Consider the following 71,602-nt stretch of genomic DNA (forward strand, 5'->3'; position numbering starts at 1 on the left):
GAACTCATGGAGAACTACCTGCCTCTGCCTCCCCAAGTGCTGGCATTAAAGGCGTGCGCCACCACGCCGGGCTATGAATCACTTCCTAAACCCAGCTGGCCCAGGGCAACTTTTCTCTTTCCACCAGAGGCCACAACCTCTTCCCAAGCAGAAACTGGGCTGTAAAAAGGCCCCAGAGTGACCTGAAGGATCAAAGGTTCTAAACCGCTTCAAACTCTGAGTAAGGATCAACACTCAGTTCCCAAGGGGACCAGAAGCTTTCATTGACCACATTTGAAAGAGGGGGGGGGGGAGGTGACTCTCTAACGCGCTATCGACGCAAACGCCAACACAGGCCTCCGGGGCTGAGGTGATTAACAGGTAGCAAGAGCCCTACCGCAGACGGCCGGAAGTGGAAGTGAGCCGAGGGCGGGGACAGGACAGGCTGCACCAGGCCTGCGCAGTCAGCGGGCATCTTAGTGCGCAGGCGCAGTTGGGCGTGACTGGGTGACGCTTGGAGCGTAGGCTGCGACTTTCGGCGGATCCGGTTCCTCCCTCCCTCCTGCAGCCCACCCTACCGACCGAGCGCCCGAGCTCCCTTTCCCAGAGTGCTCTGCGCCGTGAAGAAGCGGCTCGCGGGGACTGGGGGCATTTTGTGTTGGCTGGAGCTGGAGTAACAAGATGGCGGCGTCGGCGGAGTGACGGGTTCCCTCCGGGCCGGAGCCGGCGGCAGTGGTGGCAGCGGTACCGCCGCCCTAATTCACCGCGCCCCTTCCCCAGCCCGCGGAGACATCGGCGGCCGCTCAAATTACAAGGGGCCGAGCTTCAACAAGCCGCGACCACCCTTCACTAACTGCGGCCTGGCCTTAAGCGAGCGGCGGCGGCGGCGGCTATCCGGCTTCTCTCAGCCGACTCTGCCCTGTAACGCCAACAAAGCCTCAGTTTTCGGTTGCCTGCCGCGCCCCGCCGTCCTGCCGGTGTAACAGCTCGGAGGCCTCCAAGTCCTCTTCCCAGAGGTGTCGGGGCTTGGCCCCCGCCTCCATCTTCGCGTCTCAGGATGGCGAGCAGCAGCGGCTCCAAGGCCGAATTCATCGTCGGAGGGAAATACAAACTGGTGCGGAAGATCGGATCTGGCTCTTTTGGGGACATTTATCTGGCGATCAACATCACCAATGGCGAGGTAATCACCCGGTGGTTCGGGGGAGGGGGACGTTAACGCTTGGCTTCTTTTCACCCCAACCCCCCCCCAAGTACTCCAAAGCCTCTTCCCACTGCACGCACGCACGCACGCACTGGGGAGTCCGGAGAGAGCCAGTTTTCCTGGCTTAGCAGCCTCCCCCACTATTTCCTTAAAAAGGAAAAAACCCCAAAGGCTGGGTAAACTCTTGAGATTTCCCACCTTGTTCAAAGTGTCTCTTTAATCGTTATTTAAGATGAGGAGGAGGAGGAGGAGGAAGTCGTGTGCTCGCCATGGTTTTCTTTGTATTTCTTAAATTTAACCTGGGATTCTTGTTCCAGTTAGAAGTTTCCTTTAAAAAAAAAAACCTCGCCTTAGGTTCCAAGGTTGCCTGTTTTCTGGATGAATCCCTCAGATTTAGAGGACACTGCCCCCACGAAAGGCCTTTGAGTCTGATTGTGTTGCTTTGTAATATAAAGGTAGCATTGCTAATGTCTCTTCTAGCGTCCCAAGTGAGTTTCAATCCGTAGGGATGTTGATGCCATCGTCCCTTTTCCTCTGCAGGAAGTGGCAGTGAAACTAGAGTCCCAGAAGGCCAGGCATCCCCAGTTGCTGTACGAGAGCAAACTGTATAAGATTCTTCAAGGTGGGGTTGGCATCCCTCACATACGGTAAGAACCCTGGAGCACGTAGTCTGTCACAGAGGGAATTGCGAAATGGTTAAGTGGGTTGAGGCTAGTAATGGGACCGGCTGAAAGTCTTGGTACTGACTGAGTCCCCCTCCCCGAATTCCACAATTACTGTAATCGTTGAGTAATTGTTTTTTCTTTCTTTCCTTTCTTTCTTTTTTTTTCTTTTTGTTCTCCGACTTAGTTGAGGTTTGTTTGTTGCACTGCTGCATTTAGCGTGTCATTTTTCCGCTTCTCGAGGCTTTCATTTGCAGTTAACTATGCGGGTCGTCTTTGGTCCCTGCGCGGAAGGGTTTGGATTCTTGCTATCTTTATGGCGACACCTTTGATGTTCGTACGTTTGTCCACTGAAGTGGTTTTGAGGGTGTGGACGTAGCCGAGTTTAGTCTGTTGGGGTTGCTATCGGAGCTGGTTTGGGAAATGGCTGCTCTTTTGTTGTGTTTTTGTTCCAACATGTCTTCCTCCTCCGCTTAGAAAATGGCGGAGCGACGTGACTCAACCCTCATATTCTGGCCTTTTTCTCAGCTTTGATTCCCAAATTAAGCTTCCTTGATTTCCCTTTTATCAGCGTTAAATGGATTAACCCCTGAAAAGCCAAGAATTGAGTTCCGTAAGGCCATGAGATTCTGGGGAGATGACATGACAGTATGTGATCTCTGCAGCAGATGCGACATAAACTTGTTAAATTATACTAATCTAAAATAATTATTATCCCTGCCCAGTGCATTCATTGCCTTTTGCTTTTTTGAATGGTAGTGTCTGATATGTTTTAGTTCTTACAGACTTTTTATGGGTAATGGTAAAGGCAGTTTTGAACAGCACCAACTGTTGAAACATGCTGGCCAGCTGGGTAAAAGAAAGCTTCACTTAACAGCAGTTTGATAAGTAGTTTCAACCTGTTGAATTGTTTTGTTGTTAACATGTAAGGGGAATTGGTTTTGCTGGAGGGAGTATAAATGATAAACAGAAATAACAATCAGGATAAAAACTGCTCTTTCAATATTTAATGTTATTGAAAGAATTTTAAGTTATTTCTGAAGTTAACCTTTTAAAAAACTATGGTTTTAAACCTGTTTCCTAGCAGTACTCAACAGATTTGCAAACTGAATCATAGAATTAAATGGACTGCTACATGATATATTCCTAACTTTTTACCCCTCCCACCCTTCTTGTCTGCTTAGAGTGTACTATGTAGACTAGCTTGGGCCTGGAATCAGAGATCTGCCTGCCTCTGCTTAGTGCTGGGAATAAAAGATCACTCTGCCACACCCAGTTTTTTCCTTTTACTCCTAAATCCTGAATTAAGTAATGAATTACCTTCAACCTAAATAACACTACTTTTAAAAACACATTTGAAAAAAAACTTTTTTAATAAAGATGATGCTGGGAGATAAACACACTATTGGTCATTGTAAATGAGCTGGAGGGGGAGATTTGTATGGCAAAGATTAAAGTGAAATTGGAGGAGATCGAAGTTGTTTGTTTGTTTTAATGATTTTCGTTCCTAATATACACTACCATGAAAGGAAAAGAGACCCTTGGCCTCCACTAACTTACTTCCATTACCATTGTTTTCCTGGGATTTCTCGAGTAGAACCAACCTGTTCCAGATCATTTGTGTTTGGTTTATTACACATATTGTCATACCTTATATTGCCCTGTGTTGGGAGACTTATAAATTTCAAAAAAACATTAATCATTGCATTTTCAATGCTAGTGTGTTCTTTAGCCTGGTATCTTATTTAAGGACCGTGCAGATACAGATCATTAAGGGCAGTGAGTAGTGTACTAAGCAAGTAGATGAATAAATTAGCATGTGAGCAGACTAGTAAGTGCCTATTATAAAATGGTGAATGCAGAAGAGAGTTATGGCCTTTGTAAGCTTTCTGTGGGTGGGGCTAAGTAGATTAACCTGGCTTTTAAATTAAGGCTACCTGGGAAAGGAGATGAGATTTCAGGACAAAAGCTTGGTAGACTGGTTGGGGAGGGCATCCAAGAATAGTGTGGCTTCTGGGAGTGGTTCCTAAGGCAGAATGTGTTAATTACGTAGGGATGGGGAAAGTATACAGGGTTGTTTAACAATGGTAGGAATAGTTACAGAAGCAAGTACAGTGTGTTGGATTTTGTTTTTAATTATTGTTGAGACGGGAATCACTGTATGGTTCTGGCTGGCCTTAATCTAAGATTCTTTTGTCTTTCCCTGTAGTGCTAGCCAGTTTGTTGGTTTTAAAGCAAAGTATATTCCTCGGTATTTTTTGGCTTTTTGAGACAGGGTTTCTCATGTAGTCCTGGCTGTCCTGTAAGCTCATGTAGAATTGTTATCTCCTCTACATTCTTTTCTTTTTACTGCTCTGAATAGAACTAACTTTCTGTACAGGAAAAACAATTTTGATAAACAGGAAATGTTCTTACCTAAGTGGAACAATTAAGTATTAGGTGTTTGAGCTCTGTATCTGCTTATGGCACCTGACACTAGGGTGATCTAGAGTCAGTCTCTTAACCCTCTTTAAGGCTCATTACTTTCCTCATCTATAAAATTAAAAAAGAACATTAATAATTAATGTTTTTAGTTTTCTTGAGGGTGGGAAGGTGCTGAGTAGGAATGTTGGGGAGGCTCAGCAGTTAACAGCATTGGAGGATATGAGTTGAGTGCCTACAAGGGGTTGTTCACAGCTGCCTCTTAACTGCATTTTGAAGGAATTTGTTGCCCTCTTCTGTCATCCAGGCATATTCACATACACTTATTGCTGGGGGTGGGAGGGGGAGGGGAAATGCTTGGGAAATGTATTAGGTTGGGAAAAGAACTCATTTCTGTCTGCTTTTTATGTGCAGAAGTTTTTGTGTGAACATGAATTTCCTATTTAAAGTCTTTTGCTTGGTAAACCTCAGACTTTTCTGGTTTTAGTTTTTTGTTTTTTCGAGACAGGGTTTCTCTGTCTAGCCTAGGATGTCCTGGACTTGCTCTGTAGACCAGGTTGGCCTCACTCACAGAGATGTGCCTGCCTTTGCCTCCCTGAGTGCTGGGAAAAGAGGCGTGTGCCCAGCCCAGTTCTGGTTTATTTTATGAAACTACTTCCAAGGCTTACAAATGCATCTGCTTCTGGCAACTTAGATTAACTATTTATAAAGGCATATAATGGTAGAATATACTTTTATAGGAATATTGAGTACAGGAAGGTGGTTAAAGGTATGGGAAAATAGTATTTGCCTGTGTATTTTAAATCATACCTTCCTGGCCTCTGCATCTGAATGTCAGGTATTTTAGAAAATATTTACAAAATATTAGCTAATCCTTTTCACTGTCAAAAGCAGCTTAAACAATTACAATCTTAATCATTTGCTATTAAATGTATATCTTGTGAATAAGTTTGTAATGTTATAGAGGAAAACAGCTGTTGAAAGTGTGTTATGAAAAGAGACTTCAAGTATAAATAAGTTCACAGTTACTAGAAATGCTTTGTATTGTTAATTTATTGGATGGAGGCCCGGCTTTAATCCCAGCACTTGGGAGGCCAGAGGCGGGTGGATCTCTGTGAGTTTGAGGCCAGACTGGCCTACAATGCAAGTCTAGGGCAGGCAAGGCTACACAGAGAAACCTTGTCTTGAAAAACAAAACAAATTGTGTGTGTGTGAGTGTGGTGGTGTTGAGCTGAACAAAACCTAAGCGATTTATAAATAAGAAAATCTACTTATACAGATTAGACCACGAGTCCCAGAAGAGTTGCTAGTCTTCTGGCTTCTAGTTCTCCTGAGCCATTATCTTCTTGCTATCAAGGTGGCATCGTGTCTGCTCTACACTCCACACCTTTCTGTTTGATACTGAGATCCACATTTAGCTTCATTCACTATCCACAATTCTCCTGTCTCCATCCAAACAAGTTAATTTAACAACAGCAAACTGGCTTAGAGTTTTAGGTCAGTGATGAAACACTTGCTTAACATATGGAAGACTCTAAGTTTAATTAAGTACCAATATCCCAAAGATAGCTAGAATCTGGGTGATGTCGCAGGCCTTTAATCCCAGCATTGGAGAGGCAGAGGCAGGTTGTATCTCTGAGTTTTGAGGCCAGGGCTGTTATACAGAGAAACCCTGTCTCCAAAAAACAAAAAACCAAAGATAGCTAAGCTTAGAAGCTCAAACCAATAATCCCAGCACTTTGAGAATTGTCTGAGGCTAGTCTGGGTAATATAACAACACCTGTCTGCAAAGAAGACAAATGTAGAAACAGAAATCTGGAATTTGTTCCATCTTTTTGAGTCAGGGTCTCACCATGTAACTGTCTGACCTTGAACTCACTTTGTTTTGTTTTGTTTTGTTTTGTTTCCAGACAGGGTTTCTCTGTGTAGTGCTGTCTGTCATGGACTCCCTTTGTAGACCAGTTTGGCCTCACAGAGTTATCACCAGTGATCCGCCTGCCTCTGCCTCCCTAATTGCTGGCATTACAGATTGTGTCACCACTTTTCACTAATTGAATCTTTAAAATGGGTTATCTTTTCCATAGCTTCCAGTAAATCAATTTAAAATGGTGCTCTCAAAAAAAAAAATAATAAAATAAAATAAAATAAAAATAAAAAAATAAAATGGTGGTCTCACGCCTGTAATCCCAACACTCGGGAGGCAGAGACAGGCAGATCACTGGTACTTTCAAGGCCAGCAGAGCGAGTCCAAGACAGCTAAGGCTACACTGAGAAACCCTGTCTCAAAAAACAAAATAAAAATAAAAACAAAAACAAAAAAAGATGCTCTCTGGTTAAAGCTTAGGTATAATTTGCATACAGTGAAATGTACAGGTGTGTAGTTGAATTAGTTTTCAAAAATGTTATATGCCCTTTCTGAGATACAAGAATTATGTATGTACATTGCTTATCTTTTGTTGTTGTTGTTTTCCAGACAGTTTCTCTATGCTATCTTGACTGTCCTGGACTCCCTTTGTAGACCAGGCTGGCTTCAAACTCACAGGGATCCACCTGCCTCTGCCTCCTGAGTGCTGGGATTAAAGGCGTGTGCCACCACCGCCTGGTTAATTATCTTTTAATCGTTAGAACAATACTATGAGTTGGGAGTTTCCTAAAAAAAAATAGCACCTGGCATATGACATAGATATTTAAGGCCTTGTAAGGTGATTCTGATGTCAAAATACAGGAACAACCATACTACACTATGTAGGGTTTTAATAACTGTTGCTGTTCTCTGCTCAGCTCTCTGCTCAGTTTCTGAACTACATTTTAGTAAGATCTTGACCTCTGTGTTGGCTCATGCCTTTAATTCCAGCACTTGAGGTGGATCTCTGAGTTTGAGGATAGCCTGGTATACAGAGCCAGTTCCAGGCTAGCCAAGGAACCCTGTCTCAGAAAAACAATGGACTCTTTTTTTCTTTTTTCTTTTTTTTTTTTTTCTTGTTTTGTTTCCCCCCCACCCCCACCCCTCCCCCCAGCCCCCCACCCCCACCCCCACTTTTTCTCTGAGACTGGGTTTCTGTTTAGCTCTGCCTGTCCTGGTCTTTGTAGACCAAGCTGGCCTGGAACTCACAGTGACCTGCCTGCCTCTGCCTCCCAAGTGTGTGCCACCATGCCTGGACTCTAATTTATATACTTACAGAATGCTGTGTCAGACAGCATGGTGCTAGCTAAAGGCTATACTGTTAACCTCATACAACCAAATGGTGTGGGTTTGGTTTGGCTTGGTTTTGGAGAGGGGGGTATCTTAAAACTGTAAAGATACTGCTTTGTGTGCATTCTTACAAATGTTTTTAGGGAAAGAACTAGGTCTTGCTGTTAGGTTCTCAGCATAGTGCTGGATTATAAAGAAGGCACTTTCGCCAGGCATTGTGGCACACACTTGTGATCCCAGCACTCAGGAGGCAGAGGCAGGTGGATCCCTGTGAGAGTGAGGCCAGCCTGGTCTCCAAAGTGAGTCCAGGACAGCCAAGGCTATAGAGAGAAACCCTGTCTCAAAAAAACAAAAAAAACCAAAAAAACAAAGGGCACTTTCTCTGACTTCATTTTGTGTGTTTACTTTTTTTAATCCAGCTGTAGAAATAAAAACTGTACAAATTGGTTATAGAAGTATTTGATGCAGCTGAGGGAGGTGGCACATGCCTCTAATCCCAGCACTGGGCGGAAGAGGCAGGCGCATCTCTGAGTTTGATGCCAACCTGGTTTACAAGTTGAGTCCAGGACAGCCAAGGCTGTACAGAGAAACCCTGTCTGGAAGAACAAAACAAACAAAGAGTTGTTTTGATGCATAGATCCATGGTTTCTGATTGAGATGGTCAAACCAGTTCTAGTATTTGTATTAGACTAAGACTGGACTGAGGCTAATTGTCAATTCACAAAGGGTAATGTGGCTGCATTCTTTTTGCTTTGATACTATTGAAAAGAAAGGACTATTTCATTGAAATGTGATATCCCAAAGCCAGGTGTGGTAGCACACACATGCAATCCCAGAATTAAAAAATTTTGACCAACCTGGGCCACAAGTGAGACCTTGTCCTTAAAAAATATTAAAAATTCTTTAGCTTATCACAAGGTTTATTACTATGTTCACTATTTCAATTTTCTAGGTCAATACCAAGAAGAGTTGCTGCTTTGATTTCTGTTTTAAGAAAGTCACTACAAGATGGGCACAGTAGTTCCTGTAGTTCCAGCACTCAGAGGCAGGTGGAGCTCTCTGAGTTCAAGGCCAGCCTAGTCTATAATGGGAGTCCAGGACAGCTGATGCTACACAGAGAAACCTTGTCTCCTAAAAAAAAAAAAAAAAAAAAGTCTGGAGTATAGGTAGTATAAATTGTTCCTGTGCTTAATTTGTATTGTCTTTAAATGTGCAGTGGAGAAATTTATAAGTGAACTTAAACACTTTGTTGTCCTGCCAGCTCCTCTCTGAAATTAAAAAGCTAGGGAGCAGTTGCAGTAGATATGTCTCATACACTGTACTTGGTAAGAATGAGCCTCTGGACTGGAGTTCATGCTTTGATGAATACCATTCTCGATATTTTCTGTTCTTCATGGTTTTTGTGTTGTTTTAAGATAGAGTGGGGGGTTTACTTGTAGACCAGGCTGGCTCTGAACTCAGGATCTACCAGTCTTAGCATGCATAGTGCTGGGATTAGAGGCGTGCGCCGCCGTGCCTGGCCTTCTTCTTCTCTTCTAAATTATTGCCTTTCATTATTTACTGGTTGGGTTGTCTTTGTGGGGAGTTGTTGACATTGAATTTAAGTTAGTCCTAAAACCAAGTTTCACTTACTGAAATTAGTGTTCCAGTTTTGAACTTCTGTAATTTAATACAGAAATAAATATTAGCTGCTATTCTTTAAATAAAATCTTTAGTGATTAATGTTTGTCTTGTTAAAAAATAATAGTCTTGTTGATCTTAACATATTTATGCTTATAAGCATGCTAACATAGCTTATCTATATAAGCTTATGCCCACTATGTACCAGCAAGTTTAAAATGGCACACTTCAATGAAGAGTCAAAAAAATTTGTTTTCTGGGAATATGTCAGTAAGCTAGACATGTGGTACCCCCGTAAGTTTATCTTCCTCTGAAAATAGGAGAACAGAGTCTTAATTCTCAAACTGAGATTAAATGTGAGAAAAAGAAAAGAAAAAAAGAAAGATATGAATGCTTCTTTAACTTCAAGAGGATAGTGTATGAGAATAAGCTTCAGAGCATACCTGGAAGCCTTCAGTTGCTTTCATTGGTCAGTGTCTTATGTTAGGGTTATCTCTTTTCTTTTTTGGTTTTTAAGACAAGGTTCCTCTGTGTAGCCTTGCCTGTCCTGGACTCATTTTGTAGATCAGGCTGGCCTCGAACTCACAGCAATCTGTCTGCCTCTGCCAGTGCTGGGATTAAAGGCGTGCACCACCACGCCTAGCTGGAAAAAGTTTATCTTAGCTTATAGTTCCATAGCACAACTGAGGAAAATCAGGTTAACTTGGATGCAAAAGCTGATGCAAAGGCCACGGAGGATTGCTGCTTGCTTACTAGCTTGCTCAGACTGCTTATTAACATCCAGGACCACCAGCCTAGGGTTTGTACCAGCTGCATCATAGGCTTAGCCACAAGCCAGTCTAGGGGACCATTTTACAGATTGAAGTCCCCTCTTCATGTGACTCTGGCTTGTATAAAGTTGATAGAAAACTAGCCAGCACAGTCAGATTTAAGGGACAGACACCTTTAAGGTTGTCTGTGTGAATCCAGTGACGTGAACCTTTCTCACACCCTAACCATGTAATAAATAGCTACATGGGTGGAGAGATAATTCAGTGGCTAAGGGTATTTGTTGCTCTTTCAGAGAACTGGAGTTCACTTCCCAGCATGAATTTCCTCCATAACTCGAGGAAATCCAACAGTATGTTCTGAATTATGCAGATATGCTTGGATGCACATACGTATAGGCAAAATAGTCATGCCCATAAGATAACTTAGGGAGAAAAAGACTTAGCTACAGAGTTATTTAAAAAATGACAGTTTTTAGGACAGCCAAGGATACAGAGAAACCTTGTCTCAAAGACAAACAAACAACAAAAATTTTGCAGTTTTTACCTTATGCTCATATTTGTTTGATCACTTCTGGAGTGGTCCCAAGTCTGTTTTTAACAAGGACATCCAAATAATTTCTGTCTTAGCTACTGTAAACATCAGATTCATAAATGTCCAATAGCTTGAGAGGTATACAGGTGCTATGCTAATGATCACAACTGATGAGAGAATTCTAGAGTACGGTAGCCATGTGAGTTAGGCCCAGAAGAAAATGTTCCACGACACTCTAACCTTATACCCTTCTCCAGCTCTTAGTTCTTTTGGGATGTTCCCTGAGGAGAGGATGTGATGTAGAAGTCCCAGTTAAGGCTCATTTTCAGCAGTTCTGTTACTTATTCCCAGCACTTTGACTGGTTAGGAGTGTCTACAGCAAGCACATAGCTCACTACCAGAAGAAGCCTCTGTGAGCTCAGCTTGTAGCAGCACTTGGGTGCAAATATGAACAGATACTTTGACACCTGGACTCACTTTGTAGTCCAGGCTGGCCTCAGACTCACAGAGATCTGCCTACCCCTGACTCCCAAGAGCTGGGATTAAAGGCGTGTGTCACCATCGCTGCTGGGCTTACTCTTTAGATTTTATTGAACAGTGTATTTAATTACTGGGGTTGTCTTGTGAGTAGAGAAAAGGTTGTTACCTTATAAACAAAAAAGTTAAGTCTGTCTTTTTAGCTGAGGATGGCTTAAAGTTCATCAATCCTTCTTAGTCTCCCAAGTGCTGAGATTATTATAGGTGTGAGCTACTATGCCTAAGAACAATTGAAATTTCGTGATAATTAATGTTTTGTATTGATTGTCTTCCCTTGGTTTGTTAGGTGGTATGGACAAGAAAAAGACTATAATGTACTAGTCATGGATCTTCTGGGGCCCAGCCTTGAAGACCTCTTCAATTTCTGCTCGAGAAGGTTCACTATGAAGACTGTACTTATGTTAGCTGACCAGGTATGTAAACTTTTGACAAAAATGAAAAGCTGAGAAAGGTTATTTATATAATGTAATGTCAGCATTTCATAGACCAGAGTAGTGTAACCCCATGTGTCACTATTTCTCTTAAGAAAGCGTAAAAAGTTTATTGTCCTACAGTAGTAGGGTATTTGTTCAGCCTAGTGTGGGTTGTACACGTGTTCCTCTGGGAAAAAGATCAGTATTCATGGAGCATTCTGTATTTTTACTGTGTATGGTGTCACAGACTCTTGAAAATCCCAGCATTTGGGAAGCTGAAGTGAGGTTACCCATTCAAGTTCAAACAACAGCTAAAACCTTTTTTTTTTTTTTTTTTAAATTATTAAGGCCACCACAGTAACTAACAATGAATCTTTAGCCAAACTGATACATAATGTAAAAAAAGAAAAGTCTGAAGCACAAGTAGCATTGAAGCAGCGCTAGGCCATTTGAGAAATACCTGACTCCGCCTAGCTTCAGGCTCCTTAGATAGACTACTGGAGAATCCAAAGTAGAATTAATAGTTTCTTTTAGGAGCTAAAAGAAGAGAAAGATATAAAAATAAGTTAATTGGGTTCTGTGGTAGAAGAGTAACACCAGTAACATGAGAGAACATTGCTAAGGACTGTAATAAGCCCTTAGCAACTGTTGCTCAGGTGATGGAACCCACAAAAGTCCACCTGCCTTTGGCTCTCTTAAGTACTGGCATTAAAGGGGAATACCCATATCCAGCAGCCCCTGTTTTTAATCATTCATACTAGCAGAAGAGACCAAAACCATTATAAGTAGGCCTAGATAGCCAGCAAGCTAAGGCTTTGTTCTTTCGTTTGTTTTTCTAGTGCTGTCATTCTAGATTATAAATAATTGACATACTGGAGGGCTTGAAAAATAGGATTTGCTTTCTTCTATCACCGATTATTTCTACCATTTTTCTTTTTCAGATGATCAGTAGAATTGAATATGTGCATACAAAGAATTTTATACACAGAGACATTAAACCAGATAACTTCCTAATGGGTATTGGGCGTCACTGTAATAAGGTTAGTTAAATGCTCTTTGCATGAAGGAACAAAGAGTAAAATTGTTGCGAATTGCTTTGATAAACTTAAATCTTTTAAAAAGCCATAGTAAATTGAATTTTCTGTAATTTGTAAGAGATTGTGCTAGAAGGATAATCAGCTATTAACTGAGTAACTTGAAATATGTGCTCTTCAACTTATCCAACCAAGGTCAGTTTATTTATGTGAAAATAAAAGATTCCAAGGGCCTTTTAATAATGAGCTTTAATCATCTATTTAAAACTTGAACAATTGTATCTAGTTTTCATTCACTTAAATAGTGAAAATATTTACATATAATCCTTTCTGGATGGTACAAATCAAATCTTAGCCTTAGACTCTAAAATGTGGGTTTTATAATACATGTGCTTATGCCAGTGTGGCAACCACTGGCCCATCTGTCACTATGGCGTTAACACTTGCTGGCTGAGCATGGGTGTTACTGAGAATTCTTCAGTCCTTGGATTGGTATAGTTCAAAGAATAACTTTTGGGCCTGCTTCAAAAGTAGCTTACAGTTTATTACTTGGGTTTCAAGTTGGGTGAGTTCTCCACCCCTCCTCCATACTGTTATAGGAAAATACTGACTAGTGAATTGAACATTTATATAGCAAAATGGGTTCCTGACGGTTCCACACATGAGATGATAGTAGTGACGCATGATTGCAGTTAGAAACTAATTATATTGAAATTTTGTCTGCAATGCTTAGTTTTATTGAGTGAATTGCTTTCTTTATTCATTCAATGTTGAGCTCGGGCAGACAGGCAGCATTGGCAATGCACGAAGCATGTTCCAATCTGATGATCTCAGAAATTCTCAACTTCAGGACAAATGGGGGAGGGGGGCATTTTTATTTCTTTTTTTTGGAAGGAAACTTCCCATTTGTTAACCAGTTAGGGAGTGTGGTGTTTTAGGTCCAGCTGTAAATGTTTACTTTGTTTGCCTGTATGAATGCCAACTTGGAGCCATTATTAGAACTGGTGTTACTTGTTAATGTGAGAGATATTAATGTTGGTCTGACCAAGTTTTAGGAGATTAGATTTTTCACTGACCTTCATATTAGTAAAGGGCTTTTCAGCCATATAATTTATCTTGCATTCCCCAAATTGTATTTAAAGAAACATAGCTTCTCTCTTTGAAGCATCCAGGTTCTTAGTTATTACTATAAAACCTGGCAATTGGTTAGAAGAAAATAATGGTCTTAATTTTTTCTCCTGCAGTTTTGGTAGTTTGACTCTTCTTTTGGCCATTTCCCAGCCCTCTCCTTCCTGTTTCTTACCCTTAAACACCCATTATCCCCATGTGATCCCTGTTCTGCAACCATGGCAGAGCAGTAAGTACATGGTTTTTGCCTTTAAGCAGTTGCCTAGATAGTAACACCTCATGCTCTTTCCCCCTTCTTATGAATAATTTGCTTAGTCACATAGATGCCTTGGGAAGTCCATTATCCTTTTTAGAATCCGTGTCCTCCGTACAGATAGTAAAAGGATTTTTATGGTACTGCTTACCTGTAGCAGTTTCAAGGAGACCATAAGACAGAAGTGAAATGCTTCCTTTAAAATTCAAATATAAACATTCCTCTTGGATACTTTATAGTGTTTTGTTTCTGTAGTTGGTTTTTTTGTTTTGTTTTGTTTTGTTTTGTTTTGTTTTTGGTGTTTTCGGTACTACTGTAGTTTGAAAGTGCCCCTTGTGTAAGACCAGATCTTTCAGTCAGCTTGTACTGGAAGTTTTGTATCCATAGGGATCAGGCTCAATGGGGTGGGGGCAGCTTCCGAGTTTGGTTTTTGAAGTTAAATTTCTTACTTGGAAATTGTTCTGAATTTGATATTTACGAGTAGCCACTCCAATCTTAGTGAATTGCTCATCTCTTCCAATAATCGGCCCTGCATGCTTTTAAGAATAAATTTTAAGGTGACTAAATGCCTTCTACCTCTTCCTTACTGAAGATTTTTCCCCCCATCATTCTTTTTTGGGGGAAGGGCAGATTGTGGTGTCAAAGATTGCAGATCCAAATTCCCCATTTTTTTATTTAAAAATTAAAGAGCCAAATGTCACCATTGATATCCCTGTTTCAGGCAGTGACGCAATCATAGTGGCATTAAAAACTAAGTATTTTAGAATTAAATGTTCTTGAGCATGTGATTTTTATTTGGAAAACTGAGAAGCTACAGTGCTTGGTGGAAGAAGGATGGCATTTGGCTACCCTGTTCTTTCTCTACTGCCTCGGTGTTGCCTGTCTGCGCCGGCCATTGTTGCAATGTACGCAATACTGTTTGATGCACTGCCACCTCTATTGTCTGTTCAGTGTTTAGAATCTCCAGTGGGGAAGAGGAAAAGAAGCATGACTGTTAGTCCTTCTCAGGACCCATCTTTCTCAGGATTAAACCAGGTCTGAAACTGTCTCCTATTCCAACCTCAACCCCAAATTCATGTGCTTTTCTTTCTTATTGTTTTGTTTTAATTACTTTTATTTAATTCTGGAGAATATAGATCTTGCTAAAGCACCTCTTACGTTGGCATTATTCAGACATACTTGGCAAACATGTAACATTACTAAGATATTTTCGTGGCTTTTGCTTAACTTTTAAAGCTTAGATCAAACCTAAATGAAAATAGGATATTTTTATCTTAGATCTCTTAACATTGATATGAGGAAATGCTGTCAGTTTAGTATTGGAACCTTGACTTAAAAAATAAACTTGAGGTAGACTAGCTTTAAAAAAATATGTTTGGAGTTGGAGAACTTAATTACTTAATTGAGTCTCACTGTGCTGTAGTGAGCACTCTGCTTACTTTCTTCTCTTTCACTAAGAGCCTCAGGTAAGTATAGGTCAGGTTTCACAGCCAGTATTTCTCAAATTGCTTATCAGGCTGTCAATTCTTAGCTTCCACCAAATGTTGCTTAGAGAGCACTATATGCTCTAGACTAGACGACTTTGTATTCATAATATAGAATAGTGACAATTTAAGAAGTAAACAAGCTAAATGATCATGACCATTAGTAACACGAAGATAGTAATATAGAATCTGATTTAGATTTGGGCAGGCTAAACAGCCCAGTAACTTAATCACTTTACAGTTTATTTCTAGAAATCCTAGTAACACCACCACCCCTACCTCCACCTCCACCCCCAATTATATTTGATTTTTGTTTTGAGGCCAGGTCTCTCTAGCTCTAGTTGGCCTGGAACTTGATATATAGATAAATCAGCCTCAAACTGAGAGCCATCTTACCCACCTACCTGTGCTACCCTGCCTGACCCAATATGGATTTTTGTTTTTCCAGTCAGAATTTCTCTGTGTTGCCCTGGCACTCGCTCTGTAGACCAGGCTGCCCTTGAACTCACAGAGATCCATCTGCCTCTGCCTCCCTGAGTGCTGTGCTTACAATCATGAGTCACCACCACCCAGCTCCATTGTGAATTTTTATAAACAAAGGAAGATATGGATGTGGGTTTTGGTACTCCTGGAACAAACAAGTCTTCATTTCTTTTATACTATATTTTCTGAAAAGATGATATTGGCATAAATAGCCAAAAATGAAAAAAAAAAAAAAAAAAAACTAAGCAATGCTGTGTACTGGCTTAATTGGCTGAATAACCTTTCATTTATTTTCTGTGCTGCCCCAATTTTTATTTTGATGTTTTCAATACTGTCCAGTGGCTAACTCGTACTGTTAAAGATTTCAAGTACTCAAGAGTTAGCTTATGTAGAAAAGGAAATAGCACTATTGGACTGAGTGTGGTGCATGCCTATGATCCCTGGCAGGCAGGAGGAGGAGGAGGTTCACAGAAAGTTCCAGGCCTAGTTATATAGAGAGTTCTAGATAACCTAGGGAGTTGTATACTGAGACCTTTTCTCAAAACAGACAACCATTCCACCCTGCCAAAGAGCTTACTGCTGTGGGAAATCTTGATTGGAGCTAAGAGCATGTGAGTTAATGCATTCATTATAAGAGTAAACAGTTTTTAAAATTTAGTAGCCTCATCTTTACTCACCCTTCCATTTGTACATTTTGTAGCATAACAACTTGATAATCTAAATGTTTTAGTATTATTTTGTTACTATTATTACAAGTTAGATTGCAAATATTAATACAAGTTTACAGAAAAGTAACTTGTCCCACTAATTAAAAGGTGCAATTATTCTGCTTAATGTATACTGACTTTCTTTATTTAGTTCTATCATTATGTGCCTTCTTATTTAAAGATTGGGACATTGGAGTACTTGGCTTGGGATTTTTTTTTCTTGTTTTTTATTTTTTATTTTTTTGTTTTGAATACTGTTTCCTCATTTTTGTAGAGGACTTTTGAGTATTGATTTTCTTGAATCTTCTTTGGTTGTTTACACAGTGTCTGCTTATTGAGTTGCAAATGGAGATTTAGCTTTGAGTAACAGCTATCAGACATAATCCACATTAGCTCACTTTCCCCCTCTCTGAAAAACTAAAGGGAGTAATCCAAGAAAACCTCAGATTCCATGAATTAGGAAATGTTTTAAATACCATGAAGCTGAATATTCTTTTTTTAGTTTTTCTATTTTCAGTCATTCTGCAGGACTGTATGCTCATTCACTATTAGTATACTGATGCTGGTTTTCATATTAGGAGGAATGTGTGAGCTATATGTATTAAAATATTTTCCCATATTCCCAAATAACTTGATTGTTTTAGGGGGTTTAATATTAGATTTCCAGGGCTTTCATTATCCAGTGTATCTCTTACTAGTAACTTAGTCTTGTTTTATACTAGACCAAATGAAAGTATAGTTGATAATCCCTGGCAGAAATGGGTTTGGCTTTGTTTTTTGGTGGTGATGGTGGGGTGTCTGTGTAGCCCTGCCTGGCTAGCTTGGAACCCTCCTTGTAGGCCAAGCTGATCTTGAAGGAAGAGATCTGCCTGCCTTTGCCTCCCAAATTCTTGGACTAAAGGCATGTGCCACCTGCCTGGCTGATCTTAGCCTGAATAGATCGTTTGTTTATTTAATTTAATATGCATTTTAAGAAATTAAGTTAACTTGTTTCCTAAAAATTCAGATTCTACACTGGCAGAAGGGATCTAATAGTTTAACAAAAAGAAGAATAAAGTGTAGGTGGAATTAGAAAAGACAATAGTCTCATGTGTTCTGTGTACACATAGAAGTGTCTAGCTTGATAATGTTGGAGGTAGAACTTTACTATAGCATAGTATGGTGAACAGGAATGAACTTTGTTACCTTTTTGTCAAAAAATAGGGTTTCCCTTTAAAAACGTAACAGTTTTGTAGGTCAAATTTGAATTACTTTAAAAAATGTGCTGTTAGTAATACCCTGTGTACCATATAGATTATATACAACTAAACATTTTCTTCTAAAATGCTAATGTGGTTGGGTTAGCTCATTTAAGCAGATAATTTGTAAGCCACCTTAATTTAAATGCTATGCTTTTAATTTTTGGATTAACATTTTATATTTTTCAGATCTATTATAAAACAGTGTAATGCATGCTCTTATTTTTAAAATGTTTTATTATTAATATCAGACTTTAAGGATTATGTTATTTAAATGATTGGCTTTTTATTGAAATACTGAAGAGTGCCCCCTGTGGAAGAAAAGAGATCCAGAAAACTTGTGCATAGATTTGAAACATGCTTGTTTTACCAGTAAAACAGGCTGTCAGATTTTATAAGCATACTTGGCAACTCTGCTGCGCGAAGTGTACATGCTTACCATGTGAAGACAGGCTGCTATGTGTGTAAGAACTGGGCAGACATAATTACACAAACAAGGATAAGTTGCTAGGTGTAATAGTTGGTTTTTGTTGTTGTTTACTTACTATGAATAATAGTAATTAAAGCCTTATTGGAATGTTAAATCTTATTATCTGTTCTACTTGTGCTATATTTTGATATTTGGGTATAATGATAAGTAAGAGATTGTTGAATTGAACAAGGGTGGAAACCTAATGTGTCTTTGTTTCTCTTTTAAAGTTATTCCTTATTGATTTTGGTTTGGCCAAAAAGTACAGAGACAACAGGACAAGGCAACACATACCATACAGAGAAGATAAAAACCTCACTGGCACTGCCCGATACGCTAGCATCAATGCACATCTTGGTATCGAGCAGAGGTGAGTCTTTTAAAATTCATAGTTGAGGCAAACTATTGATGGCTTTTCTTGAGTTTGTTTGTATTTAAGTTTCTTAGGGTGCTTCTTGGCTGATGGTCTAAGTAATTGCTGATTGTTTTACCTTTTGTTGTTAGTGCAGAGAACCCAATTAAATAAATCAGGGCTTTTTATTTTCTTGAAAGTTGTCTGTGGAATAGAGAGCTAAATATCTGGTATGGTGACATACTTACAATCTTGCACTAGGAGGCTGAAACAGGAAGATTGTTAGCAATTCAAGGTCATTCTGGGTTACATGACTAGCACTAGATTGCTGGGTCTACGTTGTGAGACCCCCATCTCAAAAAGGAAGAAATGGAAAGGCCTGTTAAACATGGACATTGGAAACATAATTAGAATTTTAACGTTTCTTTTTGCAGTTTAACATAATATCTACTTTTTTTGGTTTATCAAGGCAGGGTTTCTCTGTGTAGCCTTGGCTGTCCTGGACTCACTTTGTAGACCAGGCTGGCCTCGAACTCAGAGCGATCCACCTGCCTCTGCCTCCCAAGTGCGAGGATTAAAGGCGTGTACCACCAGGCAATCTAAGTCTTATGACAGTCTTGTGAGTAGTTAACAATCTGTTTTGAACTTTATTAGTTTAGTTGCCAAATTTTGTAAGACATCAGGTAGTTATTTACCTTCATTTGTGTGCTGTGTGTATGTACAGTACTTAGTTTTCATGTTTTTCTATAATCTGGTTCATAAAATAATCTGTTTTCTAGTCGCCGAGATGACATGGAATCTCTAGGATACGTTTTGATGTATTTTAATAGAACCAGTCTGCCATGGCAAGGGCTAAAGGTAAGTCAGATTCAAATTGCTTGGAGTTGTTTTTGTTTATATTATTTGAAGGAAAAATATGAGACAGATGATCCCAGAATTTGGGGTAGTATGGGCCCAGTAGATTAAGAGCAAACTAGGCAACATCCATCTCAGGGGAAGAGAGCTTTGAAAGGGAGAGAAGAAAAGAAAGAAAATAAATTGTTAAGACTGTTGGTTTTCCTTATGCTGATACTCAAAAAAAGTGACCAAAGCATGAGTGAGCTTTTGATGTTGAGGTGTGCTTTTGAGTGTATGTTAGTAAGTCAGTGGTAAAGAATTTGATAGCTATTTTGAACCTTTAAAGAAAAACAGTAAAATGCTCAGTTCTTTCATGAATAGTTTTATTCAATATGAGCTTGATTCCATGCATTCTTAGTGAATCTCTTGTATACATTTCTGTCTAGTAAGTTCAACTGGTACGCTTACTTCTGAGTATGAAATCCGTCTTTATGCTCAATTTCTTACAGGCTGCAACAAAGAAACAAAAATATGAAAAGATTAGTGAAAAGAAGATGTCCACTCCTGTTGAAGTTTTGTGTAAGGTAAGTGTATATGATTGTTTAAAAGTAATTAACTTGGGCCTGGTGTGGTGGTATACACCTTTAATCCCAGCACTTGGGAGGCAGAGGCAGTCCTGGTATATATACACAGAAAGACTTATGCATCCAGAGTTAAAGTAGTAAGACCCCAACTAAATAAATAATGTGGGCTGGAGCCCTTAAGAAGTTTCCTTGTGCCAAGTGTGGTATCACACTTGTACCTTTAGTCCCAGCATTCCAGAGTCAGAATCAGGAGGTTAGGGTTAGTGAGTTCTAGGACTTCCTGGGCTATGTAGAGAGATCCTACCTCAAACAAAAGTAATATTTACTGTTCTACCACGGGATGCACTTTCAGTTCTCAGTACATGCGTTGGGCGATTTATAACCACTGGGAACCAAGTACACATGAGGCAGGCACAGTGCACCACATACAAGTATAAATCTTTTAAAAATAAATCTTGGTTTGTATCAAGGTCAGCAAGGTGGCACAGTGAGTAAAGACACCTGCCATCAAATCTGTTGACCTGAGTTTGATCTCTAAGACAAGGAAGGAATGAACCAGCTACCACAAGTTGTTTTCTTTTCCACATGCGAGAGCCAAAGCACATAGATATCCATACCCAGACACAGTAGACACAGAAAGTAAGTAAAGAGTAGTCCTGTTAATGAGGGGGGGAAAAAACTTCTGATCATAGGGTAGGGGAAATTATCCTGCCCTAGTCATTTTTCTGGTATGACAAAAAAGTCAGTTGTCTTTGTATTGCTCTCCTAATAAGTTCTGAATTTTTAAAAAACATTTTTTTAAACATAGTGCTTTAGAAAAGGGTTGTTTCTTTTATAGTTGTCTTAGGATTTCTATTGCTGTGAAGTAACACTATGACCAAAAGCAACTTAGGGAAGAAGGGGTTTATTTCGTCTCTTAACACTGAAGGAAGCCAACAGGAGCCTGGAGTAAAAAAACTGAAGCAAAAGCCAAATGGTGGGCTGCTGCTTACTGGCTTGCTCCCCATAGGTGGTGCCATCTCCTGTGAGAAGGACACTCCCACCTCAGTCATTAATCAAGAAAATGCCCCACAGGTTAGTTCCCACATGACTCTAGCTTTTGTCAAGTTAACAACAAAAACCCAACTAAACAATAAAGGGTAGCCAGGACCACAACAGCATCTTAAGTGCTCTAGAGTGAGTAGATGGTGAATTTCAGCTTAAATCTGTGAGAAAGCCAAGATAGCTTTCCTCAAAGTACAGAGACTATTTATTTATATGTATTTCTTTTGCTTATATTTCAAAACTTTTATCCCACCCACCCACCCCCCGGCTAACTTAGTGTTTTTCCTTTCCGCTGTGTTTTAAATGTTGAATTATAGGGGTTTCCTGCAGAATTTGCCATGTACTTAAATTACTGTCGAGGGCTGCGCTTTGAGGAAGCTCCGGATTACATGTACCTGAGGCAGCTATTCCGCATCCTCTTCAGGTCAGTTGTTGAGATAGAAGTGGCTGCAGAGACTGAAAGGTGGCTTAGGTAAAGGGCACACTACTCTTGCAGACAACGCAGGTTTGGCCTCCACCACTCCTATTGGCCAAACATAACTCTAGCTTCACAGAATCATATACCTTTGGTAGCCTCCATAGGGCGGCCACACACGCACACAAATACACGGAGGCGGGAACAGGGATGTATCCTGGGGGTGTCAGAAGGTACATCTGTAAAATTTCAGCAGCGTGACTGCTTAAACTAAAGAACACGGCTGGAGAGATGGCTCAGAGGTTAAGAGCACTGTCTGCTCTTCCAGAGGTCCTGAGTTCAATTCCCAGCAACCACGTGGGGGTTCACAACCATCTATAATGTGATCTGATGCCCTCTTTTGGCCTGCAGAGGCACATGTAGGCAGAGCACTATATACATAATAATAAATTAATCTTTTTAAAAAACAAAACAAAGCTTATTTTAAAAATTCATCTTTAGCTGAGCGGTGGTGGTACACACCTCTAATACCAGCACTCGGGAGACAGAGGCAAGTGGATCGCTGTGAGTTTGAGGCCAGCCTGGTCTACAAAGTGAGTCTAGGAAAGCCAAGGCTAGACAGAAACCCTATTTCTAAAAACCAAACCAAAACAAAAAACTTAAGGAATGCTGGGAGCAGGAGAGCTTGTCTTCCCTATGGAAAAACATACCAGTGGGTTAATACACAGTGGTCAGCCCTGAACACATACATGCAAGTGATGTTACACATGCTGAGCGAGTTGTGCTCCTGCAATTGGGGGGTGGGGTAGGGGGCATAACAACAATTCAGTGAAAAAAGGTTTAAATCTGTAAACTGTAGTTTCAATGGTATAGAGTCCTGTTCAATACCAGATTAAAAGCAGGGCATGGAGGCATTCAGTGCTCAGGCACTTGTCTTGAAAGAAAAAGGCAATTACAATACAGAATCTGCCAGAGGTATATCAGGACACCAGCACTTAAGAGATAGAGGTGGGAGGATTGGATGCCCAAGGTCATGTCCTGCACCATGGCTAGTTAAGGCCAGACTTCAGCATATCCATGACTAGGATTCTTGAAAGAAAACAACAGTAATCCATTAGTCCCAGAAACGAGGTCTCAAGATGCTAATACCATTTCCCTCGCTCGGCCAGTTCTGTATATGTTCCTTACCGGGTGCTCTATGAGTCTCGCTAGGTATAGACAGCTTGGCTCACTTTAGTTGCTTGTTCTGATTTCTCATTCCCAGTGTGTCCCTTTGGCAAAATGGGTTTGTTTTGTTTTATAGATTTGTTTGTTTTCTGGTTTTTTGAGACAGGGTTTCTCTGAGTAACAGTTCTGGCTGCCCTGAGCAGAATTCACAGGCTGCTTCCACCTCCAAAGTGAGGATGAGAGGCATGCACCACCACTATGCCTTTTTTAAAGACAGGGTCTCACTATGTAGACCATTTTGGAATACTTAGCTGCACACCATTATTAAAAGGTGAACATGACATTCTGTTTCTTTTTCAGGACCCTGAACCACCAATATGACTACACATTTGATTGGACGATGTTAAAGCAGAAAGCAGCACAGCAGGCAGCCTCTTCCAGTGGGCAGGGTCAGCAGGCCCAAACCCCCACAGGCAAGCAAACTGACAAAACCAAGAGTAACATGAAAGGTTAGTAGCCAAGAACCAAGTGACGTTACAGGGAAAAATTAAATGCAAATTGGGTAATTCATTCAGTTCTAACAGTGTTAGATCAAGGAGGTGGTTTTAAAACACATAAAATTTGGCTTCGTATTTAAAAAAAAAAAAAAAAGACGTCCTTGGAAAATTTGACTACTAACTTTAAACCCAAATGTCCTTGTTCATATATATGTATATTTGTATATACATATATGTGTGTATATTATATCATTTCTCTTGGGATTTTGGGTCATTTTTAACAACTGCATCTTTTTTACTCATTCATTAACACTTTCCAAAATTGGTGTTGGGAATATGGTATTACCAATCAATCCAAAATCCTAGACCTAACACTTGTTGATTTTTTTTTTTTTTTTTTAAATAATCTGGTTAGCCATGATAATTTGACTTAATTCCAGACTAACAGTGTTGATATTTAAAATTTTTTGTTTGCATGTTAATACTTTAGTATTTAACGTGAAAGTGATGTAATTTCAAGAGGTGAGTCTTGGCATTGCCATCAGCATGTCTGTCTTCTCAGTTGCAGAGCACTTTGTTAACTGCGAAGCTCAGCATAACTTCCAAAATCAAATTCTCTGCTAATGACCTATGAGATCCTAATTTCAGAATGATCCTTAAGAGGAGTGCTTTATTTAAATGCTAAGAAACTTGAGACACTAGAGCTCAGTGTGGAACTGAAGCTTGTAGTTAGTCCTTGTCAAATAAAGATAACTGAGGCAAATGCCATCAAACTGCTGGTCTTTCTGTCTCTTTGGCACTTGAAGTGCTTCTGGGCAGCAGAACTGCTAGAGCACAGCAGCAGTCTGGACTCCTGGTGCCTTAGCATTCACTCCTGCCTCCTCATGGGCCTTACCTCTGATGCCTGCATGCTTTGTGCAAGTGGTGGGCAGCTAAGGTTTGCTTTTTGGTTTGTAATTACTTAATTTCTGAAAGGCTGCTCTAGTCTGAACGTGGTTTTCAAATATTAGTATTTGCTCTGTATTTTTAGTGTTGTGTTTAAATCACTTTTTAAACTTAGACTTCAGGGCTGGGTGTGGTGGCACGCCTTTAATCCTAGTACTTGGGAGACAAAGACAGGCAGATCTCTGTGAGTTCAAGGCTGCCCTGGTCTACAGAGCAAATTCTAGGACGACCAGGACTACACAGGACCCTCCCTTCCTTTTTAAAAAAGAAAAGCTTCTAATATCTGAGGAATACTTGAAGTGAACTGAACTGATGTCATCCTGATCCCAGCAGCTGTCATAAAAGTTGAGGGCTTCCTTTCTATGTTTGTGTCTGTGGGAAGAATGGAGTTGAAGATGAGTGTGGGTGGGGGCCTTACATGATGCGGCCTACACTAAAGAGCATAGCCTCTGCACCTCGATTGGAATTTGGATGCTTCCTTCACGTCCCTTAATACTGTATAGCCAGGTATTGGTGAGAAGTGGTTTCATTGTTGCGGTGAAGGCAAGTAGAGTTTAACTATGATGGTAAGCTTGACATATAATAATATATTTGCTTTTTTCATGAAATGAAGCCTTATTTTCTTTGTGGAAAGTTGGCTGGGATAATAGGATCATCACAAACTGTAGCTTCTAAAACTAAGATCGAAATCTAATCTGGCCTAGAACATTTTTCTTCAGGCGTTCAGCAGGCTTCAGAAAGAAGTACCTTAATTTTAACCTAGTGTTATTGTTCCAATTTACTATGTGTTTCTTACTGAATAAACAAGCAGAATTTTTGTCCTGCTTTATCCAGGTATTAAAGACGAGAAGTTGGATCCACTGAGTTAGTATGTTCCCTTGAAAAAGAAACATGATTAAACATTTTAAGTTTAAGCCTTCTTCCTGTATTGTAGCTTTTTCATGAAAGTAACTTGAAATCTTAAAACAGATTAAAAACAAAAACAAACAAAAACTCCAGCTGGGTGTGATGGCGGATTGCTGTGAGTTCAAGGCTAGCCTGGTCTACAAAGTGAGTCCAGGACAGCCAAGGTTACACAGAGAAGCCCTGGGGGGGCGGGGAACCAACACATCATTAGACACAGTGGCCATGCAAATTATTACATGTATACAGATTTGTAATGATCTGAAATATTAGACTTTTAAATAAATAATAACATTATATTATTGACTGCTTTCAAATGTACATTTGTAAGGCCAGGTTCAGTGAGATGAAGTGCTTATAGTCTTAGCTACTGAGAATCTGCCTATAGGCAGAGTCAAGAGGATCACTTGAGCTCAGGAGTTAATGGCCAGCTTGGGCCATTAACTCCGGAGCTCAGTTAGTTGGGTAGAATGGGTTACTAAGATATATTTTTTGTTCATGAGCAACATATTGCTTGCCAACGTGTCATTCTAGGGGCCGGGAAGATAGCTAAGTTGGTAAGTTGCCTTATACGAAATGGGACCTGAGTTCAGTCCCCAGAATCTACATTTTAAAAGCAAGCGAGCTAGGACAGCTAAAGCTACACAGAGAAATCCTATCTTTAAAAAAGAAAAAACTAACTGGGGCAGCACGGGCTGGCATGGTGTGGCACATGCCCTGAATCCCAGCACACAGTTCTTTGGTTAAGGCTAACCAAGATAACATGAGTGAGGCTGAAACGCATCTCAAAACAACATCTGTAAACAATAGGTGTATAGGGCAAACAGTTCTTTGTGTACATAAAGACCCTCAGGGCAGCATCAGGTAAGCATGAGGAGCCCCTCACATTGTACAGGTTATTGATGCCTTGAATAGGGTATATAAAACTATAGGTTCAGTTTCTTCTGCTATAGCTTTTGATTTCATGGTATCTTCCAATAATGGTAATACCAGTCAGTATCTCTCTGCTTAAAAATTATAGAAAGTGGCTGGGTTGGTGGCACATGCCTTTAATCTCAGCACTTGGGAGACAGGAGTATGGATCTCTGAGTTTGGGGACAGGGCTATATAGTGAGACTGTCTTCAAGACCAAAAAAAAAAAAAAAAGGGTACTTATTAGAATATACATTATAATTTTCCTTTTGGTCATAATCTCAGATGCTTGCATGTTAGTTAGTGCAGTTGCATAAATCTTTGGCAAGCAGGTCTCTATCATGAATGTTCTCTTCTGGAAAGAGCCTCTCAATGGTGACATTTACCGATACATATTTTTTAAGTTCTTTTGGATTAGTTTTTTTGTTTTTCCATACAGGGGTTGTTATTTGTTTATTTTCAAGGCAGGGTTTCTCTGTGTAACAGTCCTGGCTGTCCTGGACTTACTTTGTAGATCAGGCTAGCCTTGAACCCAGAGTGCTGGGATTAAAGGTTTGTGCCACCACGTCTACCCAGGTGGTTTTTTGGGGTTTGGGGGGCTTGTTTTTTGTTTGGTTTTCAAGACAGGGTTTCTCTGTGTAGCCTTGACTGTCCTAGACTTGCTTTGTAGACCAGGCTGGCCTTGAACTCACAGCGATCCACCTGCCTCTGCCTCCCAAGTGGTGGGATTAAAGGTGTGAGCCACCACCGCCTGGTGCCAGGTTATTTTTTAATGTATGTCTCTTCCATAGAGTACAGAAAATTCTAGCCACTCCCTGAGAATGTTCAATGATTCTTCCAAGTCTTGCTTGTTTAGCTAACATGTGCTTATAATGTTAGCTATAGTTCTGCAGTGATAACTTGTACTTCTAGGCTTTTTAATTATTACATTCCAGAGCCAGTCAAGACCAAGAGAGAAGCATTTTTTCTAAAGTCTCTTAGATTTTTGCCCCCAATGCTAAACGTGCTCCAAGATTTTAATTTTTTGCTTTTATTCATGTACAAAGGAGGGAAAGGAAAAAAGGCTGCTCACTCTGAGCCCTTGGAAATCCAGTATATTTGGTGTTCTTCAACTATGTGATTATCAGAGTGGTACTTATTTGTAACATAGAAAGAGCAAAGAAAAAATATTTTAATAAAAACATTTAACTTCAGTTAATTCTGATGTGCTGACAAGCAGCTGAGATGATAGAACAACCAATTTGAGGGCTGCCTGGGTTCCCGTGTGAGCTCTCTTCTCAAAAGCACACATACAAAGTTTAAGCTCACCGTTTCTTTGTTTTGGTTTGTTTTTTTCATTTACAGACAAGGTGGGAGGATTTAGCTAGATCATTTAGATGGCAGTTATCCAGGGGATTCTACTATCCTACTGTCTTTAACTGCTCACTGTCTCAGACATCAAGTATTGAACTGTGTTATTACATACAATATAAATGGTCGTGAAGATTGTGTTGGCCTTCAGAGATTTGAAGTGTCCTTCCCTTATATTAATCTACCTATATCAGTGGTCCTCCAGCAGTGGGCTTCACCTCCTATTTTACATGTAGCCTAACCTTTTCTGGCTTCACCAACTGCTGCCAGGAACACAGCTGATAAATCAGCAGCTTAATCCAAAACACAGAAGGGAAGATCTTAGAATATCTGGAAGGACTGATGTACCCAGAATACACTTAGTCTGAAGAAGACCAAGGGACTGAATCTGCTTGCTGAAGCCTTGGGTTTTCGTCAGCTATTTTCATTGTGGACAGTAAAGCTGGAGAGAATAACATAGTCCAAGAAGAAATGAAGATGAAACTGCAAGAGATCTCTCCAAAGCTTGCTAGACCTGTTAACGTTCAGCGTGTTTGCTGTGGATGATAAGCATCAGAAGACCTAACAGTGTTGCTGCACCATGATGCTATATAGTGCCCACCATCTGCCCTTGGGAAGGATCCATTCGTAACAGGTACATTAGGCTTAACAACTATAGAAACCTGTTAGAGGACAATAATTGAGATCCTTAATCTGTTGGTACAACTCAAAGATGGTTTGAACCTGTTGCATACAAATTATCAATTTGTGATTTTTTAAAAAATGCTTTTATCTTTCACTGTTTTCGTTTGTGGAGAAGAGTTAATAGGATTGTTGGGTTGTTGGTTTAGTAGGATGTAGTAAGCTTGTACATACTGGCAGCTTAATTCAAAATTCACTTAGCTTAATCTTGTATAACCATAAGCCCATATAAGAATGTTGTAGGAAACATTAGTTAATATAAATGACATCGTATAGTGATATTTGAATTGCAGAATAGCTTCAAACCGTTCTTTGTTTTTTTGTTGTTTTTAAGTATGTGGAAGGAGCCTAAATTTCAAACACCCTCCACAAATACATAAAACTTTATTGCCATATGGTGGCCTTATTTATAATCCCATCAATAGAGAGCTATATAGAGACTGGAGCACCTGTCTCAAAATACAATTATATCTTTCTTAAGTGGATTCTGGTTCTGCCTTTTTACAAATTGGACTCGTTTGAAATGAACTCATGAATAAAAGATACATTTCCTGTAGATTTCTTTTTGAGGGCATAAAGTATGAATATTACATAAAAATAAGCACATTTTTCCTATTTGAGGACTTGAAAAGAATCTTAATTGTCATTAATTCCTGGATCATCACACTAATCCTCCCAACTTTGGTAATATTCTTCATTCTACCCTCCCGCAGGAACGGAGACATTCATCCCTTATTCTCACTGCAGTTACAAGGAAGATGCACTCTGGAACCAGAGGTGTTGCCCAGACTGCAAGATTAGAAAAACAAACAAAAGACTAAAGCACGCTGGAGTAGAGTGCTTGTTAGTTGAAGATTGAATGTTGGAGACCTGATGAAATGTGTTTCCTTCTTAAGTGACATCACAGGACAGCTTATGGAGAGATACCTGCATAGACATCTACTGTTGGCCTATCTAGCTGAAGAACTGTGTCTGGATTTCACTCCTGCATTCACCAGGAATGTTGTAGGCTAACCTTCAACCAGTCCCTAAACAATTGTAACCACAGACTGACCTAGCAGCTCCACAGATAGACTTCTGACATAGAACTTCCCTTCATTAAAGAAACCATGTTATCTTGTATTTTGGCTTCCAGTTTGTAGTGACTGGTTTTTCACTTCAAATCTGCTGTGTGGAGGGATGTTCAATATAACAATGAGATTACTAAAATATTATAATATGATTATAGCAAATTATAAAGGGAGAAAATCCTAGTTTTAGTAGCTGCAAAATCATACTTGTTTTTACAGTATTTATGAATAACTTCAATACTTAAGGCCAAGTCCTGATGTGGTAAAGGTCATTTTTCTTTAGCTAGTCAAATAGTCTCTTGGTTTAAATAGCTTTAACCTGTAAAACTGGAATTAGATCACAGGTGTGGTCAGGTTTATAGATGTAATTAAGGTTTGGTAGAAAGCCTTTTAAAGTATGCCTTAATGTGGCTGGGCACTTGGCAGAATAAATAAAGTACTTAGCACAGACTGAGGACTAGAATGTCCAGAACCCTTAAGAATGGGTGGGTAAGCTGAGTATGGTGGTGGCACACCTGTAATCCCAGTACTCAGAGGCAGAGGCAGGTGGATCTCTCTGAGTTCAGGGCCAGCCTGGTTAAGGACAGTCAAGACTACACAGAGAAACCCTGTCTTGAAAAAAAGAATAGGTGGACATGTAGCCCACCTGTAAACCCAGCATTTGGGAGGCAGAGACAGAATTCATAAAGCAAGCTGGCCACGTTGTGGGCTCCCAAGTTCAGTGAGAGGCCTTGCATCACTATATGCAAGGTGGTGAGCCATTGGGAAAGACCTGATTTCGATTTCTAGCATGCATACGCATGCACCTATACAGTGTATATGTGCCCACACACAGGTACACTTTGGTTTTAAATTTACTGATGCTGCTTCATAATCTTTGTTTAATGTTTGCTTTCTATAAGTTTAGGATTATGGAATCAGTGTTTGGTATATACCTGCTCTTTCTTAGTAGACACTTTGGGATAGAGGAGTTTTTTTCCCTCAAAGCTTAGCCTTGCGTATTTACCAAATACACGAGGGTGGCTGGTTTTCCCCCAAATGAAAAGTTCCTGGTTAGCTGGATTTTTAAAATATGATTATAAATGCTTGATAATGTCTTTCTAGTTTTATTATTTTTAGTTTTTTGAGTCAGAGTTTCTCTGTGTTGTCTTAGCTATCCTGGACTCACCTTGTAAACTAGGCTAGCCTCAAACTAGGCTTGTTTTTTTGTTTTTCAAGACAAGGTTTCTCTGTATGGCCCTGGCTGTCCTGGACTCACTTTGTAGACCAGGCTGTCCTCAAACTCAGAGATCTGCCTGCCTCTGCCTCCGCCTCCGCCTCCCAAGTGCTGGGATTAAAGGTGTGTGCCACCACACCTGGCTTTCTAGTTTTATTCTTAAAGATGTTCATTATAAAGAGTTAAGTGAAAGTATTTTCTATATCCCACGAAGCCCAAAGAAGATATCCTACCAATGTTTGAAGAGAAAAGAGGAGCACTTTATTACTGACAAAAGTATGGTTTTGTTCTTGTTGTAGTGGTGTTTTGTTTTTGCTAAAGAAGTTTTTAAAAATAGTCAGAAATGTAGTTAATTCATCTTGGGCCTTTGAAAGGGAATAGGCAAAATGGCTTTTATGGGATATTTCTAAGAGGTAGATGTGTTTATTCTGTCTCAAGCCAAAAAAGACCAGCCTTTCTAAAGATCATTTGAACTGGCAGTCTTTGTTTTGTTTTGTTTTGTTTTTTCCAAGACATGGTTTCTCTGTGTAGCCTTGGCTGTCCTGGACTAGGCTAGCCTCAAACTCACAAGGATCCACCTGCCTCTGCCTCTGGAGTGCTGGGATTAAGAGCCTATGCCACCACTGCCCAGGGAACTGGCCATCTTAAGAAGCCCTAACTTCCCCTTATAGGGAGAAGGAACTATAGCAGGGCAGCATAGGAAGTAAATCAGTGGTAATACTTGATCTATTTAATGAAATAGTGGAAGTAAGGAAGTGTGAAGATTAATGTGAAGGCTTTGTGTAGAAAGCATACTTCTTGGAGGTACAACACAAGGTTAGGCTTTAGATGAATTCATTAAAGCTTATTGTTATGTAATCTCTATCAGAAATGATGTGCGCAGAAATTCATGCTTCTGATCTAGGTAGAATCGTTCTCTAGTTGCTGCAGTAATGTCATCTGTTTTTCATTTGTTTATTGGGTTTTTGAAATGTAGTGTGTCCTGGGTACCAAAGGTGAGGAACTAGGCATCTTCATTTGAACATAACAGCTCTAGCTTAGAATTGGGTGCTGTAGATTTCTTCCTGGGCCATTCAAAATGGGGCAGGGGATGGGATGGCTTGATTTAGAAATACATGTACTCTTTTCTGTAAAGTTTAGGTTGGTGATGTTCCAGATAAAAACAGCCACTAAAAAGTGATTAGTGTCCTAGTACTACATAATTTTGGGAATATTTGTTTAAAACTTGTAACATCTTTTTTCTGTTTCAATTTTTTTTAATAGGTTTCTAAGCCTGAATTGTGGAAGAGAAGCAGCAGAGCAGATGATTGGAGCAGCACTTGTTTCTCCCCAAATCTAGACATTTTAGTTCATATGTACACTAGCCAGTGGTTGTGGACAACCATTTACTTGGTGTAAAGAACTTAATTTCAGTATAAACTGGCTCTGGGCAGTACTGCTGATCCTGAGCTGTAGCCGCTGTAATTGTGAATATTAACTGAGGTAGTGAAACATGGTGTCCGGTTTTCTATTGCATTTTTTTTTTTTCAAGTGGAAAAGTTAACTAAATGGTTGACACACAAATTGGTGGAGAAATTGTGCATATGCCAATTTTTTGTTAAAACCTTTTATTTTGAACTATACTGCTTTGAGATCTCATTTCAGAAGAATGGCATGAACAGTCTTCAGCCACAGTTGTGATGGTTGTAAATGTTCACAATTGTGTGTTCTTAGGGTTCTCCATCCCTGGGGTTTGCAAGTTGTTAACTTAAAACATTCTTTAAATGGCTGGCTTCTTGTTTGCAAGCCAGCTGACATGGTAGCAACCAAAGATTCCAGTGTTTGAGCATTTGACAGACTCTGCCTGCTTACCTGTGCTAGAGATAACAGCATCTAAAGTGAAGACGTAAGAAAAAAACATAGCGACTACTAGATTATCCTTAGAACTCTGCATTAACTCTATAATGTTCTTGCTATTAAAAAAGCATATTTGTCACAGGAATTTAGTTACCGTCTTTCAACTGAACATGTATGTGTGTTGCTTAGATAAATGTAATCACTGTAAACATCTATATGATCTGGGATTTTGTTTTTATTTTGAAATGGGAGCTTTTTGTTTACAAGTTCATTAAAAACTAAAAACTGTTTCTGTAAGGAAGTGAAGTTTTTTAAACAACAAAATGCCTTGCTGACTCACTATGAAGTGTATATCACACACACCCTTTTTTTTTCTTTTTCTTTTTTTGTTTTTGTTTGTTTGTTTTTTGTTTATATTTTGAGACAGAGTCTCACTTTGTAGCTCTAGCTGGCCTATCCTGGAACCCACTATATAGACCAGGCTGGCCTAGAACTCTCAGATCCCCCTGCCTCTGCCTCTCTAACGTGGTGGGACTAAAAACAGACATGAGCCGCTGTGCACGGCTGGCCCTGAGTTTTTGATAGACTACTTCAAGCCATTTGTTATATGATCCTCCTTTGCTGCAAGATTTTTTTTTCTTTTTGTCTTGATCTGAAGAAAAAGGCATCTTTAACTTTTTGTTTATTATAACTTGCAGGCACAATACCCCAGTACTGCAGCTGCCAGAACTTTGGCATTGACTCCTGCTGCCACTGCCTAGCAGATGGACTGATTCTGAATAAGAGTGGAAGTGTTAAAGGGTTTAACTAGATTACAAAACATTTTTCTTCAAAATCCTTGTGAAATGGCTGTAAGAGTGTCAAACAGTGTGAAGCTAGTGTCTTTTGACCCTCTAGCCCCCTTCTGTAGGTACCTGTGCACGTGTCCTCCCAGCTTCTCTTGGACACTCTTTGCTTTGTTTTGTTTTTTCTCTGATCCAAGAGAAGAGAAAACTTACATTAATTCTCTGAATAGTATAATTTATTCATTTACAGCATGTCAAGATAAATTTTAAAAACATTTTTCTGAAATGCTGGCAGGAGCCTATTGTATAACTGTAGGTGTTTTGTAAAATCTTGAATTGTAAATTGATGTGTGTTGGGTAAGATTGTGTCAGGATTGATTTGTGTGGTTTCCCCCCCCCCTTTTTTTTTCTTTTTTGAACAGCAATAATTAATTCTCTGATTGACACATTCTGTCAACAAAAGATGTATTAGTACCGTAAAGCTGAAGCAGTCTTAGGATGAGGTGGATCTGATGAGGTGGCAGCTTTGTGTTTCTTTTCTAACCATGCTTATCGGTTAAGGTATTTGTTTCTTGACTAATAAACCCTTTGATACTTTTTAGCCAGGAGTCAGTCTCATCAAGCTATTTTGAGTCTAGTTTGTGTTAGATAAAGCTGTTCAGCATTGGTAATAACTCTCCAGGCTGAGCCCCCTCTCTAGCAAGATATTTTTCAGTGCTTTTATTTACTATGCACTTAGACTATGCACTTTTCTGAAATATTTTTGTAACACTTTTTTGTATTTTTGCCATTTGAAAAGGTTGTGGTGTCATTGGTCTGTAATTAAGTTGCAGGTTTAAAACTGCTGTTAGCTTTGTGAATCAATATAGAAGTGTTTCTGTCCTGGTATATTGTCATTACATCTGCAGTTGGAGCTGGAATCCCATTGATCTTCTAGCTGCCATTCATTTTCTTCACAGTTCACAAGGAAGAGCGTGAAATTCAGTGAATGCTGTTATTAATCCTGTCTGGAAATGAATCTCATTTCACCAAATTAATTATGTTTTTCCACTAAAATGATGGTATACGTTGAAGATACAGCACTTTGAGATTGGAAGACCTCACCACTAAAGGCTCCACAGTGGCTGACTCAGCTGAACTCTAGGTTACCACTCTTTTCTTTGTTCACCTATTGGGTGATGCGGCTTTTTTAAATGTTGGGAGATGGCCATTCTAACTACTGTTGAATGTCTCTGTTTTGGGAAGGTATAATAAGAAAATAAAAAAGAATATATACAAAGGGAGAGGCTGGTTGTCTCTCCCATATGGTTGTGGATATGCTCTTACAAATCAGGAGTAGACATGGAAGGCTTGCCTTTGCTGTGATTTCCTCTGCTTTAATTTCCTATTGTACTGTAAATATTTCAGAGTTTACTGTAACATGAGGTGAATTGTTATAAATCATGAACCACAGAGATGGTGTAGTCTAAGCCAGTAGGCTGTCTTCCGTGGAAATCGCTGGGGTAATAAAGAATAGTTTTATTGTAACTCAACTAGAATGAGCCATGAAGATTGTAAAAAGAGCCATCCAAACATCCTTAGCTCAACTGAAGATTTTTTGCAACATCAGTATAAGTGTGCTGAAAGTGGCCCTCCTCATCGGGTGTGGGTGTGGTGGTTTTCTGGGCAAAACTGGTTTGTAAGGCACCCAAAATGATGTGAGGATGTTTGTATGACATGTAGCAAAGATGAGAAACTTACTACAGATGTGCTGGCCCATTTGTATGTGGTGGGAGGTATCCAGGGCTTATTGCACTACATCCCCAGCCTGCATTGCCTTAAAGTGCCATTGATTGGTAGTAATTTCACTGTGTTGCAGTTAGGCCGTATTGGGACCCAGTCAGTAAGACGCCTCAATAGAACCCAGTTATTTTTAATGACTTTTTTCTCATCTGTTTGGAATAATGTCAAGTTTAGTTAGTACATGTTTTAGTGAGTTTGTTGGCTAGGATTGTTCAGCTGCAATTAGGCATGGAACCATGGCAGCCTTGTGCCTGCCAGGCAAGCATTCTACCATTAACCCATATACTATGCACTTCTAAGTCAGCCAAAGACCAATTATGAATTGATCTACATTTCAGAATACTGAAAACTAAAGCAATGAGAATGTTGGGCTGGTAGGCCTAAGCAAAAGTAGCACACACCTTTGAATCTCAGCACTCAAGGTAGACAGATCTCTGAAGGTGTAGGCTAGCCAGGAAAAGGAAAGCTGGAAACCATGGCTCTTGGCAGTATCTGAGTTTAGGCCTAACAAAAAGAAGGAACTTTTGGATCATCCTTTGGGTACCAGAAAGAAGATCTCAAAATGTCCATCTGTTCAAACACATGGGCTGCTTGGATATTACAGAATGGCAGAGTCTGTGCCAATTAGCATCACGGATGGTAATTCATTAAGTAAATATCAATGATTCCATCTTTTTGCAGAAGTGAGAGTTCTTTCTTAGATGTCAGCAAATGAAAGGGCAGGTGTGCAGTTCATACCTTTAATCCCACCCAGGAGGCAGAGGTAGGTCTGTTCTACATAGCACCTTTCAGATCAACCATGGCCGAAGAGTGAGACTCTTGGTATGTGTACTGCAATCGAGTATTCAGGAGAGGTTAAAAGTTCCATGCAAGCCTGTTGAGTGGGGCTAAGAAGGTATTGACATCATTTTTAGTCACTGTTATTCAGTCAACGAGATGGGGGAAGTGGAACTACCTATCCAAACCGTCAGCTCTCCCACAAGTCCAGTCCATATGTGACAGTACTGAAGCATGGTGTTGGTAGAAGTAGAGTTTTTGTATTAATACAGGGTTGGCCTCTCTGGAACCCACCCTGTAGACTAGGCTGGCCTCAGCGTGCTAGGATTGAAGGTATGCACCACCATTCGCGGCCTACATCTCATTTTTGATTGAGGCAGCTCTCCCATCACTGAAGCCATTGACACCTGCTTTTCATACATCTGGGGAGATGTTTGGTTCAAGATTTGCATTGATGTGGTGTGTAGGCTTGGTTGTATTTAGATGTGTTTGCTTGCTTGTTCTTGAGTCATGAGTGGACTCTATAGAACTAAAAAAGTCACTAAAGAGAATAGAACAAGGATTGAAACTAAAGATCTTGAGGTCAAAGAATATGATGGTGTATGTGTGGTGGGAAATGATTGCAAGTTCTTAGACTAATACGGTCTTTCAAGACCATAGTTTGTTGTCTAGTGGAGGGTGGCCTTCAACTCTCCCCATACTGGGATAGGCCTGTCTCATCGATAAGCATCAGATCCACAGGAGAGATGGGTTCAAGTTGGATTTTCCCCCACCCCTTCACTTCTTCCAGACAGGGTTTCTTTCTGTAGCCCGGCAGTCTTATGATTAAAGGTGTACGCCGCCACCTTGCCCTTCCTTCATATTGGTCTTTCATGAATGTAGTGACCCATGTTTGTTCTTTTTGTGCCTCACTAAATAAACTAAGAAGTACACACAATACTGTCACAGTACAAACTAAGCCCTAAACCATGGTTTGGTTTTTTGAGACAGTTTCTCTGTGTAGCCTTGGCTGTCCTGGACTCGTAGACCAGACTGGCCTCAAACTCACTGTGATCCACCTGCCTCTGCCTCCTCCTGAGTGCTGGGATTAAAGGACCCATACTTTGTTTTGTCAAGACAGTCTCACTATGTAGCAGAACTTGGCCTTGAACTCACACGGATTAAAGGCATGCACTACTATGCCCAATGAAATGGTACTTTTGTTTTTTTGACACTGCCCAGCTAAGATACAGTTTGCATCTAACAGGAATATAATGCTGTGGTTTTTGTTAATGACCAGGTATATATTAATCAGTCTGATACAGCATAGTATATAGAGCTGGGCATTGTGGCCATGCCTGTAATCCCAACACTAGGGAGGCAAAGGCAGGTGGATCTCTGAGTTCAAGGCCATCCTGGTTTACAAATCAAGTGCAGGACAGCCAAGGCTACACAGAAACGCTGTCACCAAAAACCCATAGTTTATTCCCCTCCTCCTTTTTTTTTTCTTTACTTTAGAATGCAATACTTATAGACCTTGTCGTAGAGCAGAATGTCTTGGTTATAAAAGTACAAGTTCCTTATTGTGTATTTTTATGATAGTGGGTTTCATATTTCATACAAATACATAATCTGATAGTGAACAACCTATTACTCACTTTTTCCCCTTTAATACCCCTGTGTGTGTGAGGGAGAGAGAGAGACTGAGACCCAGTTACCTGCAGTTACTTCCAGGCAACTTCCTAGTGTCTGCAGCACTGGAACACAGCCTCCCAGCAGCCAGTAATTGCCTACAACAGTGGTTCTTAACCTGTGAATTAGCTCTTTGAGGCGGGAGGGATCATCTATAGTCTTAGGAACCCAGACAGGGCTCCTCTATCTGACTCTAGGCAGGCTCTAGGCACCCACACATGTTATTTGTTGGCGTTTTCAGCCCTGGAGGGAGAATGGAGCCTTTCAGGAGTACCCATCTAGCTTGTCATTTACTCCCTCCGTCGCAGCCATTTCCTTTCTCAGTCACCATGAGGAAGAGCCGGAGCTGCTCACTCCATCTCTATTGCCCAGAGCAGAGCTAAGCCTGCTGTAGTAATGGTTCTGTGATGGAGAACTGTCTTCCTACTTTTGTGAGGGTGCAGGTCCTTGAAGTGTGGCCTTAGTCAAGGTAAAACAGGGTCATCGGAAGGAGCCCTCGCCTCATTTAGCTGGTGTCTATAAGAGGCTGATCAAGTTGGGCTCAGCAGCTGAGAGCCAAACAGATTGGAGAGGATCCAAGCTCAGTTATCAGCACCGCACAACAGTGTAACCTCAGCGTTGGAGGTTACACTGTCTTTGTCTTTGGGCAACTGCATGTGTCCATGTACACACACATGCACCATCAACAGCTACTCAATACATGACAAAGTGGCAGGTGTTCTAGAACATTCAAAGACAAAAGTACAAGAAGAGGAACAGTAGACCTGGCTTTCTGGGTTCTACTACAACCCGGAAGAAAGAAACTTGGGGAGGGATGAGAAATGAAATCCCAGGCTTGGGGCTGGAGAGATGGCTCAGCAGTTAAGAGCACTGACTACTCTTCCAGAGGTCGGTCCTGAGTTCAATTCCCAGTAACCACATGGTAACTCACAACCATCTATAATGTGATCTGATGCATACTGTATACATAAATCTTTAAAAAAAAAAAAGAAAAGAAACCCCAGGCTCCCCATAGAGAACACCCGCTAGAAGCTCTGGAATAAACTGAAAACTAACTGGCTTCTCAAAAGAGGGCTTCTCTGTGTAGCCATGGCTTTCTTGGAACACTGTAGACCAAGCTTGCCTCCAACTCAAGAGACCCTCCTGCCTCTGCCTCTTGGGTGCTGGGATTAAAGGTGTGTGCCACCACAGTGTTGCAGGAACCTCTTGCTTTCTTCCCACAAGCTCCTTAGTTTACATGCACACACGTACAGATTAGAAGATACGCATGGCCACTCATAGTGACAAGTATGTATGTTGTCTGAAAGGCTAGGGAAAAGGGCCCAGCTACATCACGCCACAGCGGACAGTGCATGCATGTAAGGTCCACATGCAACTCTGGGGGTGTGAATTTACCCTTTGCCTTATGACTCTGGTCTCTGGCAATGACAATGGTTCTCAACCTGTGGGTTTCAACCCCAAGGGGGTCTACCAGGGTAGCCTAAGACCATCAGAAAACATTGTCAATGGTCTTAGGATGAAACACCACTCTTACCGCTCTCTAGTCGTGTCCTGCTGCATATAGAGACACCCACATAAGAGTACTGGGCCTGCTGACATCATCGGGCCAACACCCCACACACACCCTAAACATCTATAAAAGTCTATGTGACAGGGTTGGCACCATAATGTACCAGTCACAAGAAGAAAGCAGCTACTGTCTTGAATGCAGTAAGTAGTATTGGAGATAAAATGGCCTTTAATGGATTATAATTACTGGTTAAGTGTAAAACCATCAACAAAATATATCTGTATGCTGATCAGTATTCAGCTGTGATTGGTGTGAAAACTGCCCCCTCATGATAGTAAACAGGTATGTCAAACAAAAGCCAGAATGGCAAATCATAGGAAACTTAAAATGAACTGTATTGACTAAACTATGCCATGTATCTTTTTTTTTTTTTTGGTGGTGGTGGTGGTGGTGGTGGTTGTTTTTTCCAGAAAGGGTTTCTCAGTGTAGCTTTGGCTGTCCTGGAATTCGATCTGTAGACTAGGCTGGCCTGGAATTCGATCTGTAGACTAGGCTGGCCTGGAACTCCCAGAGATCAGCCTGCCTCTACTTCTCAAGTGCTGGGATTATAGGTGTGCACTACTGCCGCCACCACCCAGCTATCTTTTTTATTATTAAAGCTGTTGTCACATCTTATTTTTACTAGAAAGCCATCCCATGGCAATGGATTGTGTAGAGAAGAACATTAAGAAAATGCGAGCCAGGTGTGGTGGCGCACGCCTTTAATCCCAGCACTTCAATGCTATTCCTTGTGGTGTTCTATCAGCCAAATCTAAGAAGCCGAACAAGCTAAAAGTTGATGTGAGGTATATTAATGGTGGTGACTTTAAAGATACTTTCCCTTTGCAAACCTCTTGAAACAACTACTGTGCATGATGTACAGTTGGCTCACTTTTGAAAAGCGTAAGATCTCTTAGGGAAAGGTTCGTGGTGTTTGCACAGATGGTATTCCAGCTATGGTAGGATATGGAGCTGAATTTCAGCGTTTGGTACTGAATGAGTCACCAAAAGTCATCGGAACTCACTGTATGATTCATCAGCAAATATTAGCAACAAAGACGCTGCCACAAGAGTTACAAGAAGTAATGAAAAGTGCCATAAATTCTGTCAATTTTGGAAAGGCAAGCACTTTTTTAGTCAATTGTTTTCCCAACTGTGCAATGAGTTGTATATGCTAAAAAGCTCTGCTATTTCACACTGAAATGAGATGATTGTGGAGAGGAAAAGTTTTTTGTTGTTGGTTTGTTTTTTAAAGATTCTATTTGATAAGCCGGGCATGTTGGTGCACGCCTTTAATCCCAGCACTTGCGAGGCAGAGACAGGCAGATCACTGTGAGTTCGAGGCCAGCCTAGTCTACAAAATGAGACCAGGACAGCCAAGGCTCCACAGATAAACCCTGTCTCAAAAAAAACGGAAAAAAAGAGATTTTATTTATTATATATACAATGATCTGTTTGTGTATATGCCTACACACCAGAAGAAGGCACCAGATCTCATTATAGATGGTTATGAGCCACCATGTGGTTGCTGGGAATTGAACTCAGGACCTCTAGAGAGTAGACAGTGCTCTTGGCCACTGAGCCATCTTTCCAGCCCATGGTTTGCTTTTTTGAGACAGGTTTTCTCTGTGTAGCCCCAGAACTCATTCTCTAGGTAGGCTGGTCTCGAATTCAGAGATCTGCCTGCCTCTGCTGGGATTAAAGGTGTGCACCACTACCACCTGACTGTAGGAAAAGGTTTTTTGTTTTGTTTGGCTTTTGGGTTCTGTTTTGTTTTTTTCTGTCCTGGACTCACTTTGTTTAAGATCAACCAGGCTGGCCTTGAACTCACAGAGATCTGCTTTTTTTTTTGCTGTGCCAACACTGTTTGGCAAAACAACTTCTGCATTTCTCTCTTTCTTTCCTTCTTTATTTAGAGTTCCTTCCTAAATTTAGAGTTGGGAGGAGGCAGGTCTGTTTCCCTTGTAAAGCTGAGTTGCATAGCCAACATGAATGACTACGGAAAGTGAAGATGTAGTCTGGACTGAGTAAAAGTGACTGCCTTGGCCTCTAGCTTTGGGTAGCTTCAATCTGCAACGCGGAGACTATGCAAGCTGCTGCTGCTTTGACTTGTTCATGACTGCATACATAGTTTTGCGTCTTTGAGATGGAGCCTTGCCACTTTGCCCAGGCTGTCCTTCAGCTCCTGAGTTCACTCCCCTGAGTGACTTGGACTACAAGTTTGTACATACCCCATGGTGGCTGCTTAATTTAGTTTGTTGACCTAGGTACAAAGGTGAAATTTTTGATATTATGCAACCAGTAACAAATTAATTTTTCTCCACGTTGAGTTTCAGTGCCCAGCATTGTTGGTATTTCCTGAGAACTCAGAAAGAGTGATGCTTATGGGGCTCCATCTGGGCAATGTACGTTGAAGTGTAATAGCACTGAAGCAGGCAGAGGCCAAAGTAGGATGCTTCAGAATTGCATAAGCAAAAAGAGCCTTATGAGTAATCTTAGCCAGCATAATATCTATTCTGCCAGCAAAGGTAGGAGGTGATGCTGGAGGTAGGTGTGTGTTACATGAAGGTCGTGCCCTTGGGTGCACAAAATATTTAAATCTTGCCAAAAATTCAGAGGCACATGATGGGGGGAACCCCAGGTATCCATGGCCCTTGGCCAATAACATAGGTTTGGTTTTGTTGTGGGGTTTGGCTTTTTTTCCCCCCCATGGGTTCTAGTAGTATATAAATCTTTGTGTTAGAACCATGTGTGCATGGTAGTGCATGCCTTTAATTCCTGCCCTCTGGAGAAAAAGGCAGGAGGGCCTCTGAGTTCGAGGCCAGCCTGGTCTACAGAGTGAGTTCCAGGACAGGACAGGACAGCCAGAACTACACAGCAAAACCCTGTCTCAAAAACAAAAATCAACAAAAGAAAACAAAACAAATCTTTGTGTTCATATCAGGAGTAGGGGAACAAAATGAGGGAACTGACACAGCAACATGGAGGGAACAGTAGGGGAAGGTGTTTGGAGGGGGAGGTGATGGTAAAAAATGGAAGGATGGTCAATGGTAGCCAGAAAATAAGTTCGTTCTTGAACCAGGCTGGCCCTTTATGAAGTCATGGTATGTGATGCCAACTGTTGCTTAAACCTGAACAAACTAATAATGACTGGGAAAGTACCTTTGTGTACTGAAAAAAGGTTCCTAGTTTTGGGCTGAGAAAATGCCCCCTGGGGTAAATACATTTAAATGCCACTTCCAGTGCTGCTTGTCTGCCTGTGTTGTTGTAGCAGTGTTAGGATTCAGACCCAGAGCTCATCCGTGCCAGGGAAGCATTCTAAGGCTGAGCTTTAGCCTCTCAACTGCCTCTAGCCTTACAGCAAGGAAGAAGTGCTATGTATTTGGGGAAGGAAATCCCATCCATTAAACTATCGCCAAAGGGCCTCATAAAGCCATGTGTAGATACGCACTGCCACCTGGGAAGATAGTAAACATAAAGGCTTCGGATTCTTAGTACTGAAGAGATGTCTCAGTGTTAAGAGCACTTGTTGTCTTTCCTGTGGTCTTGGGCTCTGTTCCTAGAACCCACATCATGTGCATCGCAAGCACCTGTAACTCCCGGTCCAGGACATCTGATGTCCTCCTGCCTCTGTGGGCACGTGTGCGCATACATAGATCCAGACATACATACAGCTAAGTCTTTTCTGTTTTAGCTTGGATTCCTTGTCCTTTGCCTTTTTTATTTTATTTATTTATTTATTGTCTCTGAGTACTATTTTGAAATGGTAATGGAAGAAATACACAACAAAATTCCAAGAAACAAGTGAACAATATGCATAATACACATGCACAGACTTTACACCAGGCTGCTGGGGCTTGAAACCAGGGCCTCATCAGTATGCAAACATTACTACTAAGTTACATCCATAGCCCAGGACCATTGACTATACAAGAGGTAGAAGAGAACTCCACTCTAGGCACAGAGCTCCCCAGCCCACCCCTTTTACAGTTTCTCAGTTTTAATCCTCAGGCTAGCCTTGAACTCAGTGCTGGGATTATGAGCATGCCTAGTAGATATACCCGGTCTCAAGCCTCGCCCCTAGACCCACAGAACGGGTAAGGTCCAGCAATTTCACACACCTGCACAGTCACATTTGAGAATCTTTGGCGAAGAGAGGTCAAGTAGAAAGCAGGAGAAGTCAGTTTGAGGTGGTGTATGCCTTTGCTGCTAGCACTAGGGAGGCAAGAGACAGCCAGATCTGATTTGAAGCCAGCCTGCTCTCCAGAGCAAGTTCCAGGACAGCCTTGACTATGCAGTCTGTCTTGAAAATCAAACAAACAAACAAAGGATAAACTGGGGCCTGGCCTAGTTTGTCTGAGAGAACAAACACTAGAGGCAGATTGCTGGTTGTGAATGGAATGGAGTCAGGTTAAGGGATTGCTCAAATGTTAATGAAACCCACTGTGGTCATCTTACCTATCATTTCACATATACATACATATTTACGGGGTGATTTGTGCATGCATTTGTGGGAGCTGGCTCCTCCCACTGCGTGTCTTCAGGCTCAGGCTGGGCATCTTTACCTGCTTCATCTGCTTGCCATGCCATCCATAGCCAACCTAGAAGTGTCGGAGCTAGGACCCTCGGTGTGCCCTGAGCAGTCACATTTTTCTAGCCCCCAACTCGGGGTAGGTGTGCACGCCCCCTGATTTGTATGGGTGCTCGGGATCTGAATGCAAAGCCCTCATATTTGGAGCTGGAACTTCACCTATGGAGCATCACCTGTCTATCCCTTACCTGTCATTTCTGCTAAAACTTGAGGTTAGTGAATTCTGTCGCACCCCAAAGACAACATGGGGGCAGAGATGTGGCTTTGGTAGTGAGAGGTAGAGCAAGGTGGGTTGTACACTCTGGAGCACAGCTCCAGAGACACGAGGACAGAGAATGATGAACTTACTGGAGACAGGAATTGGCAAGGACACCCAGAGGGTTTAACAGTAGAATATGGGGAGGTCAGAGGGGAGACAGCATACCTAATGCAAATGACAGCAGGACAAGAGCAAAGTGGGTTTTGCCTTAATATGAGCCATGTGATCAGCCTCCCTGGTGGTCACAGTCGGGGGAAGCTAGTGGAAGCCTACCAGCAACCAGTCATCTCATTTGGGAGTTAGGGGTGGTCAGTAATGACAGCCAGCCTGTTTTGGCAGTGACCGCCACAGGTGCTTGGTTCTAATGTTCTGTGCCACAGGCTTTGTAGAGAAAGTTGTAAGTATTTGAGAGGCAGTTTCTGTATATCCTCAGGGTCTGAGTTAGGTCTTCCTTCCAGGAAAGAAGAGAGCCCAGGCCTGGTAAGCTCACGGCTTTTGTACTGGCTTCTTGCCTCTCTTCCGGGGCCTGTCACATAGGAAAACAAGCTGTGCAACTCCCTCTGTTGCTAGGAGATGTACGAACACAGCCAGAAAAGATCTACTGAGGGTTTCGTGTTGCAGCTTTCCCATAAATGACAAACAGCTGCTTGGGGAAGGAGGGGGAGTAAGTGGCCATATCTCTGTGTTGGTGACATAGGAATAAGGAGGAAAAGAATTTCTGCTGTAGCTGTTTCTTGTACTCAGATTCTAGAACAAGCATGCCAATTAAAACCCACATAAAATGGTGTTTGCTTCTCAGCAGTATTGTGCCATTAACTCAGTGGCCTCATTCTCTATTAAAAATGAGGGGAACACTCTTTATATAATTTTAAAATCAGAAGTGGCCCCATCATTAATCTAGATTCAGGAACTGTACTGTGCTATCTTCCCAACTGTAAAAGGAATTCATTTTGTTTTGTCTTGTTGAACTAGGGTCTCACTGTGTAGCCCTAGAATTCTAAACCATGCTGGCCTTGAACTTGAAATCTACCTGCCTCAACCTCCAGGGTACGGGGATAAAGGCAGGAGCCACCACACCCAGTTGTAAAAGGAGTTTTTAGCAACACCTGATCCAGGTTTTGTGAGCCTAGCTTTCAGAGTTCACACTCAGAAGGCCAATGCTGCAGGCCTAAATTTGGCAGCTTGAGCTTTTTTCTTTCTCCAAGGGAGGCTGACTCTACAAAGCAGACTTTAAAACTGAAGTGCCTTCTTATATGGGCCCCACTGTTCAAGGACTTGCTGTCTCTTCCCACAAGCCACAGCTGTGATTTGAAAGCTCCCCCTTGCTTACTAGCTGGTCCTAGAGGCCATGCTTAGCTTCAGGGGGCTTGTCACTCTGGTTCATTGCGTGCCTTGGTACTTTGCCACATGAAAGCACAATTTTGAGGTTTGTATGTGTGAAGGTAAGATCTATGCGTTTCAGTGGCTAACTGTGTGTATGTTCACTTACTGTGTCTACAAACGAAGCTAACAGATCTGCTTCCCTAGTTCTGGATTGTTGTTGTTTGCTTGTTTTTTTTTGTTTTGTTTTGTTTTTTTGTTTTTTTTTTCCAACACAGGGTTTCTCTGTGTAACAGTCCTGGCTGCCCTGGACTCACTTTATAGACCAGGCTGGCCTCAAACTCATAGATATCCACCTGCCTCTGCCTCCCCAGTGCTGGGATTACAGGTGTGAGCCACCCCAGCTGGCCCTACCCTAGTTCTTTTATTTCTGGTATTTGCTCAGTGCATATCCATCCACATTGACTCCCTTAATTCAGCCTTTATGATTTCCAAAGGTGACTTATTCTCCTTCTCTTCTTTCTTCTTCTTATCTTCTTTTTATTTTTCCAGATAGAGTTTCTATGTGTGTAGCCTTGGCTGTCCTGGACTCGCTTTGTAGACCAGGCTGGCCTGGAACTCCCAGAGATCCACCTACCTCTGCTTCCCAAGTGCTGGGATTAAAGGCATGCACCATCACATTTGTCTTCCCAAGGTTTCTTGAGACTTCTGTAGCTCATGTGGCCCAGGCTGCCCTTGAACTCACTATGAAGCTGGAGAGGACCTTGAATTTCTACCTCCTACATGCCAGGATTGCAGGTGTGTGCCATCACACTCTGTTCCCTTGCACTCTTGTAAGTTTGCTGTTTCCATGTCTCTGATTCTGACCCCTACTTACTTGCCTCGGCCTCTTGGCCTCTATCCCAGCTCCAGTTTGTATCCCAGGACCCCAGACTTCACATACATTTGCTTCTTAGAGGACTCAGTGTGTATCCGGCCTCTCTCAGAAATGCTTTTATTTTCAAGCCCACCTTGTACGTCTCTGGGAAGCATCGGTCCCCATGCTCATCAGGAAAGCTAGTCCCCTGCCCTTGCAGTAGCTCCTTCCTAACTATATTTGTGATCATATTTCTGTGGTTGTTCAGACTGAGAGCTCCTCAGGTGTCAGAACTCATCCGTGTCTGCCCCTATCCTCCATGTTTAAAGGAGAGCATACTAAGCCAGGCGTTGTGGTGCATGCCTTTAATCCCAGCACTCAAGAGGCAGAAGCAGGTGGATCACTGTGAGTTCAGGCCAGCCTGGTCTATAAAAAGGTCTATATAACCTTGGACAGCCAAGGTTAACACAAGAGAGACCCTGTCTTGAAAAATCCAAAACAAAAAATAAACAAAACAAAAACAAAAAAAACCAAAAAAAAAACCAAAAAAAAAAAAAAAGGAGAGCATACTAGAGCTAATGTGTAATTCAGTGATGGGCTCACAGGCAGCTTGAGCTCAACCAATGATGTGTTGGGGCAGGTAAAATCCATAGGACATAGGGTCTCAAATTGAGTGTATATATCACCCAAAGATGTATTCATTCTTCTTCAGGAGAGGTGTGGAGACCAGAGAAGGTGGCAAATACAAAAAATTTGAGATTTAAATAGTAACATGGGCCAGCAAGATGGCCCAGTAGGTAAGGGAAGGTTGCCATTGGTCTTGGCAGCCTGAGTTCAATCTTTGGACTTACATAGAAGTGAGAGAGTTGGCTCCTACAGCTTGTCCTCTGACTTCCACTGGTATGCCAGGCATGGGGTACTCGAGGATACACAAACACAGTTTTTTTATTTTAAAGATAGGAAGAATTTGAAATTGTCGTTGCTAGACAACATTTAAGACCATCAACCTAAGAGCACTGACTGCTTTTCCAAAGGATCCTGGTTCACTTCCCGGCACCCACATGGCAGCTCACAATTGTCTGTTGCTCTAGTTCCAGGGGATCTGAGACCCTTACACAGACATACAAGCAGGCAAAACACCAATGCACATTAAAAAAAAAAAATCTTTTAAAAAAGGAATCATCCAAAAAGTTAACAACAACAAAACATCGCTGGGCATGGTGGCACACGCCTTTAATCCCAGCACTCAGAAGGCAGAGGGAGGTGGATTGATGTGAGTTCAAGGCCAGCCTGGTCTACAAAGCGAGTCCAGGACAGCCAAGGCTACACAGAGAAACCCTATCTCAAAAAAAAAAAAAAACCAAAAACAAAACAAAACAAAACAAAAAGATCATTAATCTTTTACGTTTATGTTTTCAAATATGAAGAGGAATTTACAAGACTCTGCCCCTCCCTGAAGATCATAGGCAGCTAATGCTTGCTAAGAGGCTTTTTCCCCAGGGGTGTGGCCACTGGGAATTTGTCCATTAGAAGCAACTCTAATGTCATTAGATTGGGGGGAGGATAAAAGAAGAGGGAGGCTAAATGGGAAGAGGAAGGGGTCAGCAGAAGTGGGAAGGAGACAAGAAATGGTAATGGGGTGACTGATTTTACTACGAGATCATTATAATTAGTGTATGCTAATTTAAAACTTTCAGAGGTCCGTGGGCAGGCACTGAGCTTGCTGTGGGTTGCTAGGTCTGGAAGACTGTGCTGGTCTTGGGTTATGAGGTGACTGAAGTCTTAGGGCGTATCTGTTCCTTCTCTGGACATTTGGGGCAACCAGGTTCCTCAGTTTCTTGTATCTTTGTGTCTTCAGCCTGGAAGGGAAGTCAGAGATCTCTCACTGGCTCTTAGGCTGTGACTGGCCAATATGCCCACGAGAAGAGTTTAATACAGCAGCAGCCTTGCCAGACGGGGCTGACACTTTTAAACCCAGCTCCCAGCCCAAGGGGTAGATAGAGGCAGGCAGATCTCTGAGTTCACGGCCAGCTTGGTCTGTAGAATGAGTTCCAGGACAGCCAGAGCTGTACAGAGAAACCCTGTTTAGGGGGAGGGGAGTGACCCTGAGGGAAGTTCCAGTTGGGGGGTGGTCAGCAGCCTGACCCTGAGTTCTCAGACAAAAGCAAGTACAAAATGAAGGCAGGAATGCCAGGCTTTTTTCCTACTTTTAGTTTGTAGATCCAAGGGGTCCTAGGGACACCTTCCCTGTTGCTGATAGCTATAGGACTTTGTCCTAGGACCTCCCCTTTCTTTTTCTGTCCAATATCTGTAAATGTCTGAAGTCCCTTGGTCACTAGAGTTCTGTGAATCACAAGCATGATAGATAGATAGATAGATAGATAGATAGATAGATAGATAGATAGAAAGACAGACAGACAGACAGACAGACAGACAGACAGACAGACCCTGGAAGATCTTTTATCAAAAAGCGAGGTATGATGGTGCACATCTTTGATCCCAGTACTTGGGAGGCAGAAGCAGATGAATTGCTGTGAGTCTGAGGCTAGCCTTGTCAACAAAGCCAGTTCCACGACAGCCAGGGCTGTTACATAGAGAAAAACAAAAACAAAACAAAGTAGTATTGAATCGAGGGGCATAAATCACTAAGCAGACTGCTTGTTTAGCATATAGAAAGCCCTACCTTCAGTCCCCAGCACCACACACCACAAGCATGATGCTGAGCACCTGTGATCTCAGCAACCAGAAGGTGGTCGCAGAAGAATCAGAAGTTCAAAGTCACCCTCTGCTACATAGTAAGTTCACAAGACCCACCTGGAATACAAGTCCAGTGAACAAGCCACGCATAGTACACACGCCTGTAACTCCAGCAATTGAGAAGCCGGGGCAAAAAGGCCAGTCCAAGTTCATGGCCAGACTCAGACCTTGTCAAAAAACAAACAAACAAACAAAAAACAGTAGACATCCCACCAACTTCTCCTTCATTTTATCCCATGACCATCTCTTTTTTTTTTTCTTTCTTTCTTTTTTCTTTTTCTTTTTTTTTCAACAGGGTTTCTCTGCCTCCTGAGTGCTGGGATTAAAGGCACTGCACCACCACGCCTGGCTTAACCACTTCTTTTCTTGAAGTTTATTCTCAAGTAGCTTCTAGAACTGTGTTTCTCAACCTGTGGGTCATGACCCCTTTGAGGGGGGTTGTATATCATATATTTACATTATGATTAACAGTAACAAAATTACAGCTACGAAGTAACAACAAAACATTTTTATAGTTGGAGTGGGGGTGGGGAAATCACCACAGCATGAGGAAGTGTATTAAAGGGCTACAGCATTAGGAAGGTTGAGGACCACTGTTCTAGAACAAGACAGGAGGTGCAAGTGTGCAATCTGTTCACTTGTGTGACTTCTTGAGCTGGTCTGCCCTGGAGCCTCAGGTCCCAAGTAAGAGGCTGGCGCCTTTTGGTGCTGCCTCTCTTCTTCAGGATTGAGTTGCTGTGTCTGACTCCTGAAATTCCCTTTGGGGTGAAAATCAGAATTGCTTTCTGCCCCTCACCCTAGCAACCTAGCTGACTGCCTCTGCCAGACAGACTGGGTCCTCAGCCCTTATAATTAGCAGATCAATCCAATGATGCGCTTCTCAAAGCCCAGTTTGCTGGAAGCTTTGGGTGTCAGCTGCTTGAGCTATTTCCAACTGGCGCTGACACAATGCAGTCTACTAAGTCACTGAGCCACTCTGGAAAAATTTCAGAGGCTAGCACTGGCCCCTGACTCGCTGCCCTTAGCATTTTCGCTCAGGCCATTAGCTTGGCTTTTGTATCCAAATCTACTTGGATTCCTGCCTCATTCTGGCCACATTAATCATCTCAGTTTCCATTAGGCCTCTCTCCTTGGCTTCTTCCCATGTCTAATAAAGGTAAAGCCACAACATCAAAGCTGCTGCAGTGGTAACTTTCTCATGCATTAGCCTTTGCTCTAACCTGAAGCCAAGTTCTCTTTCTGGAGCAGCCCTGTCCCTTAGAGACAGTGCTGAGGCTGGTACAGAGGAAACACAGTGTGTGTGTGTGTGTGTGTGTGTGTGTGTGTGTGTGTGTGTGTGAGAGAGAGAGAGAGAGAGAGAGACAGAGACAGAGACAGAGACACAGAGAGAGAGGGGGAGGGAGGGAGGGAGGGAAGAAGAGAGAGCATCTCTGGTTGTCAGCTGAGGGTCACTGAGCCATACTCCCAAACTCCTGGCTTTTCATTCTTATATTGTAACTAGCTCGGTAACCGTAGAGAATTTCAGATGATTGAAGCAGTGGACCCGAAAGAAATGGGGATTTCTCCAGGAAATCATGCTGGGAGAAGGAAAAGGCACCAGCGGATGGAAACCTTGTAAAGGGATTTTACGATGAACTGAAAACTTGGCAGCCCATCTTACCGATGAGGCTATAAAGCCCAGACAATGATGTGTAGGCAGTGAGCGACCACGCCCTGACCAGACTGCTTAGACGTGGACATCCTTGGTTCTCTAAACGTTGATCTCACTTCAGGATCCTGGAAGATGGATGGAGAGAATCTGCAGGCTCTCTTTGCCCCTCTTCCCAATGTAGCCACATTGAGTAAATCTTCCTTTTCCTCCTTCCCACTTAACTCAAACATTTTTTTAAATTTATCTTATGTGTTTCAATTATTTTGCATCCATGTATGTATATGCACCACATATATGCCTGGTGTCCATAAAGTTCCAAAGAAGGCATCAATAAGATCTCTTGGAACTGGAGATACAGTGTCGCTGGGAATCAATTTAGGGCCTCTGCAAGAGCAACAGGTGCTCTTTCTCAGCTGAGGTGCCACCTCTCCAGCCCCTGATTTCCACTGCTACTTGGCTCACCGAGCATGACTGGACTGGGGCACAGGTTGTGAGCCAAGCTGACTCCTTTTCTTATCCTGAGATGGTTCTCGTGTCCCAGGGAGCGGGGGCGCATCCCAGCACTTGGGATGAACAGGCAGAAGGATCAGGAGTTCAAGGTCATCCTTGGCTATCTGGTGAGTTGGAGAGCAGTCTGCATCACATGAGACCCTGTCATAGAACAAAACAAGCTACATGGTTCTTGTGTCCGAACAACTGTGCACACAGTTTTCACTCTAGCCTGGGACTACCAGCTCAGTGGCAGAGCCCCTCTGCCTACCTTGTGTCCTGTTCCGGATTCCATGCCCACAACCAAACGACCAAACAACAAAGCTAAACCATGAATTTCCACTATGTCCTCTTCTTCCTAGGAGCAAGGCAGAAACTCTGCTATGTTAAACAACAGAGAATACGTGAAATCAATTGGGGTTTTCAGGGCACCGCTTCAGTTTAGAGAGAGGGGCCTGGCTATTATAAGCCAGAATGGCCTTCAACTCCCAGTCTTCCTGCAATACCATTCAGTGCTAAGGTCGCAGCCCTGGCTCACCAAACCTGCCAAACTGGTAGTTTCGTTTTGTTTTATATTGTTTTGAAACAGGGTCTCTCACAGCCCATGCTGGCTTCAAACCTACTATGTATCCAAAAATAATCTTGTCCTCCTCACCCTCCTTTGCCTCCACCTCCTGGGTCACAGCTGGGATTACATACACCACCAGGCCCAGTTTCAGGATGCTCACAGAGTCCAATTCAGAGCCATGTGTATGCTAAGCAAGCACTTTTCCAACTGAGCTGCAGTTTATTCCTGTTTATTCATTTCATGTGGCTGTGAGTGTTTGTGTATGTTCGTGGCTACTCTTCTTTAGCTAAGCTCTGTTGATGCACAGTGTGGTCCTGGGGCTAGCCCCACCTTCACCAGAGATCTGTCTTGCTTCCTTTTCTGTTGCTGTGATAAGACACCATGACCAAGGCGACTTATAGAAGAAAGAGTTTATTGGAGGCCTACAGTTCAGCGGGCTGGCGTCTGACTGACGTGGTAGGGAGCATGGCAGCAAGCAGGCAGCCACGGAGCTCTGACGGTAGCTGAGAGCTCACATCCTGATCCACAAGCGTGAGGAAGAGAGTGGCCTTTTGAAACCTCAGAGCCCTCCCCCAGGGACATGCCCTCTAACCCTTCCCAAACATTTCTACCAACGAAGAGTAAGTATCCAAACACAGGGACTACTCTCACTCAAATCACTACAAATCCATTTAGGATGTTTTTAAAAGGTGTGTGTGTGTGTGTGTGTGTGTGTATATATATAGATGTGTGCATATAGACGCGTGGATGTATGGAGAGCAAGGGGCAACTTGCAGTGTTCAGTTCTGTCCTACCACGTGGGTCCTACGAATTGTATTCAGGTCTTCAGGCTGGTGGCATCTTTGAAGCTCTGTTATGAGACAGGGTCTCAGTAACCCTAAGTTGGCCTCAAACTCACTGAATAACCATCACTGACCGTGAACTCCTAAACCTCCTGCCTCTATTTCCTCTGTGCTAGAAATACAGGCACGAGCTCCCACATCTGATAAATTGATAGGGTTTTTTTTTGTTTTTTTTACTTTATTACTTTGTGTGTGTGCGCTCGCGCATGCATGCGAGTGTATGCCTGCTCATGCATTCATGTGTGCATGATGTGTATATGTGCATAATGTGTGTGAGAGAGAGAAGGTAGAGACACACACACCACAGTGCTGGTGAGAGGCAGAAGAGAACTGTGCAGACTCAATTCTTTTCTTTCTGGATGGTAGGGATCAAACTCAGGTTACCAAGCTTGCCCAGCAAGTTTTCCCACTGACTAAGCCTTGTCTCTGGTCCTGTTTTGATTTTGCTTGTTTGTTTTTTGTTGTCATTCGTTACTTTTTGAAAGATTTAAGTGTGTGTGTGTGTGTGTGTGTGTGTGTGTGTGTGTGTGTGTGTGTGTGTGTGTAGGTGCCTGTAGAGGCCAGAGCTATTAGGTTTCCCAGAGCTGGACTTACATGCCTTTGGGAGTCGCCTGATGTGGATGCTGGGAACCAAACTCAGATCATCTGCAAGAATAGTAGCCACTCAGCCGGGAGAGTGGTGCACACCTGTAATCACAGCATGTGAGAAGCAGAGGCAGGCCGATCTCTCTGAGTTTAAGGCCAGCCTGATCTACAAAGAGGGCTCAGGACAGCCAAGGCTACACAGAGAAACCCTAAGGGGGGGATTTGGGGGGAGTAGCATACACTCCTAACCACAGAAGCATCTCTCTAGCCCCCTTGTTTTCTGAGATAGGGTCCAATATAACCTCTGCTGGCTTCAAACTTGGTAGATAGCATAGGTTGACCTTGAACTCATGATCCTCCTGCCTTAATCGCCCAATTGCTGAGATCACAGATGTGGGCCATCAGACCCGGTTAAGTCATGGATTTTGATGACGAGAGTCAGCTCTGACTGGTGGGCAGATCCAAAGGGTTAAAACTTTATCCTCTGAAATGTTTTGGTGGCATGGGGAAAACAAGGGCTACTGCTGAGGCCTGCCTAGGCAGGGAGAGTGGGTGGACGGGCTGCTTCGCCAGTGCACACCTGGCTACCTGGTTTGTAGCGCTCTTCACAGGCAGGCGCTGCTACCCACCCTGCCCATGAGTCACAGTGCCTGCTTGTTTGTGTAATAGCCAGCCTGGGGAAGTACAGGACCGCCTGGGCAAGAAAGGCCTGTGCTGGATGGCTGCTGCTTAAGAGGAGCCTGTCCTTTCCAGTCCTGAGGTGGACAGTGGGCTATGGTCTAATGGAGCTGGGGAAAGAGCAGGCCCTGGACAGAGATGACCCATCCCGGGGAGCAGGGATAGGTTCAGATACCTACCCTTAAACAGTAGCGACCAGCTGGATGTGGTGGCACAAGCCTTTAATCCCAATACTTGGGAAGCAGAGGCAGAGACAGAGGCAGGCGGATCCCTGTGAGTTAAAGGCCAGCCTGGTCTACTAAGCGAGTCAAGGATAGCCAAGGCTCCACAGAGAAATCCTGTCTTGAAAAAGCAGAAAGGGGGGGGGGGGGGAGCGACCATGTCGCAGACATCCATCTCAAGCTGAGAGAGGCAGCTTCATGGTGTCATGGGTGGAGGCATAAATCCCATATGTTGGGATGTTCTAGAGGGTGAATCAACATTCCCAGGATTCGGGTCCCTCAAATCCAGTGTTTTATAGACTGTAGGGAACAGGCCACACTGTCACCCACAGCCACCTAAGCAGGTGTCTCCAAGACTTCCACTAGGTAAAGCCACAACCTTGACTTCACGGTCAGCAAGGAACTCCAGGACAAACCAATATGAAATGGGGTTTATTTTAAAAAGGATTTATAAAAAAGAAACACATTTAAGCACAGAGAGGCACTCAGGGAAATAATAAGACGTGTCCAGGTGCCTTTAGGCTTCTCAAAGAGAGCCACCCGTAAGTGTCTTTCCACTAGCCGTATGTAAGTTGTGGCAGCTTCTGAACTTCCTGCTCCAGCAGTTGCTAAGGAACCTGTTCTTATTTGGTGACTGAGATCCTGGGGGTGGCTCATGAGGAGCTGGGTAGGGTTACAGCCAGTAAGTCAAGTCCCTGGGTGACAAGGGTTACAGGGGAAGCCGAAATGTTACTGTAAACAAACGTTTACACCTGTTTGTTGGCAGAGTAGGAAATATCTGAGAAAGAACCAAGGCCAGCTCCATGCCTCACGTTGTCCACGTTATTTGGAAACATCTCTGTGCAAAAGGAATGTTGACCCTGCATAGGGACACCCTTAAAAGCAACTGTGAATCATCATGCTGGATTCTCAACTCTCAGCTGCTAAGAGAATTCTGTTAAGACTCTGAGACCAGCCAGCCAGGCATGATGGTGAATGCCTTTAATCCCAGCACTCAGGAGGAAGAGGCAGGTGGATCGTTGTGAGTTCGAGGCCAGCCTGGTCTACAAAGCGAGTCCAGGACAGCCAGGGCTCTACAGAGAAACCCTGTCTCAAGAAAAAAAAAAGAAAAGAAAAGACTCTGGGACCTGGGTGAGATGGCTCAGAGGTAAAGAGTGCTGACTGCCCTTCCAGAGGATGGAGATTTGATTCCCAGCACCCACGTGGCAGCTCACAACCAGCTGGTTATCTCCAGTTCCAGGGGACCTGATGTTCTCTTCTGGCCTCCCCGGGTGTCAGACATAGGTGGTACACAGACATACAATGTTTTACAAGGTAAAACATTCATACAAACAAAATAACAAAAATAATCAATCAATCAATAAATAAGACATTGGGATCTCAACTTATACAAGGGTATCGCACTGTATTAAATAGCTAACGTTTATCTCGGTGGTTTTGATAACAGAGTCTAATAAGGTAGCCTCTAAATGAGGGGTAGGGGAGACTCTGTGATAAGCGTCTCCTTTCTCTTTTCACAACCCCTCTTTCTTCTTTGTCTTTTTATTCTGCCTCAAGAACTCTGCAGTGTCAGGGGCTGGAGAGTTGCTTCAATGGTTAAGAGCACTGGCTGCTCTTCCACAAGACCCAGGTTCAATTCCCAGCACCCACAAGGCAGCTCACAACTGTCTGTAATTCCATTTCCAGGTGATTTGACACTCTCACACCAATGCACATACACATAAAATTAAAAAAAAAAAAAAAAAAAAAAAGAATTCTACAGTGTCTGGTGGAGCACAGGGAAAAGAGCAAGCTGGATAGAGCAATCAAAAGTCTGCAGTTTGGAAGGGATCTGGGGAGGTCCTCAAGTCGCCCAGGTTGCTGGAGAGCAGGCTGAGGTCCATTGGAGAAGCTGTAGACTGTGGAGCACGTGAAGGCGAGATACAGGGAAAGCCGGTAGGGGCTCCATGGCATCACTTCAGTTTTGTGGCAGGTCTTGCTCTTACAGCCCAGGATGGCCTTCAACTCTTCTTCCCTTTGCTTCAGCCACCCAAACACTGAGATTACGGTCTTGGGTCATGAAACCTGCGAAATCTATAGGGTGGTTCCATTTGTTTGGGTTTAATTTTTTTGGGACAACGTTTCCCAAGGTGTGCGCCACCACGCCCGGCTACCCACAGCCCGGCTACCCACAGCCCGGCTACCCACAGCCCGGCTACCCACACTCCAGCTATCCACAGCCCGGCTATCCACAGCCCGGCTACCCACAGCCCGGCTACCCCCAGCCCGGCTACCCACACTCCGGCTATCCACAGCCCGGCTATCCACAGCCCCTTCGTGCATCAAATTTACTATGTGCTCAAAGAGGACATTGAACTCCTGATCCTTCTGCCTCCACTTTCTGGGTCACTGCTGGGATCTCGTACCCCACCATGCCTAGTTTACCCAGGCAAGCACTTTACTAACGGAGGAGCCGTGTTTCCTATTTTTGTTGTCATCTGTTCTGTGTGTCTGTGAGAGCGTTCGGATATGTATGTGGCTACCTTTTCCTGGCTGTGGCCTGCTGTTGCACTCCATGATCCACTGAGCCCTTTCCTGTAGCTCCCTTCCCCTGCCACCACTTTTTTTGGGGGGCAGGGGCTGGCGGGGGAGGGGGGTGCTGAGAGGGGCAGAGATTGAACTCAGGGCCTTGTGAATGTTACAAAAGCACTCTGCCACCGAGCTACACCTCCAGCCCTACCTCTTCCCTTTTTTCAGACAGGGTTTTTTATATACCTCACACTGGTCTAGAACTCAATACCTCAGCCACCTGTGTGCTAGACTTGCAGGTATAGGGTGGTCAACATCTGCAACTTTCCATCTTGATTTTATTATTATTATTATTATTATTATTATTATTATTATTATTATTATTATTATTATTATTATTATTATTATTATTATTATTTTAGATAAGGTGTCCTAGCCGAGTTGGGTGGCGCACACTTTTAATCCCAGCACTCAGGAGGCAGAGACAGATGGATTGCTATGAGTTCGAGTCCAGCCTGGTCTACAAAATGAGTCTAGGACAGCCAAGGCTACACAGAGAAACCCTGTCTCGAAAAGCCAAACCAACCAACCAATCAACCAACAAAAACAAAACAAAACGAAAGATAAGGTCTCCTGCACTCCCCAGTTTGAGTCCGGCTTCAAACTCAGTATGTAGCTGAGAATGTTCTTGAACTCCTGAGCTCCTTGCCTCCACCTTCTCAGGGCTGGGACTGTAGGCATGCACCGCTAGGCTGAGTTTATGTTGCAACGTTTTGAACTGAACTTCGGGCTCTGTACATGCTATAGACAAGCATTCTAATAACTTAGATATGTGCCCAGTCTTTCCATAACTTGCAAATACTTTTTATAAAGAGCCACAGGGAGCAACAAACCCAGAAGCAATACAAGGAAGTTACACACACCATTTCACAAGCACCAAAAGAATCAAAGCTCTGTATCTTCCTTGGGTCCCATGTTCGTTATCGGGTCTCTGGTTCAGGACTTTAAACCTGAGTCCACAAAGTGTCGAATGAGGAAGTAGAGAAGACAGGCAGCAATTTGAGATGCAGTCTGAGCCTCCCTGATGAGAAGTCTGAGTCAGCACACACCCACACAGGGTCATCTATTCTCTCACAGGAAGTTGCTATCCTGCCATGGAAATGCCACCACACCAAGGGACCCTGACACATTAGCAGATTCCCATCTCACCACATGACTCAGGCTCACCATGGCACTGGACACACACAGTGCTTATGCCAAGGCTTTTCTGGAAGCAATTAGGTCACCGGCCCAGTGGTGAGCATTCTTTCCCCTGCTCAGACATCAAAGCAGTGACAACAGCAGTAGTTAGCACAGGTTAGGTACCTAGCAATTTCTTTTCACGCATTAAATGAGACATTTTGCAAAGCCATTGCTGTCTGTGGTACCCGAGACCACAGAGCAACCAGTGTCTCTTGACTTGCTCTGCTTTAGCCCTGCCACCATCCCACCTCTCCCTCTATAGCCAGGGCAGAGTCGAGCTGCAGTGTCCTGGTCTGCAGTGTCCTGGTAACAGCGTCATCCCGGTGTGTGCTGGGTCTGTTGTAGCAGAGTTCCCCTGAAGCAGGGCTCTTAAATAACAGATTCACACTGGCATCTAGTCTAGAGGCCCAAAACCTGGAAGCTTCACGTGGTGTTAGTGCGCTGGCTTCCATGTTCTGTACTGAGAATTAACCCCAGGCTTTCTCATGCTGGGCAAGCCCTACCTCTGAGCTACATGCCTAGGCCTTTTTTTTTTTTCTTCCATTTTTGTTTATGTTCCTGGTTTGTTTGTTTGTTTTTTCAGACAGAATATTAGGTTACACACTATTATGTAGATTTGGATGGCCTCGAACTCACAGAGATCCACCTGCTCCTGCCTCCAGAGTGCTGGGATTAAAGGTGTGTGCCATCATCCCTGGCTTAGCCCATGTTTTTGAGACAGTCTTGTTCCATAGCTCTGGCTGGACTAAGCAGACCTCCAACTTCTGCCTCAGCTACACAAGTGTTGGGATTACTGGCATGGCATGTTCTATCACACTAGACAACCTAGGTAGGTTTGAGCAGAAAGCTCTACTCCAGGCCTCTTGCCCAGCTCCTGGGGCCTTCAAACAATCCCATGGGTGTGGATGTGTATAGCCCTTACCTCTGTCTTTATTTTCTTTCTTTCTTTCTTTCTTTCTTTCGTTTTGTTTTTTGAGTAGCCTTGGTTGTCCTGGACTCGTTTTTTGTAGAGCAGGCTGGCCTCCAACTCACAGTGATCCTTCTGCCTCTGCCTCCCAAGTGCTGGAGTTATAGGCATGTGCCACTACACCTGGAGTGCTCTCTCTCTCTCTCTCTCTCTCTCTCTCTCTCTCTCTCTCTCCTTCCTTCCTTCCTTCCTTTCTCTCTTTCTTTTGCTATGTAGCATTGGCTTGTCTGGAGCTCTCTATGTAGACCAGGTTCACACTCACAGAGATCTGCCTGCCTCTGCCTCCTGAGCGCAAGATAAAAGGTGTGGGCCACCAACCACGTAAAACCTTTAGTTAGTTGTGTGTGTTTTGTTTTGTTGTTAGATTTAATGTACTTTATGTGTATGAGTGTTTTGCCTGAATGTTTGTATGTGCACATATGGATGCCTGGCACCTGTGGAGGTTAGCAGGCATGGGATCCTCTAGGATTAGAATTACAGGTAGTCAGAGGCAGGCAGATTGCTGTGAGTTCAAGGCCAGCCTGGTCTACAAAGTGAGTCTAGGACAGTCAAGGCTACACAGAAAAACCCTGTCTTGAGAAACCTTAAACAAACAAACAAAAACCAGAAAAACTTAGATTCTGTTTTCTTCTTGTACCAGTGTGAGAAATGTTGTTGGTTTTTGTGTTTCTGTGTTTCCTTACAAAGGCCATTATACATTCTCAGAACTTGGCTGAAGTCTCTCACTCCTTCTGCCTCTCCTACCAATTTCCAAATCAGCCAATCAGGAGTAGACTGTGAACTTGAATCGCAGCCAATGAGGAACAGCCAAGCACCCTTTTCACAAACTGGCATTGCCTTGCAGGGTTACTTTCGTTCTGGGTGTTTCTTTGTCCAATACTAAGAATATTTTCCAATTATCAGGGGCTGAATCCAGGACCTCGCTCACACTAAGCCATCCTTCCATCCCCTGAGCTTTGTCACCTGCCCTCTTTTTGAGACTAGACCTTACCTTGGCAATTCTCTCTCCTGAGCATTTCAAACGGCACGTATTACAGAATTTTGCCACCAAGCCCGATTTTTTTTTTTGTTGTTGTTCATTGTTTTTGCTTTGGAACAGGGGCCTCACTTTGTTGCCCTGGCTGACCTGGAATTTGGTGTGTAGAGGAAGCTGGTTTCTAACCTGTAATGATGCTCCTGCTTCTGACACTAGAATGCTAGGATTATGGTTCTGTGCCATCAAACCCAAGGCAGAGCCTCTTCCTGAATTCAAATGACAGGTGGTATTTATTCATTTATTGAGCCAGGGACTTGATATGTGGTCCAGGCTGGCCTGGAACTTACCACGTAGTCCAGTCTGGCCTCAAACTTAAGATTGTCAGCCATTTGAATGCTGGGGTTACAAGTGTGTGCCCCCTTTCCTGTTTTAAACAGTTTTATCGAGTCAATCTGGGGTTAGGTGTGTGTGAAAGCTTCCATATTCTTCGTCCTTGCCCCTCCAGGAAGTGGCCAGTAAAGGTAAGAAATTCCCCAAAGGCCACACAGCTGGCTAGCAGCCACAGAAGTGGATTTTATAACTGTTACCTACCCAGACCACTTGAAGAATTTGCTTCAACTCTTTTTTTTTTTTTTTTTTTTTTTTTTGAGACAGGGTTTCTCTGTATAGCCTTGGCTGTCCTGGACTCACTTTGTAGACCAAGCTGGCCTCCAACTCACAGCGATCCTCCTGCCTCTGCCTCCTGAGTGCTGCACCACCACGCGTGGCTTCAATTTGTTTTTAAAATATGGTGTTAAGAACAAGATGCAAAGCAATTATGCCAAAGCCAGAGGTAGCTGAGAAGGGTGCCATTTTATTACATGTATGCCTCAGTACCTCACCCCAGCCTTGGCCTACCAGTGTTCCAGAACCTGTCCATGTTAATCTGGGAAGGCTGAGTGAAGAGAGCTTGGGCCAGCTGTGACGTGGTCCAGTGGCCAGGGCTTGTTCCCCAAGCCTTGTTCCTAGGCTGCCAGGGGACAGGTCTTTCTTTGCCTGTAGGACTATTTTGGTGCTGACCTGCACATTCTCTGGGGCCATCTCCAAATATTTTTTCTCTCTCTCTCTCTCTCTCTGAGACAAGATTTCTCTCTGTGTAGCCTTGGCTGTCCTGGACTCACTTTGTAGACCAGGCTGTCCTCGAACTCACTGTGATCCACCTGCCTCTGCCTCCCAAGTGCTGGCATTAAAGGCGTGTGCCACCACCACTGGCTTCCCTAGATTCTCTTGGGAACCTCTGATGCCCTCAGGCATGGGCCTTCCAGAAGAGCCTGCCTAGCTGGGGCTAAACCTTTCTTCTAGCCCAGCAGCATGCACGAGGCCCTGGGCTACAGTTTCAGCATAGAAGCAGGTAGGGGGAGACGCTGGACAATATGGGCGCTGGGCCTATCTTCCTGTGCTGCCTCCTGGAAGCACCATCACAAGGGTCTAAAGAGGCATCCTGGAAGGTCACTCAAGGTTTCACCAAAAAAGAAGCAACACTTCCTGCTGCCCAGGCAGGCCGCACTTCAAGCAGGTAGTACTGGTGAGTGAGAGTGTCCTGGATCGTGACTGGTGGTTAAACATAGCAGGTCACATGCCCCACCCTGCATGTCTCAGAGGTCTGTAAAAGGTCGCTGATGTTTCCCTTCAGGCCTCATTATGGAGGCAGTGCTTGAAAAACACCTGAACAGCTGGGCAGTGGTGGTGCACACCTTTAATCCCAGCACTTGGGAGGCAGAGGCAGGCAGAACTCTGTGAGTTTGAGGCCATCCTGGTCTACAGAGCAAGTTCCAGGACAGCTAGAGCTACACAGAGAAACCTTGTCTTGAAAAAAAAAAAAAAACCAAACAAACAAACCAAAAAACAACAACAACAACAAAACAAAACAAAAAAAAAAAAAGGAAAGAAAAGAAAAGAAAACCTAATAAAATACTGGGGCATAGTGGCACATGCCTTTAGTCCCAGCTTTTGGGAGGCAGAGAGGCAGATGGAGCTCTGTGAATTTGGGGCCAACTGGCTCTACATAGAGGATTGCAGGACAGGCAGGGCTATATAGTGAAATCCTGTCTCAAGAAAGAAAGAATGAAAGAAAGGGAGGAAGGAAAGAAGGAAACAAAGAAAGAAAACCTGAAAAATGTCCAGCTTAAGGGGTTATCCTGGTCTACAAAGTGAGTTCCAGGCTAAGGCTACACAGTAAGATCCCTGTCAAGGAAGAAAGGAAGGAAAATCTGGTAGTATTGAGTTTGTGAGCCTATGGGAAAGTTGACAAGGCTTAGGTCCTGGTCCTCACTATGGTCCCCCGCCTCCCTCTTATAAGAGTGGGAAAATGGTTTTACTCCTGTGTGATTCATGTGTCTAAATAAGTCAAGAAACAAAAGTAAGACACACACACACACACACACACACAGAGAGAGAGAGAGAGAGAGAGAGAGAGAGAGAGAGAGAGAGAGGAGAGAGAGAGGGAGGGAGGGAGCTCTACTGACAGCAACTGCAAGCAAGAGCCCTAAGGAGCCTTGCTATTGCTCAAAGCACAGTGGTCCCCATGGGATACAGTGATGTGGCCCCAGCCAGACATTCTGGCTCATCAGCCTTCTGTTGGTTCCTTAGTGCTTCCTCTAAGTGTAGAGCAGGTCTTTATCAGCTGGCTTAGGAGCTCCTGTGTGAGGTAGTGATGAACTTCAAACTCAAAGGTAGTGAGTCAGCACCTCACCCTAGTCTTGCCCTTGGCAAAGGTGTTCCTCACAAGCTGGCTGATGTCAAGATCCCCAGATCAGAGGTAACTAGAACCTCTCCTCAGAGAACTGACCCACTGCTCCACACCCTTTCCCCTGCTCAGCTAAGGAGTGCTGACTCACATCCTGACTACAACAGGGCCCGAGGCGACCTCAAGATCATCCCATCTCATTTAGTTAATTCTTGTCAGCCAGTCTTGCTTGGGATGGCGTCCTGGAACATGTTGTGGTGAATGAGTTGGCTTTGGGGCTTAACCAATAGGAGAGAGGGATATGCGCCAAGTTGGGTAGGAGGGCGTGGCAGCCTACACTGTCATGTGGCTACCTGTATCTAGACTGTGGGTCATAGGCTTAACAGATGGAGAGGCATAGAGGGAGGCGTGGAGACAGTGGTAGGTACAACCTTCAGGCGGTCAGGCTTATGGTAACTGCCCTGCCACAGCCTCCTCAGAGGCAGCCAGGGTGGGACCCTGTGGTGCCGTCTTTTGGGTACTGCTGATTGGATCTAGATGAGGAGTTCTCAAGATCATGAGGGAGCCTGGCTGGAAGATGAAGAAGACCAATCTACATTTCTTCTTGAGTTCAAGGCAGAGTAGGGCAGTTGGGAGCCAGAACAAACTATTTGTTAGAGACCATGTCAGAAGCTAAGAGGGAGAGAGGAGGCAAGAGTGGGAGCGACGATACATCCTGAAGTTGGTGTGATCCAGTCCCAGAACCTCTGTGGGCCAAGGGTGGGAAGGCAGGAAGACATGCATGCTAGGTTATTAAAGCGGGCATCTGCATTCCACACCATATCTTTTTATGGCCAAAGGAGATGGGGACTGTTTCTACCCTCTAGGCTGATGGAGGTCTCAGCTTCCTGGTGTGAGTGAAGTGGATTCACGTGACAACTGTGGTATAGTTAGAATTCATGACCTGGCTGGGTCCCAGAGCTCCAGAAGCAGAGGCAGATGGATCTCTGTGAGTTCAAGGTCAGCATGATCTACAAAGTGAGTTCCAGTACAGCCAGGGCTGTTATACAGAGAAACCATGACTCAAAAAACAAACAAACAAACAAACAAACAACAAAAGAGAATTAATGACTAATAGTTTTCTTTTTCTTTTTTTTTTTTTCCTTCCCTTCGAGGCAGGGTTTCTCTGTGTAGCCTTGGCTGTCCTTCCTGGACTCGCTTTGTAGACCAGGCTGGCCTCGAACTCACAGCAATCTACCTGCCTCTGCCTCTTGAGTGCCTTGGGGTGGTCACTTGACCTAGAGAGAACCTGTGGATGTCCCAGCTGCTGCCTGGTTTCCTTTCCCTCCCTGCTGTAAGAACTGTGTGAAGACAGAAGCCTGGCCTCAAAGCCAGGCTACCTGAGCCAAATCCAGCTCCAAATCTAGGAAGCAGCTACTTTCTGGTCCCTGGAGTTCTTTCCTCTGTTTCTCAGCTGCAAATAGCCGGGTGCATGACCAGCTGCTTAGGAAGCATAAACAGAAGAAACAGCCCAGAGGTGACTAAGAGCCTTGGCTACTGTCAACCTTCACTGTTCTCGGCAGCCTTTGTGAAACTGCCATCCTATTGTGGCACAGCAAGGGCCCCGGAGTGGGGACAGGGCTGTCTACGGCCAGGAGGACCCTGTGCATCAGTGGGCAGGAGGGAGGGGTGCAATCCCAGTGGCAGCAGTGACCACAAGTATGCCAGGCACCTTAGAGACATCCTTGCATATATTTGTCACTTGAAGCCACCATCACAAGCTACCTTGGAGGCATTGTGGAGATGGCTCAGTTGTTAAAACCCTTGCTGTGCAAGTTTAAGAACGTGTGTTCAGCTCCTCGGATCCACATAAAAAGCCTGGCTGTGACCTCAGAGCTGGGAGGCAGAGACAAGAGACAATGGCTCTCTGGACCCTTGGCCTAAGCACCTGGTTTAGGCTCCAGTTCCAGTGAGAGACCCTGTCTCAAAAAAATAAGGTGACTCCAGAACTTGGGAGGCAGAGGCAGGAGGGATCTCTGTGGGTTTGAGGCCAGCCTGGTCTACAAATCGAATCTAGGACAAAGTGAGTTTAGGACAGCCACGGCTGTTACACAGGAAACCAGGGTTCACCTGACAGACCCTGCCTCAAAGAACTAGATGGAAAAGCTATGGGGCAGGTATGTTGACACATGGCTTTTTCAATCCTAGCATTCAGGAGGTGGAGATGGAAGCCAGCCTGGTCTGCCTACTGAGTTGCAGGCTAGTCAGGGCTTCACAGTGAGATCCTTTCACAAAAATATCATAGACTATACTATTAACTTGAGCTGAAGAAATGGCTCAGTGGGTGAAAGGCACTTATTGCCGAGCAGGAGTTCAATCCCCAGCACCCCCATTGTGGAAGAAGACAGCAGACTCTTCAAGGTGTCACTCTATCATACATGTGCATACACACGTTATGTTTGTTTTTGTTGTTGTTTTGGTTTTTCGAGACAAGGTTTCTCTGTGTAGCCTTGGCTGTCCTGGAGTCACTTTGTAGACAAGGCTGGCCTCGAACTGACAGTGATCCACCTGCCTCTGCCTCCCAAGTGCTGGGATTAAAGATGTGGGCCACCACGCCCTGCATTTCTTTTTGTTTTTGAGACAGCGTCTCCCTACACAGCCCTGGCTGTCCTGGAACTCACTATGCAGACCAAGCTGGCCCTGAACTCACAGAGATCAACCTGCCTCTGCATCCCAAGTGTTGGGATTAAAAGTGTGTGTCACCACGCCTGGCTTGCAAGCAATTTCAAGTCGAAGTAAACTAAAAAGGAGAGCTATCAAGGAAGATTTCTTTGTTTGTTTGTTTTTCAATACAGGGTTTCTCTGTGTAGCCTTGGCTATCCTGGACTCACTTTGTAGACCAGGCTGGCTTTGAACTCACAGTGATCCTCCTTCCTCTGCCTCCCAAGTGCTGGGATTAAAGGCACGAGCCACCATACCTGGCTGAGGATTTCTGATATCAACTTCAAGCCTCCATATGGACACTTGCCCACATACATGGCAACACATCTATGTGCAGTTATCACTCATCACATACACAAACATATGAAAAAAGAAAAACCCCATAAAAACCAGGAACATCTCAGAGGTTAGAAAGATGGTCCAGTGTTAAGTGTGCTTGCTGTTTGTTCTTTTTCTTTCCTGTAAAAACATGACACCATTCAAGGGACATAGTTACTATTTATTTATTATTGATAATTTTTTGTATATGAATGTTTTGCCTGCATGTATGTGGTGTACACACATACATGCCTAGTGCCCAGGGTGTCAGATCCCCCGAATTAGAGTTACAGACAGTTGTAAGCTGCATGTGGCTGCTGGGAATTAAACCCTAGTCCTCTGTAACAGCATCAGTACCCTTAACTGCTAAGCCAATACTCCAGCCCTCTTTTCAAGATGCATTTATTTTTATTTTTATCTTTTTTTTAAAATTTATTTGCCTTTATTTTATGTGCATTGGTGTCTTGCCTGCATGGATGTTTATGTGAGAATGTCAGATATTGGAGTTACAGGCAGTTGTGAGCTGCCATGTTCGTGCTGGGAATTGAACCTGGACCCTCGGGAAGAGCAGCCAATGCTCCTAACCTCCAAGCCATCTCTCCAGTTCAGCTTTCGCTGCTCTTGCAGAGGATCTGAGTTCCGTTCCCAGCACCCTATTCTGGTAGTTCACAACTGCCTGTAACTCCAGCTCCAGGGTATCTGATGTCTTCTTCTGGCCTCTATGGTCCCATACATGGTATGTGCTCACACAGACAGATAGACTGACACACATCACACACACACACATACACAAACACCAGAGCTGGAGAAATGCCTCAGGGACTCAGGGATTAAGAGCATTTCCCAAGGGCCTGAGTTCAGTTCCCGACACCCATACTGGGCGCCTCCTAACTACCTATCACTAAGCTCCAGGGGACAGACACCCTCTTCTGCCCTCTGCAGACATTTTCCTACACATAAATAAAAATGAGTCTTTAAAAAATAAAATAATAAAATGTTTACAGCTTGTAGTGAATGTGAGTTGGCTCGTGGAAACATGAGAAATCAGGTAAAGAAGGAGAGACCCAGAGGCACACAGTGGACTGCAGACCAGCTCTCTGACCTACAAGAGTGAATGTGCCAGACTCCAGGCAGACACAGTGGCGCTACACCAGCTCCCCAGGAAGGAGGAAGTCTCAACAGGAATTTCCTTCACAGGAGCAATGCCCTAGGCTGCTTATCAGCTCAGGGACTGGACTTCAGCCCCTAAGCCCTCCCTGTTTCTCCAGCTTCACTACCTTCTGCCCTTCTCAGCAACAGCAGCAGGAAGACACAGGCCAGTACAGTCCCCAGGCCTGTTCCCAGCTGGTCTGGCCAGCAGGAGCGGCTGGCAGAGAACCAGTGAGAGCAATTCCAGAGAACCAGTGGCTGGACAAGCTGGCAAAACAACAGCAACAGCAACAACAACAACAACAGCAACAGCAACAACAGCAACAACTCTCCGGGGCCCTGCAGAAAGAAGAGAAGAGACCTAAGCCTACACAGCCAGGGCCCACTTGTCTGAAAAGGACATTTATCTCCCCCAGGGACTGGGTCTCTGTGTTCAGGCTCAGTCTCCCCTGTGCTCCTCCCTAAGTCTGGCTCTACCCCAGCTGAGAGCTGCTAACTCTGATCACAGGAGCAAATTCATCATGGCAAGCAGATCCTCCAAGAACCATAATAGGGCTGGACCATCAAATAATGGACCAGTCTATCTCCAGCTAGCTCCCTTCTCCCCAGCACAGCTCTGCAGATAGTAACATCAGTCTGCTGGAGTTGAACATGGATCAACGCTCACTTTCAGGCATGGTGGTGTAGGCCTGTAATCCCAGCACTCCAGAGGCAGAGGCAAGGGGACCATCTTAGGCTACAGAGTCGTCCTCCTATGTTTGTTTGTTTAAATACAGAGTTTCTCTGTGTACTCCTAGCCATCCTGGAACTCTCTCAGTAGGCCTGGAGATCCACCTGCCTCTGCCTCGAGAGTGCTGAGATTAAAGGCATGAGCCACTACTACCCAAAGACCCTATCTCAAAAGCCAACCAACCAGCCGGGCGTGGTAGCCCACACCTTGGGAGGCAGAAGCAGGTGAAACTCTGAGTTTGAGGATAGCCTTGTCTCCAAAGGGAGTCCAGGACAGCCAAGGCTACACAGAGAAACCCTGTCTTGAAAAACAAACAATAAGAAAACCCCAAACAACAACAAAAGTCAACCAACTAACCACAGCAAGCAAACAAATTACCCTTTGGTTCTAAGCCTAGCACTGGTGACATCTTCCAGTATACCGAGGCCAGAGGCAAGGCAGGGCTGGGCCTCAAAGTCGAATCTCAGGCACTTTCCCCTGGTGCAGGTTACATGGGCCACACCCAAACCTTCCTTTGGCCACTCCCTGTGAATCATCCCAGGCCATGAGGCAGGTTTTACAGTGCAGCAGCTGATATCCAAGGACAGCGGCCCCGCCCCAGCCCTGGCTAAACTGGTCTGTGTGGTGAGCATGGCCCAGTGAGAGCAATTGATTCCAAGACCTCTAGGCTCGCTATCCCCAGATGATCCAAATTGTTGTTGTCGTTGTCCTCCTCTTCTTTGACAAGGTCTCATGTAGCCTAGGCTGGCTTTAAACTTGTTATGTAGCCAAAACTGACCTTGAGGATTTATAGATATAAACTGAGATTACAGACATGAGGCACGAAGCCCAGTTTTTACAGACACAGGGCTTGGAGCATTCTAGGCAAGTACTCTACCAATGGAGCTACATTGCCAGCTCCCCTCCCCCACCCCATCCCCACCCCAATTCCTTTTATAAAATGATGAGGCATTTGCATGTAACCTATAGGCAGCCTCCTGTTCACATCCTGTCTCTAGACTGTAACAGTTGGAAAACTCTAAGTCTTGTGCTCACAGTAACACACAGGGACGATGACGAAGTAAACAGATCGGTGGAGTAGAAGAGAGATTTACTTGGAACAGGAGAATGGGCAAGATTTGGGGAAGACAGAGCTGAAGGGAGAAGGGGGCCTAGAGCAGAACAGAAGGGGCCCCAGGATGAGCAGAGCTCCATGAAGTATTGCTGTGAAGGCCTGGTTACCAATCCTACCTTAGCTGGGGGCGCTGCTGAGGAGCCTGGGACAAGCCTGTGTCCTCTGGGCCTTGGTTTCCCACTGGAACAATAGGAAGGCAAGGGCTGATATTTCCTATCCTCCTCTCCTGTTTTATTGGGACTCTCACTAACCTTACCCTGCTCAGCACCCTCCTGGCTGGTAGAGGGCACACACTCCTGACACTGATCCGTCAGACTGGCTGGGAGCTAGCCCATCTTTGGACCATTGCAGCCAGCAGCCAGCAGCCAGCAGCCAGCTTAGGAGTCATGGGAGGACACCCTGCCGTCTCTCCATACACTAGGACATGAGGTCACTGGCAAAGTTATAAAGTGCCCTGTGACCTTGAGTGAGGCATGTCCCCTCCCTTCTCCTTTCACCACTCCTGTTCTTTCCCCTGCAGTTGCCTGCCCTCTTCTCTGTAGACCAACTGCCTTGGCCACTGGCCAGGAGTGAGGCTCTGGGAGCTGGTGGGTTCCTGGAGGCAGGAATGTCTACAGAGTCCAGGAATGTTTTCATCCCCCCCCCACGCCCCCACCACACACACACTCTGCTGAAAGAAAAGCAGCAAGGCCCCCTGGGTTTCTTCCCAGTCAGGCCAGAGGGCTCTCCTCCTCTTTCCTCACACAGAGCATATTGCTGTAGGAACCCTTCTTGCCAGCCAGTTTTTCTGGGTATTATTTTATTTATCTCTGTAAAGAGATGAACCTTGGCATCATTGGGGCAACACGAAGGTGTCAGCTCTTAGTTTGGACTTGGGCCGTTGAGGCCCTTACAAACCCACAGGTGCCAAGGAGCTGGGAATGGTGGGCCTTTTTCTCCTTATGGCTTTAGGAAATGGCATGAAGAGAATGGAATACAGGCAGATCTCAGAGAAATATTGAGGGACTCAGGGAGGAGAGAGGCCCAGGGTGGTATCGCAAGCCCTTTGCTGAGTCTCTGGGAAGAAAGAAGCGTCCTGGTGCAGGCTGACAAATGAACAGGAAGAAAACATGTTGTATTGCTTTCATAACAAACCAGAGCCCAAAGTGAAACACCACCCTAGATGTGTGAACTGTACTTTTATCCTTTACAAGACAGTTTGGTAGAGGAGGTGGGGCCTGTGGCAAGTTAGAAAGAGGTTATGAAATCAATGCCATCAGGTTTGACTCTAGAAAGCAGAGGTTCAACACAGTAATGGCTTCCGTAATGGAACTCTTACTTTTTTCTCCCATAAAACAAAACAAAACAAACAATAAACAACAACAACAACCCCTCCCAAAACTAAAACTGACTGGGCATGGTGGCCAGAACTCTGAAGGCAGAGGCAGGCAGATCTCTTGAGTTCAAGGCTGGCCTGGTCTATAGAGTGATTCTAGGACAGGCAAGGCGACACAGAGAAACCCTGTCTCAAAACAACAACAAACAAACAACACTAACAAAATCTAAAACTTGATGATCCAAGGTTGGCCCAGTAGCTCTGCTTTGCCTGGGCAAAGATCATGCTCCCTCCCTTTCTGTGTGGCCCTTGTGGTCCAAAATGGTGCCCATCACAGAACATTCAGGAAGCAAGATCACAACAAAGACAGTAGAAAGATGAAGGGACAAAGAGAGACCAATGGAAGAGCCCAGACCATCTTCCCAGATGGTTTTGCTCCCATTTCATTGGCTAGAATTACTCACACAGCTATGCCCTGTGGCAGAGGCAGATGGGAAATGGTTTGGTTTGGTTTTGGCTTAGGTTTGTGTGTGTGTGTGTGTGTGTGTGTGTGTGTGTGTGTGTGTGTGTGTGTTTTGAGACAAGGTTTCTTTGTGTAGCCTTGGCTGACCTAGACTTACTTTGTAGACCAGGCTGGCCTCGAATAATATCAATCCACCTGCCTCTGGCTTCCAAGTGCTGGGATTAGAGGTGTTTGCCACCACACCTGGCTGTTTGTTTTGTTTTTTATTTGTTTTTGAGATAGGGTTTCTCTGTGTAGTCTTGGCTGTCCTGGACTTGCTTTGTAGATCAGGCTGGCTCCTAACTCACAGAGATATGCCTGCCTTTGCCTCTTGAGTACTGGGATTAAAGGTGTGCAACCTCCCCTGCCCAGCCACGCTCTCTCCCTCCCTTTCTCTCTCTCTCCCTCCCTCTCTCTCTCTCTCTCTCTCTCTCTCTCTGTTTTGTGTGTATTTTAACTAAGGCAACAAGCCCATCTTTGCAGAAAGGGAAATGAATGAAGAACAGTCTCTTCCTCAGATAATATTTCCAATAGCTCTCTGCTGCTAAAGCCCAACAGTGTGTGGCTATCAGACCCCTGTCACTATAGTGAAGGTCTGAGGTTTGCCCTTGACCCGTAGCTGACTGGAATGGTATGCACACATATATGTCCTAAACAAGCATTTGAACTGCATGAGATGCCTGAGAAGCCAAAGCAGAGCTTCAGGGAGAAGCCTCAAATTAGAGAGGGACAGCCTCTCCATTCTCCATGTCAACTGAATGCCATCCCAGTGTCCGGAAGCTTCTCAGGCACTGTGAGCTCAGCAACATGCACACTTGCCTTTCCGGGCTGCAGTGAGATGTGCTTTTAAGGCAGGCGATCTGTGGAAAAGCATACTCAAAAAAAGCATACATCTCCCTGTCTATGTGAACGTGAAGGTGACACTCTTGTTGGTCACCATCACAGAATTCCCTGGAGACACCTGCCGTTCATTCTGGAATTGGCTTAAATGGTTTTCTTTGCCTACCAACACCCTGGGAACTGCAGTGGGCCTCTTGGCAGCACACCTGTTTTTCTTCTGAGGGACTGCCCCTCCTCCATCCCGGACTCAGTATACATCAGTGCATGAGGTTTTGGTAGAGTGACTCCATCCTTTCTTCGCTGTGTGCTGGGCACAGTGCCCAGGTCTAGCTTGTCAGAGCCACAGTGACAGAATCGAGGATCAGATCACAATCCAGCCAGGCTGTTAAAATACTTGGGAGACAGGGTTTTGTTTTGTTTTTTTCTGAAGTCACTGGGGAGTAAGGACAAAGGCATCTTTTCTATTGGGAACACAAGCTGATACGCTAATGCTAGTCTAGTATTGCTGGGAGTTGCTTTTGTTAGTGTGGAAGAACTTGGAAGGAAAGGCTGGGATAGCGCTCAGCGGTAAGGTGGTGGCCTAGCATGTGTGAGGCTCTGTGTTCAATTCACAGTACTGGTATGTGTGGGGCCATCAGACCAGAGAGTACTATACCCTTGATAGTGTCAGCCAGGCCTTTGGGCCTAGCCATTCCTGAAGCTGGAACATCTCTGGATTTTTCTAGAGGCCAACCAGTAATTCTCTTATCTATTTAAGTCCACTTGAATGGGGTTTCCATCCTTGCACATTTGCAAATGAAAATGCACTTGCAAGTGCTTCTGAGAGAGTGTGAGCCTCTTCTTACAGCACTAGAATGGCCTTTAGAAAACACACAGCAAGCCGGCTGTGGTGGTGCATGCCTTTAATCCCAGCACTTGGGAGGCAGAGGCAGGTGGATCCGCCGTGAGTTCAAGGCCACCCTGATCTACAAAGTGAGTTCAGGACAGCCAAGGCTACACAGAGAAACCCTGTCTCGAAAAAAAAAGGAAGGAAGGAAGGAAAGAAAGAAAGAAAGAAACAAAGAGAGAAAGAAAAAGAATGAAAGAAAGAAAGCACACAGACCCTGCAGAGGTCCCACAGTTTCTAAATATAAACCTTGAATCATGGTGGTCCTGCCCTGACAGGTGGAGTCCCTTCCCCTTAGGGCCTCTTCAGCCTTCTG

At 43.6% G+C, this 71,602-nt stretch overlaps 1 protein-coding gene across 7 annotated transcripts; it reads left to right on the plus strand.

Annotated features, from left to right (window-relative positions):
- The first annotated feature begins 518 nt into the window (after positions 1-518).
- Csnk1a1 (casein kinase 1 alpha 1) lies at positions 519-32,311 on the plus strand. Of its 7 annotated transcripts, none has more exons than XM_051163387.1 (11): positions 519-1,159; positions 1,721-1,827; positions 11,202-11,328; positions 12,270-12,368; positions 14,695-14,778; positions 18,355-18,494; positions 19,256-19,334; positions 19,823-19,897; positions 21,259-21,365; positions 22,884-23,032; positions 24,800-25,008. In XM_051163387.1, exons 1-11 carry the CDS (start codon positions 1,037-1,039, stop codon positions 24,832-24,834), a joined length of 1,125 nt encoding a protein of 374 aa, XP_051019344.1. In that variant the 5' UTR covers positions 519-1,036; the 3' UTR covers positions 24,835-25,008. The 7 variants fall into 7 exon arrangements, with proteins under 7 accessions (XP_051019344.1, XP_051019346.1, XP_051019347.1 ...); XM_051163389.1 differs by having other exon boundaries at positions 22,884-22,996; XM_051163390.1 differs by lacking the exon at positions 24,800-25,008 and adding an exon at positions 31,361-32,311 and having other exon boundaries at positions 520-1,159; positions 22,884-22,996.
- Positions 32,312-71,602: the final 39,291 nt, after the last annotated feature.

This window comes from Acomys russatus, chromosome 20, assembly GCF_903995435.1.
Source record: "Acomys russatus chromosome 20, mAcoRus1.1, whole genome shotgun sequence".
NCBI lineage: Eukaryota > Metazoa > Chordata > Mammalia > Rodentia > Muridae > Acomys > Acomys russatus.

Coding starts and splice junctions, on each gene's coding strand:
- Csnk1a1 (XM_051163387.1), top strand. CDS start 1,037: ATGGCGAGCAGCAGCGGCTCCAAGGCCGAATTCATCGTCGGAGGGAAA. Junction 19,335..19,822: donor TGCCATGGCAAGGGCTAAAG/GTAAGTCAGATT, acceptor AATTTCTTACAG/GCTGCAACAAAGAAACAAAA. Junction 23,033..24,799: donor AACCAAGAGTAACATGAAAG/GTTAGTAGCCAA, acceptor TGCTTTATCCAG/GTATTAAAGACGAGAAGTTG.